Source organism: Eubalaena glacialis, chromosome 8 (genome assembly GCF_028564815.1).
Source record: "Eubalaena glacialis isolate mEubGla1 chromosome 8, mEubGla1.1.hap2.+ XY, whole genome shotgun sequence".
Lineage (NCBI taxonomy): Eukaryota > Metazoa > Chordata > Mammalia > Artiodactyla > Balaenidae > Eubalaena > Eubalaena glacialis.
In genome coordinates, this window is record NC_083723.1 from 82,140,560 (window position 1) to 82,210,803 (window position 70,244).

General features: G+C 53.6%; 1 protein-coding gene across 2 annotated transcripts; it reads right to left on the reverse strand.

Annotated features, from left to right (window-relative positions):
• Positions 1-2,156: 2,156 nt before the first annotated feature.
• CRHR2 (corticotropin releasing hormone receptor 2) lies at positions 2,157-46,231 on the reverse strand. 2 transcript variants are annotated; one of them, XM_061197882.1, is made up of 13 exons: positions 46,137-46,231; positions 36,575-36,668; positions 29,563-29,688; positions 15,768-15,853; positions 14,225-14,334; positions 13,712-13,829; positions 11,705-11,858; positions 11,116-11,176; positions 9,591-9,663; positions 4,551-4,636; positions 4,220-4,355; positions 3,750-3,791; positions 2,157-2,581 (listed from the first exon to the last, which is right to left on the reverse strand). In XM_061197882.1, the coding sequence occupies exons 1-13, from the start codon at positions 46,221-46,223 to the stop codon at positions 2,441-2,443; spliced, it is 1,314 nt and encodes a 437-aa protein (XP_061053865.1). In that variant the 5' UTR covers positions 46,224-46,231; the 3' UTR covers positions 2,157-2,440. The 2 variants fall into 2 exon arrangements, with proteins under 2 accessions (XP_061053865.1, XP_061053866.1); XM_061197883.1 differs by lacking the exons at positions 36,575-36,668; positions 46,137-46,231 and adding an exon at positions 29,850-30,001.
• Positions 46,232-70,244: the final 24,013 nt, after the last annotated feature.

The window sequence follows — 70,244 nt, forward strand, 5'->3', positions numbered from 1 at the left end:
TATCCGGGGGACGCACGAAGTCAGGGCGCCCCACCCCTCTCAGACGCACAGGTGTGAAAAGGCGCCGCGTATCTCATACGTGCACCGCCCGGCCCAAGCGCCAGAGGGCACCCAGGTGCCCCGGGTGAACCGCCAAAGGAGCTCGTTCTCCAGACAACAAAGCCCTTGGCAAGTCTGAGATTTTTCATTTCATTTTTCCCAGCCAAATTTAAAGAGGACTTAATCAAGTGGCCGGTTGACAGATCATTTGTGACGATAAATCACTATGCAATTTTGGGCACGCATCTCAGAAGGAGTTCAAAGAATTGGGTGACATCTCCTTATTTGTGTGAAAGGCTTCTCAGCATGCAGAGCTATAAAAATGGAAAAAGAAAATGATGCTGAATCCTGATTCATCCATAGATTCACAAATAATTAATTTCTTATCTGTTTCACTAAGATGTGTTTTCAGTATTTTCCTTTTTAGGTTTAACAATTTTCCTTTCAGTATTTTCAGTATTTTCCTTTTTAGGTTTAACAATTACTTATAAAAATTTTTAGTATCTATGTTGTTTTAATCAACTGTACATTATATTTTATATCAAAAATTAGTTGTAATAACTCAATCCAGAAGATTTTCTAAAAACTCTTAGATCTTTGGTCACAGGAAATTATTTCAATTCCGATTTCTAAATATATATTTGTGGCAGAGAAGTATGATAAGGTGAGCGATAAAAAACTTGCAACCGTAAAAAATGCTGCATTAGCAAAAACAATTCTGTAGGGGGAATGAAATGAAAATATAGGTTCAAAGAGAAAAGGAACAACCTAAAATTTCCAACTGTTAAAGAAGAGCAGGTTGTGGGTTTTGTTTTTTTGTTTCTAAATAGATGAGAGTATTAAATCACTGCTGTGTTTGGATTTCATAAGATGTACTTTAAAGGGTCGTGGCAGTTTTATTTTAAAATGTAAATATTTACCAAATGCCAGAAATCACATCCCTCACAAGTTTTAAAACTTATGTGAAAAATATTAGATGTCAACTTAAAAATGTGCAAGATGGGATACATAATTTTAAAAAAATGGGGGAGGGGGCATACCTAGAGCAAAAGCCCTTTTGAACCCCAGCCTGACGGCTCCTCTGGCCCCTTGCCTCCCACCTTCTCCTGGAGGGAAGGGCGGATGGAGGCCAAGATGGAGATGGCCCTGGTTGTGGCTCACGGAGACTGCAGTGGGGGGGAGGGGAGCTGGTCTACACTACCCTCCAGATTCCAGAACAGGAACGGGCCATGGCCTGCTGGGGGAGCTGGGCCTCTCCTTCACGCTGAATTAAACTGCCTTCAGCTGGGGAGGAGGGGCAGCTATTGGCCTGGTCAAACGATACGGGACAGACCTGCAGGCACAGGTGGAGAGGGAGAACCGGCCCCAGGCCAGGGCGAGAGTCTCTGCAAATGATGATGGACCCAGCCCAGCATCCTCGGCCCACAGCACGCCTTCAAACCTGAGGGGAGGCCGCATTTCCACAGAGGCACAGTTTATTTCACAGACAGTGGAGATGTTTCTGAAGGGGAGGCTGAAGCCCAGGCTCAGGTGTGGGCTGAGGGATTAGTTCCAGTCACCTAAGACGTACTTTGGTTTCTGCTATTTCTACCCTACTCCTTCTCCCAGCCTGTCGTCCCCCAGGCTTCTCCTCCCTGTTTCGTCCTACACCGTGTATCTGGTTGGTCTAAGCGTGTACGGCTGCCCTGGCAACATCTTCCTCCCCACCTGCCCCTCCCCAAGGCCCTGAATCGGTGGACTAGACTGAGAAGAGGGCTCTCAGCAAAGGAGGCAGCATCCTTCCAAGGGTCCGAGGGGCAGGAGGATGGGGTGTAGGTGAGGCTTCTCTAAGTGAGAGTCCCTGGGACGAAGCCAGTGGAATGAATCTCTTACTCCAGCTGCTGTGCCTCCCTCCAACTGCAGAGGGCGCCACAGAACTTAGAGGCAGAAGGCAGGGGGTGGGACCAACCATCACCCGCCGCTGGTGGGAAGACCCTTGCCGTGAGTGGGGCAAAGGAGCCCCAGGTCTGTCATGAACTAGCTGTGTGACTTGGGGAGCCCCTCCCTGGCTCTGGGCCTCAGTTTCCTCATCTGTGAACAGGGCAACAGTGAGGATCCAGCCAGAGAGGCTGGTGTGGGCAATGCCTGAAGACCTGTGACCCGCTCTCCTCCGGGGGTTCCCGTGACTTCTCGGCTCAGCTCCCTCTCGCACTGAGACTTGGGGTCCAGCCGGCCCTGGTTCCCGGGAGCCCCTCGTGCTGCTGCATAGCCTCCCTCCTGCCGGCCTGGAGAGCTGGTCTCCCCCCTCCCTCTGCCCCCATCAGAGCCTGCGCAGCCAGGAGAACCCAGAGAAAGGTGCTGGAGGAGGATGGGGAGGCTGCCCCAATGGTGGAGTGATGGGCGAGGTGAGGATACTGAGGGCTCATACAGCGGCCGTCTGCTTGATGCTGTGGAAGCTGATCCGCGTGGGTGACGTGGGGATGGACACGGCCCGGGCCACGGGGACTCGGAGGGAGTGATGGTCCTGCCAGCGGTGCCACTTCTTCCTCACAGCCGAGCGCACCTGCGGGGGAGGAGGCGGCTCAACTGGGCCTGTGGAGGCCAATCCTGGGTCCCGGCCAGTCCTCTCCCCTGCTCCCTGCCCCTTGCAGGGCCATCAAGGGAGGCTGGGATGGCCCCCCTGACTGCCACCCTCACATCCAGGGACCTTCTCACCTCCTCTGCAGCCCTGACCTCCTCTACCTCCTGAAAGACCTGCATTGCTTACCACAGCACGCAGCTGAGATGGAGAGCTAGTCATTTCAAGACCTGACTGTCACTGGTGCTGTTCTATTCTCATTTGTATTGCAATGGAAGAATTTTTTCTGCAAACTGGATCATGTGCCCCACATTCTAGCCTGGCACATGGTTGAAGAGAATAAATGTTCCATAAGCATTGTTTGCTTGCTTTAGTGGCTCCTTCTCTCCCTGCCCTCCAGCACATGCCGGTCTCCACTGTTGGACTTTCCTATCTGGGGTCTGCTTTAATTGACAGAGACCCAGGCATGCATACCCCACCACTGCCCTGTGCACGGGCAGGTGAAGAGGCCTCAGGATGGCACTGGCATTCGTCTGGGGTGTTTGGAAGCTCTCGGGCCCTGGGAGGGTGTCTGCTCTTTGCCCCAGCACCCACTGTGTGTCCTTACCCACCACAGGCCTGAGTGAACATCTCCCCCAAGTCTGCTGCGCTGGGATTCTGGGCCTTGTAAGCTAACCAAGCTTCACCAGAGCCTGGCTCCCTGGAGCCCACCCAAAGGCGTGTGGCCTTCTCTGCGGCAGTAGGGAACAGGAAGGGATGCACTGGTGTCTTTCTGCTCCCTGGGTCCATAAAGGCCTGGATGCACGGCTCACACCTGACTTGCTCCTGGAAAGCGCTCTCCTGTCATCACCTGTGTTCTGGCTTCCTTCTTCTGTGAGCCCCTGTGGCCTGGGCTCCTGCCCACCCAGCTCTCCGAGTGCAATGGGGAGAGTCGGTACATCGTTTCTGACCTGCAGAGTCAACCTTCTAAACTGGCTGGAGTCCCTCAGGCAGGATTCCTGTCTCCCCAAAGCTGGGTAGTTTCTCCACACTTCCCCTCCCTTCTCCAGAGCAGAGTTGAGCAGAGCCAGGGACGCCCAAAAGGTTGCGGGGCTCCCCTCGAACTTCCCTGGAGTGGGGTCTGAGGACAGGCCTCCTGGGCCTGGTATCATACCTCTCCATTGAAGAAGCAGTAGAAGACAGACACAAAGAAACCCTGGGAAGGAAGAGGGAGAGGTCAGTGACCTGCTCAGGGAGCCACTCTGCCTGGGGGGTCGGCGGGTGGAGAGGGGACAGGATGACTGGGGGAACACTCTGACTCAGGACCCCGGAGGCTCAGAGCTGGGTAGGCACCCCCATCGTGGAGCAGGTGTACCGGGGTCCTCCACGAGTGACAGGCTGCCATGAGTCCTCAGAGCAGGGGCTGGGCCGGCAGGAGGTGCAGGCTAGGGTGACCCTGACCCAGTCGGGGGTGGGCCCACCTGGGCCCTGGCGTGGGAGTGACGGGGCCAGGGCCTGGGTTCAGGGTGTGCACGTGCTTGTATTTCAGTGCATACGAACTGAACCATGCCAGCAAGGGCACGGGTGCCTGAGCACGCCAGGTCAGGGGCGCTCACTGCGGCCGCATCCCACTACGTGCCCCACCTGGAACGACTGCAGGAAGGAGTTGAAATAGATGAACACGATCTGTGACAGCTCGTCCTCCCCAGGGTTGACGAAGAAGAGCATGTAGGTGATGCCCAGAAGGGGCAAGAGAACCAGGGTGGCCTTCACCGCCTTCCTGGGGAGGGGGGAAGGGTGACAAGACCCATCTGAGCCCCGGAGGCAGGTGGGGCCTCACTCGCTGGCATTTCTTCTGGGAGCCTGAGCGAGGGCCCTGGGTGAGGACTCAGAGGGCCCTGCCCAGAGGCAGGGGAATGGCCCAGATGGCCTCCTCATTCCTCCCCTGCTGAGGGTCAAGGCACCCATCATTCACCTGTACTGGATCGTCTCCGATGTGGTGGATGCTCGTAACTTTGTCATTAGGATCCTGACGATGTTGAACAGAAATACAAAATTGATCTGAAGGAACAGGGGGCAGAGAGGGAAAAAGGAAGGACCACGAGGTGGGGATGAGCGGAGAGGCAGCCACCTCCTCTGTAACCCACTGAGAATCCACGTCTCACCCCACTCACCCCAGCACCTGCCTGGGGTCCCAAGGCCTCTGCTCCTCCCTCACCGGGGCAGGCAGGTACCCCACTTGCCGGGTCCCCTGTCACCTGAGGGCTCCAGAGCCTGCTTCTCCACACCCTGACCCGAGGGAGGAAAAGCAGCCTTGGAGGCAGTGCACAAGGGCGCAAAGGTCACTCCTTCCTGAGGCGCCCAGAGCTCTGCCTGGCCCGACCCCCGCTGCTGCAGGGACCCCACTTGTCAACTGAGGGTCTCCTTGAGGCCCTTTGGACAGAGGACAGCCCTGCCCTGGTGGAGCAGACCCAGCCAGATGGAGTGATTAATAACTCGGTTGCTGGGAGGAGTGATTAATCTCTCACCATTCATCCCCTGCACCCAGGAAATCTCTAGATTCTTCGAAGACACGCCTGAGGCAATGGAGATGAACAGGCTGCTGGGCTGACTCCAGCAGCTCGCTCCTGGAAGGGCCTCATTTATCATCATTCTGGGCCTTCTCTCAGCATCGGAGCCTGCCGCTCCCAGCCTCTCCCCGGGACCTGCCCGTGTGGCCTCCCGGGGCAGCCCTGTGCTGCATGGGGTCTCTGTGGGTGTGCAAGTGTCCTGTTAACCCGTGTCGGCTTGTCTGTGTGCCTGTGTGCTGCCCTCTCAGTGCTCCCCGTGGGTCTGTGCTCTGTGCTTGTGTGTTTGCCTTGGTGTGTTCCTGTGTGGGTGTGGACCTGGGGACACGGACACACCTGTGTCTCTCTTCATCCATCTCCAAGTGCGAGTAGACAGGAAAGTGAGGGTTGTATGCCTAACACCCTGGGGATCTCTCACAGGAGAGTACCCATGGGTCAGAAGGAGATACGTATTAGCCCAGGGGTGTCTGCTGGCTCACGTGTGTGCACATGTCTGAGTATGTGTGTGTGTTTATGCACACACACACACACACCCCTCCCAAGTACTGGTCCTGAGACTCCGTCATTTCTGGAGCCTCCTAAGTTCTGAGGCCTGGGGACACAGGCAGACATCACGGGACACACATCCCTGTGGCCTCTGGATCACCTCTAAGCTTGAGGATGCTCTGGGGCCCTGGGGGGCTCCCTCCTCAGCCACGGCCTGCTGCTCCAGTGACCACAGTGGCACAGCCTGGTGAACCCAGGGTGAGGGGTGGTGGAAGCGTTCAGCCAGGGCTGCCCACGGCCTGCTGCGCCTTGCTTCCTCTTAAGGCCTATCTAATTTCCAGCTCCTGGGTTTCTGGTCTATTCCCTTGGATCATGAGGTCACTTTAACACATAGGCCGATCCTAATTTTCTCATACAAGTGATACAAAATACTTGACCTTTTCCGATTCTTCATGACTTCTGTGAGAATAGAGGTTGTTGGAGTCAAAATATATTCTCATTTCTTCCACATTTCCCTGCATTAAATCTTACTCACTAATCGTCCATAAACCCACTAACCAATTCACTCAGTTATCCACCCACTCTTATCCATCTATCCATCCACCCATTAATCCATCCATCCATCCAAATATTACTCAACCATCCATTATTTTATCTACCCACCCAGCCACTTACTTAACGTGTAACATCCATCCATCCATCCATCCAAGTCTACTCAACATTCCATTCATCAGTTTATCTGCCCACCCACCCACTCACCCACTTATTCAACAGGTAACGTACATACATCCACTAACCATCCAACCACCCATCCATCTAGTCAATAAGCAATTGCTGAGCACCTCTGGGCTACAGGGCGCTGTTCCATGTGCTGAGGCAAGAGCAGGGACAGGGGCTGGCGTGGAGGGTCTGGGAGACAAGGCCTTGTCCCCTCTGCTCACCCTAGGCAGGAGTTGGCGATGCTGCTCTCACCCCACCTCAGGCTGGTCTGTGCAGCCCCAAAGTCACTCTTTCCTTTTGAGCTTGGTTCCCAGCCTCTTCCTTTACAACATCTTCTCCACCTCACTTCACTGCAGGCACCCTCCTCCCTTCCCCAGGGAGCCGCTGACACCGCCCTCCCACCTGCTTTCCAAACCCTCCCTGTCTGCGCATGTGCAGAGGCGGGCAGGGAGGGAGGAAGGAGGACTGATATCTCTTCCTCCTTGGCTTCAGACACGGTTCCTCCTGTCCTTTAAACCCAGGCTAGGAGAGGTAGTCCCAGCCCTTAGGGGTGTCCTCCGCTCCCCTCCAGCTCTGGATATTGGGGTGCTGCCATCACATCTCAGCTCCCTCTCCCCACCTCTCCCAGCCTCAGCTACCTGTAGCGCACATTCACCAAGTCCAGCGACATAGCTAGCCTGCTTGCCCACCTGGATCTGTGGAGCCTGGTGAGTCTCAAAGGCCCAAGTCCTGAGTCCTACTGCGTTCAGGTCCCTGGCTGGGCCACAGAGAAAGCCCAGACAACTCACATCCCTGCTCACAAGGCCCCTGGACACCAGGGTTCTCCCACTAGAGTATGCACATCAAAGGTGCTTGTTCCAAATGCAGCTCTTGGACACACCCCCGAGATTCCCAGTGGCAGGTGGAGGCTCTGGGAGCTGCATTTGGAACAGGGGCAGCCGGGATATTGCTGGGGAAGACACCACCCGTGGAACAAAGAGCCAAGGCTTTCACCGGACAGACCTCATGTGCCACACATCATTCACCTGTAGCTGCAGGGGACAGTTCTCAGCTTGGGGCTTTCTCTGGTGCCAGGGGAGCTAGCTCAGCCTGAAAATGGGGAGAAGGGAGCTGGAAATGTGGGGATTCAAGGTCCCCAGGACAACCTCCACTGATGGGGCATGAAGTGTATGGGTAAGTAACCCAGCTTCCTGACCAGGGGTCAGTTCTGAGACTCTTCTACGTGTTGCCCCAGGGAAGCCTGCTCATCGCTTAACCTTTATTGGTTTCCTCCCTTCCTTGTCTTCTACTCCCACCCCTCGTTGTGTTTCCGGGGACCACCTCCCACATGAACATCTGGCGCCAAGTCCTTGTCGCATGGCTCTAATTCCAGCTATTCCAATTGGCATCTGCGTGGCCTTGGGCAAATTACTTAATTAACCTTTCTGAGCTTCTGCTTCCTTGTCCGTCCAGTGGGGATAGCCACGGAGCCTGTCTGGGAAGGTTGACACAGGTTCAAATACTCATGGAAAGGACTGAGCTCATGCCTTTCCCACGCCAACAACAGTGACAACAGCCTCCTGCAAACCCAGCCAGCCAACTCACTTCCCAGAACCCAGAAATGAGCACGGGTCTCTCAGACAGCTGTGGACCGCTGGGGGAGGACAGGGGTAGCAGGGTATCCAAAGGAAAGGATGGCGGGATCCAGTCTCAGCTCAGCTAGCTATTAGTGATGACCTTGGGCAGCTGTTTCATCTCCCAGGTTCTTCATCTGTGAAACGGGGAGCACCATCCCTACTTCCAGGCATCGAGGATGTGAGGATTGGAAGTAATAAAGACAGAGCTTCTGGAAGGGCTGAGCTTGGAACCTGGAAGCCCTGTCCATGCATATAGCTGGGTGTGGGCCGGGTCCAAAGGGAAAGACAAGCACGGGGCTCTTGGTGAGGGTGGAACCGGAGAAGGGGGCATGGAGAGGAGGTGGGAGTTGGGTATTGTCACTGGGCCTTCCAAGCGTGTCCCCCTTCTCTGTTCATTTCCTCACTGCTGTCCAACATCTTTGCAGAGGGGGCTCGCTTCCCACCCAAGCCAGCCTTCCTTGGCTGAGTCCCAGGCTCATCAGAAGCCCTCTCCCTCCAGGATGGGCTCTCAGCAGCTGGCAGGGAGGGGACGGGTCTCATGGGGTTTCCGTTCACACTGGTGGAGGGGGGAATCAGTGACTCATTGCAGCTAGGACTCCAAGGACAATGATTCCCCCCTCTGACTGCTGACAAGGACTGGCTTCTATCTCTGAAATGAATGGAGCCCTGATGGTGGAATTTCAGGCAGTGGGTAAAAAACCTTCCTAGTCATCTCCGGTTCGTATACATCAAGGACACTCCAAAGATGGGGGGTCAAATGAATCCCTGAGGAAGTTACAAAAGGGAGGAGAGTAAGGAAATAAAAAGAGATAAACAGTCATTGTCTCCAAGGTAGACCAAAGAAACCCCCATTAGGCACCTGCTGTGTGCAAGGGCGGGGTCGTGCTCCCTCTCAAGCTTCCCACAGGGAGCAGGTGGCCCTTTAAGGAAGGTGGTACATACAGGAGCCTGAAGTTAACAAGCCTGAAATAAGTCTTACGTAAGTGCCAATTTCTTATGGGGCTTTTTTGTATGTCTTTTTTTTTTTTAGCGTATGATATATAATGGGTTCGTTTTTCTTGCAGAATGCAGCCTCTACTTAAACTCTACCTTAATTAAAGCTCGTTGTGGTTTAGAGACATGGCGGCAATTATACCTTAGATGTTAATACATTTGGCAAAGGGCAGTGAGCTGGATAAGGAATAATTGCTCATTACACTTCATTCGTCCCACTGCTCCAGGCTGGGGGCGGTGGGCTGGGCCCTGGAGGGGGTCGCTGCAGGTAGAAGGAGATGTAGGTCTGGGCTGAACAGAATCCTGCAGACCCTTCTTTTGCCACCAGCTGCCCCCTTGCCTGGCTTGTACCTGGCAAGGGGATGTCAGATGTCGGAGGCACTAGAAATCTGCCAGTCAGATTTTCTCTGCCCAGAGAAAGAACCTGAGGACCAAAGAGGGGAGGGGGCTGCATCAGGGCATGGAGCATGAGGAAGGGAGAGCTGGGAGCGGGACGCCAGGCAGCGGGGTAGTGCATACAGACTGTGCGGGGGGACCGATCCAGACCCTGTCCCTCCCCAGCATCTCTGCTGGGTGGGTCCTCTGCTGTCCTCCTGGTGCCCAGCCCTGTCCCACTTCCCACTGAGGACCTACCAAGAGCACGAGGATGATGGGGCCCTGGTAGATGTAGTCCACCAGGTCACCGGGCTCCTTGCCAAACCAGCACCTGCAAAGATGGAGTGGCTGTAAGTGGCCTGCTGCACCACAGCCTGGGGACCACTGCAGCCTCGGGGCCAAGGTCCTCTGGCTTGACTCTTTCTGAGATCCAATCTCCATGGCTGTTCCTTCCCCCGAAGCCTGGGTGGACAGCTGACCACCCTGGCTCATACCTGGGCTGCCTTTTGCCCTACATAGAGGGTCTGGTCTCCCCAGGCAGACTGAGGCAGGCCCTGGGTCTCCTCCTCCTCCTCCTTGCTCCCTCACCCCATCCCAGGATGCTGGGCCCAGGGCTGGACATGCAGGAGGCTCATGAATGGAGAGCTGGGCTCCCCTTCGCTGGCCAGGGCCCAACCGCCTGTACCACCTGTTCCCGCATTGCTTGGAACCCGCCTCTCCTTGTGCCAGGCACTCAGACGCACAAAGCAGCAGATGTGGAGGCGGGAGCCTTCTCCTAGCCCGATCCCTGGCCTCATTCACCCAGGGAAGGAAGCTTGTTGCTATTAGAGGCTTGGTTATTCTTTGGGGATGCTGGGGGTGAAGAAGCTTCAGGGTCTGGGGGAAGGGCTGGCCCAGGACCCAGTCTGGCTCTGCCAGCAACTCCTACTGGACCTCAGAAAGGGCCCCACAGACTTCAGGAAATTCTGTCTCTTCTGCAACTTCAGAGGTCAGCCAGTACACATTGCCTCAGGTAGGATTCTCCCCTGCAGCCTCCCAGGACTGTTTTTTTTTTGCTTTGCTTGAACACCCCTTTTGATGCGAAGCTCACTACCTATCAAAGCAGCCCTCTCACTCTTGGGCAGCTTTTATCGTTAGGAGCTCTTCCTAATGTTGGGCTCTTAGAACCCACGCCATTCCTGCCCCCTGCTCCCAAATCCCATCCGCTCTCTCCATCCTCAGAGACCCCTTGAATATTTGTATACAGAGACTGACGTTCCTGTCCCCCGTTTTCTCAGCTGGTGGCACCCAACTTCCCCGCCGTTCCCTGGCTGACCTGCAGCCAGAATTGCCATCATCTGGGCTGAGGCTGAGTATTTCAAAGTCTCTAGTGCAGAGAGGGTCCCAGCGTGAAACACTGCACCCCAGGAAGAGACTGGGATGCCAGAATAAAACAAGCTTCCACTGGCCTGGCCCGGGCATCTGTGAGACGCTCAATGCCACAGTTGGAGGTCCTCTGAGCTGAAAGCCTGGAGCCAGACTTGCCGCATCCAACTCCAGGAGGAGGCCTTACCAAAGGCTAAGGGGGTCGTGCATTGGTTGCTTAAAGGAACCACGATTCCTAACTCAATTCTACAAAGTTGACTTGACACCTACTGCATGAGTACCTCTGGGTGCCAAGGAAATTTACTCAATTTAAGGACAATGGAAAAGTGAACTGTCCTGGCGTGGCTGCAATTCTTGCCCCGTGGCTGACCTGTCCTAACATCCCTCTGAGCCCCATGGCTGGCCTGTCCTTACTTACTGTTCATTCTCATAGTAGAGTTTGCCAATGGCCCAGGCGATGATGATGGGGCAGGGGACGCCTGAAAGAAGGACAGACACAGCTGCAGTGGACAGACAGATGGTCAGGAGCCCCTCTTGTAGAACACAGCGTGGGGGGGACCACAAAGGGCTAGGATCTTGTTTCCAATCATCTAATGGCAGGCCATCCATGACTTTGAGGGGCCCTGTCCCTAGACCCTTGCCCCCATCCCTCCCTGACTCTCAGCCATCCCCTCCAAGCAGGTCAGAGAGATGAGGGGACAGCATGATTTTCTGAGATTTTTTGATAGAGAAGTGGAGCTGGCCAGCTTTTCTTTTGAAGCCAGAGACAAAGGTCTTTGGATTGGCCATTCCAGGCAAGAAGAGGAAGGCTATTTGTGGACTGTCCTTTCAGAGGGACTATTTGCTTCTTCCTCTCCAGCATGGAGGGGAGTGGCTGCATCCTCGGACTGTCCTGGGGATGGTAGACAGGAATGTGGTCCCATCCTTGGACCCAAGATAAAGGGAGGTGACCCTGTCAGCAGTACCCTCTCCCCACTAGACCCTGCAGGTCCCCCCAGGACCCTCACACCATCCAATGAAGAGGAAGAGCTGCTTGCGCAGGCGATCGGTGGAGTAGGTCATGACGATGGCCGTGTGCAGGTAGCAGCCCTCCACGAACATCCAGAAGAAGTTAGTCACCACGAAGTAGTTGAAGCTGGTGGTGATGCAGCGGCACCAGACCTGCACGGGGCAGGCAGCAGTCAGTGGCTGCCTGGGGCCAAGGCCCAAGTGCACAGTTTGGGCGCTGATGGAGGGGAGGTCGTTTGAGTTGGGTCATGGACATGGCATTAAACACCCTCGAATCTCATTCTGGGAAGCTTCATCCTTTCTCTTTCACTTTTTCAGAAAGTGCCAGGCTCCCCTGGTACCAGGGGGTCTGACTTCTCCCCAGTGTTTTCTAATCTCCTTTTTCATAAAAGAAAGAGGGTGTCTGGCTCTGAGATTTCTGCAGGGAGAGGCTAGAATTGAATAGCACTGTCGTGTTTCACCGTCACTTTTTTTTGAGGGTCACCTTCAATTCACAGCGAGTCAGACTGGTTTCCATTTCGGGATGGACTATGAAATTTCATATAGAAAAAGATTAGTGAGACAATTAAAAGACAATTGTTATTGAACTAGTACAGGGTCTGTGAAGGTGAGCTGCAGCGGTGGAGGTGATCCTCCCAAATCTCTGGGTTTAGGAGATTCTGGGCTTAGTGTGATCACTGCCGTCTCTGGAGGGAGACTTCCTTACACCGGGACCTCTGGCAACTGGCCATACCTCTCTGAACCTCATTGTGCTGCAGAGAAAAGAATAATCCCATCTTGCAGGTTGGTTCAAGAAGATGGAGGTGGCAAAGGCAGGCGCCAAGAAATGAATGTTGGTGCCATTTGCCTTCTCAGCTGAGGGGGATTTGTCCCTGTCCCTCTGAGCAGGGCTACTACCCCTCCCTCAGGGGACAAGCCTGCCCAGAGCCACCGTGGGCCACGGCCAGGTCTGGCCTCAGGCCAGAGCTCTTCTCAGATGACCCTACCTGGCCATCTTTCCCAGGGGTTCGTCACCAGGGCACCCTCAGAGCTGAGGATGTGGGGATTGGTGGTTAGAGGAGCCCTGTGATGGGGAGCTGACTGTCCCCTTGGACAGCTCAGTGCCTCTCTGTCCGGCTCTAACAGCCGGGCTGTCAGATAATCAATCAGCTGAGCTGATCACAGCCTCCGTGACTTTCCTCCATGGTCCCAGCCCTGATCTTGGGCCCCATGCGGCCATCTGTCTCCTCTGTTCTGAGAAAGTCCTGCTGAGGTGGAATGCAAAAGATCCCCTCCTCCCAATCTTGTTTTTTCTCCAAGTTAACAATGCCTTGTCAGTACAAGCCAACATTGGGCTGCAGGGCACCCCAAACTGACTGAATTCCATTGGTGCTGAGGCAGGGCTCAACATGGGGCCAAGTGAAGCGTCAAACCAGGCTGGGAGTGTGCTCAGGTCTAGCCATCCAAAGACGATGTATTGAGCAGTCTCTAATGGTGGGCCAAAGAGCTCTGTGCATGGCTCCACTCTGGGCTCTGGTTTTATGACTTGGACACAGTACAACAGTGGTTGACACAAATCCACCGTGGGCAGCTAACGGGCTGGCCTGCTCAAGATCCTGGTGGCCCAGATGTAGAGGCATCATTACAGTGTCATCTAACCTCCCTGAGCCTCAGTTTCCATGTCTGTATAATGGGGGCGAAATCCCTACAGGTCTCTCATTGGAATGAATTGATCTAAAGCTCCACAGAGGTTAATTTCAGCCTCCTTTTCTCTAAGGAATCTTTGGGAGGTTCTGAAGTCACAAGATGGGGAGTGGAACAGGATAAACCAAAGACTGGTGTCAGATTTGTGCCGCTCCCCAGACCCCGGCCTGGAGCCCCATTCCCCCACCCCTGGCTCTGGAAGGACAATGATTGGGTGCAGGTGAGCTCAGGTTCAGGTTTGCACGCGAGGACTGGGCAAGAGAGATGGGGGCCCCCAGAGCCCAGAGCCCTCCAGGTCCGGCCCCAAACCTCTCCCCAGAGACCTCATTGCTCTCATGCACTTCATGGTCGATGAGCTGCAGCAGGAACCACATGACATTTCGCAGGATAAATGTGGTGATGAGGTTCCAGTGAATCACGTTCCGCAGACAGCGGATGCTCCTGTGGGAGGACCAGGTCAGGGGTCAGCTGGGACAGGCTGCACCTGGGCTCAGAGCTCAGTTGGGGCAGGGGTCAGGGGTCAGCTGGGGTCATGGGTCAGCTGGGCCTGTGCCCCCTGCCACCCCCTCCTCAGGTGAGGGAGAGACTCAGCCTGGGGTGAAGCCAGGGCTGCACCAGGAGCCAAATTCCCATTTGTGGTGACCACGGTTGGGTCTCCCAGAGCTGGCTCCCTTTTTGCCTCCTGCATGCCTGCCAGCGGTCAGTGCCCAGGCACCTCCCCAAGCCCCTTTTGTCCGTTGGCTCCAGGGACCCCAGAGAGGAGCTGAGAATGGGAGAGGTGAAGGGGGGTGCCGTGGGAGGAGGGCAGAGAAAAAGCAGGGGCGGGGTGGACTCACCGCAGGGCCAGGAAAAGCAGGAAGGCAGCCACGAGGGCTGCCACAGACACGCAGTGGCCCAGGTAGTTGACAATGAGTGCGACGTGGTAGTGCAGGTCATACTTCCTCTGCTGGACAGACAGACAGACAACGGGCAGACAGGCCTGGGGCATGTGGAGGGTGGCCCAGGCACTCTAGCAATGGCCACCCTGTGCGTCCTGACCCTGGGGGCAGAAGAGGCTCCAAGGGTCACCACCACACCTGGCACCCAGAGCTCTCTCCTGTCAGCCCTGCGTGGCTCTTGGTATAAATGGCTGTGGTCAGGTGTCCCCTGTGCAATTGGAGGGCAGATTTGAGCACAATGTATTCTGAGTTATGCCAGAGATGTGGGTATGTAGATTCTATTTTCTTTTTAATTCTGGAATGGGAGTTGCTACACCTGTGTTTCATCTCAGCTCACACCCTAATGGGCTGAGCAACTGAGGGTGCATTGATTTATATCTCTGGGACTCAGTTTTGATATCTGTATAATGGAGCCAACCCGTCCTCCTGTCTCAGAAGCAGCGACCTATGGCAGGTCTGGGGATGCCTTGGGATCAGTCTGCCCTGGGTGCAGCAGTGAGGGGGTACCTTATCTGTAGAGATTTTAAGAGCAATATTAAGACCAAATAAAATCAGTCCGCTTTTTATTATCACCACATGCTGGCAATTCTTAACAGAGGCAACGATAAAATACTCCTTCCTGCCAGGTCACACTATCCCGCCACCCTATACCCACTTTGGTTTGCCACTGCTCAGAGGGGCTGTGAGATGAAGAGGTGAGGGCAGAGGGCAGGAGGGGTCCTCTTTCTCTCCTCTATGACCCGTCCCACTTGTCATTCTTGTGGCCCTCACTGCAGACCCCCTTTGGCTCACATTTTGTAGAATCACTTTCTCAGGACAGACAAATATTTTTCCTCTGAACTTGGACTTCTTTTGGGGAAAAGTTTCAGCCCCACTGGGGGCTGTAATGGGCAAAAGAGGAGAGGGATGGGGGTGGGATGTATCATTTGGGGTCAGGAATGAGGCGAAGCTTCAAGAGGAAGGAGGCTGGCACAGCAGATAACACAGAATCCAGCACCAGAGCAAGGGGGGCTGGTGAGGTCTGAGTGGGACCCAGCTTCCCGTGGGGACTGCCCTTCTGGGGGCTGCACTTGTTTCCATGTGGAGTCATAGAATCAGAATGCCAGATGGGGAAACTGAGGCCCAGAGGAGGAAGGAAGTCACACTGCCTGTTAGATGTTGAGGCACTGGTTACAGGGTCATCCCCTTCTTGTGTCATGTGCCACCTTGCTGATGTCCTCCACCAGCTGAGCTCTCCTGAAGGTGGGCTTCCACGTCCCCTTCTCTACCCCACCACAGTGTCACTGAGCACAGGGCAGGACATAGGGTGAGGGCAAGAGGTGCAAGAAAGGGGTGGGTGGGTGACACAGGACTGGTTCTGCCACCCTTGGCATCCTCTGTGCTGAATCTGAGTCCTACTACCTGTACAGGACCAGGGGTGAGGCAGGTGGGAGCTTCTCACCTTATCATCCAAAATGGGCGCACACTGTGAGTAGTCGATCCGTGAGGCCCAGGTGCCATTCTCCAAGCACTCTCGGTAGGCATTCCCTACAAAAGATGCACCAAGAGGCGGGTCACTCCCCTCCTCAAGAACACTCCCTGGCTTCCTGGTGCCCACAGGATAAGGTCCCTATGTCTCAGCCTCTCTAGGCCGGGAAACACGTCTGAACGTTCACGTGAAAGTCATTCATGTGAAAAGTGCACAAAAGCCTTACCACTCATGGTAGCTAAGAGGCATGATAAAACCCATTTTTGATACAATTTTTGACTAGCATTTTGTACACTTCCTTTAATTTTGTTTGAAACTGAACCCCACGGTGAGCCCTGGGATGTGGCTGAAGATTCACTGCTTTCAGCATGCCGAAGAGTTTCCATCCTAATCGCAATCATTTTATGCTCATGAGATCCATACTTTTCCCACCAGTATCGGCACCTCCACTTTCACCATAGTCACTATTTATACAGCAGGTGTTTGCCCTGTAGCAGGTCCTCTTCTAACTGCTTTGTTTACACTCGTCCATTCAATCCTCAGGCAACCCCATGGAGTAGGTACTGAGATTAACCCATTTTACAGATGAGAAAACTGAGGCACAGGGAGATCAAGCAGCTTGCCAAGGATACAAAGATGAGAAGATTCAAACCCAGAAGGTCTGGCTTCAGGGTTTATGTTCCTAACCCCTAGGCTACTGAGTAGCAGTACAGGAATGACAGCAATATAGGGAAACAGGACTGTGCTGCTGACCTTGAGCTGCGGCTGCCTGGGAGACCAGCATGTGATCTCTAAATGTTTGAGAACCTGGCTCTGTGTTAAAGTTGGAATGTGATGTGGGAAAAGACATTTCAGAGCATCAGTGTCTGATGTACTGAAGTGAGGGTTTTATTGAAGGGGGATGTATGAAGTTCAAGGAAGGCGCATATTTTCTTTAAATCCTAGCTTGACTGTCAAGATCTAGCTCCTAAGCCACGCTCTCCAGGTAGCCCACCGTCACTTCCAGCCAGAGGAATGCCTCACACCTGATACCTCCAAAGCCCTCTGCCAGCCTCTGCTCTGCATTTTGCTGTCTTATGTACCCTACCTCCCCCGCTTACTTAAAAATTCTAAACAGTCTATTGTTTGGGGATAATTTGTACCAGCGTTCTGCTCTCTGGCTAATGGGCAGTTGTTTGTGGATTTTTCTTTTGGGCTTACATTAGAATCACAATATAAAGCTAATTTTTAAAAAATAGCTCACAGAGCACAGAGTCACAGAGCTGAAGGGGGAACCTTAGATTGTTTTTGGAAGCAATGAGTTCTGAAATAATTACTTTAAAAATCCACTTCCGCTGAGCTAACAGTGAGTTAAAAGCAATGGAGTTATGAAGGAGCACTTGCAGAAGAGCAGAAACAATGGGGGAGATTCTATTAGCCTAATTGTTTTTTAATTTGGTGCTCTGAGCTTATAGATTTTTCAAATTCGGGATTTTTACTGGCCTATTCCTGCCTCCTGGGCCTGTCACCTGTCAGCGAGGCCTGCCTCTGGCAGGTCCCTGGCCCAAGTGTGAGTCAGTCAGGCCAATGCTGGTCTGACACCGACTCTGACCCCAATGTGAGGACACTAGCTCCTAGCCCCTGACCATGGCACCCAATTCCCCACTTGGGTTTTCTCCCTCTACAGGATTGTTTTCCTACAGGTGGTATGTTAAGAGAAAGAAAGAAAGGTTGTGTGTTAAGAGAATTTGATGCATAGGGTCAGTGATGTTACTGAACTTAAGGACAGAGTATGGGGTGAAGCCAACGGGACCAATGTAAAGGCATTTTGGGAGGGTGGGTGATTTTGTAAAATGAACAGTCCCTCCCTGATGGGGATTTAGAGTCCTTCTCAACAGGCCTGTGTGAGGTGAGACAGACCCTGATCTTGGCTATGGTTCAAAGGGCAGAAAAATTTATCTTCTCTGAATGTGTTCCTAGATGTTGTCTAGCTTTTCTGAAGTCAGTGCTAAGCTCCTTCCTCCAGGAAGGCCTCTTTGATTGCTTGCATCTCACGAGTCTCTTTCTCCTGAGCTTCCCAATGCCCCCAACCCTCTCAGTCCTGACAGCCTGAGCCCCACATTCCAGCCCTTGCTCATGACCTGGCCTCAGTTGTTCAGGTGGGTGAGTTCGGTGTCTCAGATCAGTGTGGGGCTCCCTGAGGACAAGACCTCAGAATACTCATCTCCCAAGTATGATATCTTGTGGTGGTACTGACCACGGGGCGGGCTTGCGGAAAGGAGGGGGTCAGGATAGAGATGCTGCAGATCTGAGACCTTTCTGATCCCTCACATCAATGCCCCTGGGGTACCAAGCTCTGTGGATTCTGTCTCCTCTTTCTTTTTCCGGAGTCCATCCCTCTCCTGCCCACCCTTCCACCCACTCTCTAGTAACCTTGCACTGGCACAACACCCTCCTATCTTGCCTCCTGGCTTCATCTCTTGCTCCCCTCGACTCTCTATCCTTTACCCCCACTGCCAGAGTGATCATGCTGATTTCTGAATAAAAGCCATCAGCAGCTTTTTATTGCTCTTGGGAATAAAGTCCGACTTTCTTGGTGTGCTATTCAAGGCCCTTGGCACCTGGGCCCCAGCCGAACTTTCCTGACCCATCTCTACCACTCCACATGGCAGTTGACATTTACACCAGCAGGCCTGGCACACACCGAGCTCCGTACTGAACCACCCCTTGAGACACCCTCTACTCATGGACACAGTCCTACAAACTCCTACTTATCTTTTAACCCCCAGCTCTAATGCCACCTCCTCCTGGAGGCTTCCCCAACACCCAAGGTATTAAGTAATCTCTTCTTTTTCCCTCTAAACACCTCCTCTATGTCTTCCCATCTCTTGAAACATAGGTCTTCACACTCTATTGCCCTTGAACTACAGCCACATATCCATTTCATCTCACAGTCCAGTACACACACACACACACCGCTCCCATGACTGAATCCAGTTTCACAAAGTGAAATTTATCTTGACCACAGCTATAATATTTTTCTTTCTATTACTTTCTAATGAATTATATTTATTCTATATACAAATACTAGTCACAACCCACTAAATTTACTTCACAATCCACTATTGTACAACATAGTTTGAAAAAGAAAAATCTCTTTTAGAGCATTTGCCATAACTCACTATAAGTCTCATTCTTTAGAATTGATCCTTCCTCTCTTTGCTACTGAACTTGAGCTCCCTGGGGACAGACAAGTAGGAAGAAACCATATTGGAGTCAACAGATCCCTGCTCAGGAGTGAGCCATTGAGTATATGTGGGCTGAATCAAATTGACTCAGGTCTGTTGAAACCTTGGAAAGCAGGGTCTGAGATGTGGGATGTAGTGGTGGGAGGAGGCTTCCCTCTGGGGGCCCAGCCATGCCTGGGAATGAGGCTCTGGCTATAGACACTGGGAAACAGGGGACTGGAAGAGAGATGTTCCCAGCACTTCGAGGGAGCTAGCTAATGAGGACACTGAGCCCTCAGGCACAGCCTTGGACAGGAGAATGTAAGACAGGAAGAGTCCCCCTTGGGAACCGCAGGAAGATGGGCACGGAGAGTCTGAGGGCACATGGCCAGGCCAGAACTGTGGGGGTGGATGTAGTGAGGTGGGTGCCTGTTACCACAGCAACACAGGTGCCTCCGCTGAAGATCGATGCCAATGGTGTGCAGTGTAGTCTGCCAGGGGCATTAGGGTCTGGATGATGCAGGCAGGGTCTTCTCTTCCAGAGCTCTGTGGTCTGGGAAGCCTGGACTCTATCCCCTGCAGTGTGCCAGGACTCTGCCCCCAGAGTGGCCCTGGTCTGTTGAAAGCCCTCATTACAATCTGCTCTGTCCCTTTCAGATGCTGACACTTTGACAAGAGCTTCTGATTTGGGCAGTCACCTGAGAGGTCCAGGAGCCTGGCTGGGAGAAGATGGAAGCCTAAATTCTAGCTGTAGTTTTGTCTCTGGCTGATTAAGTGACCTTGGCTAAATCCCATCCCTCTCGGCCTCATTTTCCCCACTCAGAAAAAGTAATGTAAACTGCTTCTCAGTGATGCTATTGGCATCTCAGGTGGGTCAAGTATTTGTTGTGTGGGACTTTTCAATCTGCTAACTGCCAGTAGTACCCTCAAGCCATTGTGACAACCCCAGACATCCATACATCACTTTCAAGCACTCCCGGGGTTGGCACTTCTATCTCTGATAGTCGAACTGGCAATATATGGGAGATGGGGACCATGAGGGACCATTTTTTGGTGGTGGTTATGAGGGAGAGAGTGCCAGAGACAGGTTGGGCATGGGGATGAGTGGGAATGTGGTGGAGGAGCAGCAATGTGGTCACTGGCTGTCGGGAAAGAGGATGACAAGAAGTGAGGGTGGGAGGGTGCTGACAGGGTGATGGGAAGGGCCAGAAGCAATATTTACTGAAGGGATGAGGTCATGTGCAGGACTGAAACTTTCAGCACCACGGACAGCAAAGTGCTACCGCTGCCCACTTCACACCATGAACGCAGGTGGGGGACCTTGGAGAGCGCCTAAGACTTGGCCCTCCCCGCTCTGCCCATTCAACCCATAGCCCTGGGCCCAGGCCAAGAAGGTCAAGATAATCCATGACCCTCTTCAATGCCCAGCTTCAGTCCTAGTACCTCCAGGTGCTTCCATAACTGCTCCAGCCCCTGGAGGGTCAGCTGCTCACTTCTCTTAGCTCATGCTGGGTCGGTATTGTTCTCTCATTGATTTCTGTAAAGGGGTCATGCCTTCCCAGGTAGCTAAGGAGTAGGGGTGGCAAGGCCTAGGTCACCTCTGGCCCTTTCTTAAGGGCTACACAGAGCTGTGCACACAGGGGCTCAGGATGGACCGAGGTGGTGCTGTTGTCTAGGTTACCGGGGAACTCCAAATGAGAATGAGAGGCTCAGGGTGGGCCAAGAGGAGAGTTTGTCACCTTGGATGCCCAGGCTCTGCCAAGCTGCATGGCAAATGCAAAACTGTCCCACGTGCAGGAGCATCTTGAGTCTCACACTCATGCCATGGGCAGGCTGAGCCCCACTGCCAGAAGTGTTGACACTGTAAGTCCAACCCTTGTTGGGTAGGGGTGTCCATCTGAAATAGCAAACCTGTGGCCAGCATCCTCCAGATTCCAGGCAAGAAAGTAAATTGGGAACTGAGTCAGCAGGCATCTCCTTGGGAATTTAAGAGGGCGAGGCAACTTCTCCTTCATTTGGTCTAAAGAGACCCAAAGAGGGAGACATATCCAGGGTCACCAGCAATGAAGGGGCAGAAATAGATCTCTCTCCCCCAGGACACACTTTCTCATGGGATATCCTGGAGTCAGTGTTTCTGGAAGGGAGAGGCTCTCCCTGCTACCCTGTGTTCCAGAAGATGTAGTCAGTTGTGCCACCTCTGCAGTGTCCTAGCCACTTAGTGCCTGGACCCCCAGAGCAGAAAATGCCTAAAGGGCCAGATATGCCACCCTCCATCCCCTTACTGCTTTCCCCTGCAGTGGGACTACTGCAGACCTAGCTACCTCCTTCCTGTCTGGCTTGCGACCTACACCTTAGGTCACTTTTCTTTTGTGGGAAAAATCTCTACTGCCTGGACTAGGCAGTGATACTGTGGGCATGACTAATTACTTTTCACCTCCAGTTAAGAGACCATTTGGGGAAACACGGTACAGTCATGGTGCCAACAGCACAGTCTCCCTGAGCTTCCCAAACAATGTGCGTCTCCCTGAGTTAAGCTTGAACGGTTCCCGTCTTGATCTAATCACCGCACATTGGTGGGGGCAGCTGGTGATGCTCAGCCAAGCTCAGGACCAACCTGCTGGGTTGAGAGATCGGGAATCTGCTATCACCAACCCAGTCATCAGGTTGGGAAGGGCCTCCTCGGGGCCACCTGCTCGTGACATCTGGGATGAGAGAAGGGAACTTCTTTCCCATATCTTCAGTATTGTGTGGACACTGCTCTGCAGACCCCCTTGTCCATTCTGCACCTCCCCAAACCCTCAGCTCTCTATTTCTAAAGGGCTTTTCACCCATGATGCCCCTCCGTCCTTGAGTAGGTATGGCAGGGGTAAATGTCCACACTTAGAGCAGACAGTGGGGAAACTGAGTCAGGGAGGCACAAAGCAGATTCATGGAGACCACAGTGGGCCCACGAAAAAGGGAAGAGGTGTGAGTGGAATCCAGCTCACTGTGTGAGATCACTGGCCTCCCCAGGGAAGGGGCAAGTGGGAGGAGGTGCCTGCCCCTGCTCCAGCCCCTACTGTGCAGGGCTCCCTCCTTCCAGTCATGCCTAGCAACGCTCAACCAGCTCGTCGCCATGACGCCAGCCAGCGGAGGGAGGCGGAGAGAAGGAACCCGGCGGCAGAGGCTGCCGTGGGGTGGAGGATGTCAGGGGAAGGGGCCACGACAACTCACCCAGCTCACCGCCCACCCTGTACAGAGAAACGGAGGCCCATAGAGGAGAAAACCCTGCCCAAAGGTGAGACAAGCAGGATTAGAACTGGCTCCCAACCATCGTTTCTGTGAAGTGATGGGGGTGGGCGAGTGGGGAGGGCGGTGAAGACATCTCTGGCTGGCAGAGTCCTAAGTCCTCCTGTTAACACAGGGGTCTCTGGGGGCCAAGGGGCTGCTTCTCTCCAGAGGCCTTTGGGGATCAGACCCTCTTAGTGTAGACAGACCGCCCCCTCCCAAGACACCACCCAGAGACCACACAGTTTGGTGCCTCTCAGGGACAACAGAAGGCCACACGACCTCAGAAGGACAACCATCCTCGGTGGGAGTGGGACCCTCAAGGACCTGATCCCGGAGACACGACTGCTCCTCCTTCCAGACCCTAGGCCTCACTCTCCTCCCCTTGCTGACAATAGCCTAGCTGGGCACGGGGAGCCCTAGGCAGCGTCGTCTCCTAGTCGTGACGGGGCCCCATGAGGTTAGCATGTTTTCTGTGTCCTTTACACAGATAAGGAAATCGAGACTTAGATGGGGTGGAGCTGCCCGGCACTCAGTGAACCGCGGCACAGCCAGGACTTAGGTGAGCTCTCCTGAAGCTGGGTCTGGGTTCTTCCTGCTGTTCCTCGCCTCCAGCCCCACCCCTGCAGGAGCTGTGAAAGGAAATTCTGGCCAGACTCTGAGGCACCTGGTTTGAGGTGGGTGAACTGCATTTGGGGTCCTTTGGGGTGGTTCCTGAGAGTCACTGGGGGTGGCGATTTGCCCTGGGGGTTCCAGACCCTACTGGGGTTGCCAGGGTGTGGGGGGAGTGGGCAGGGAAGGATGCTGCAGCCTCTGACTCAGTAGCAGGAGGGAGGGAAGGGGAAGGACAAAGTCAAAGTTCCCAGCCAATCTGGATTCAGATTTAGATGGTACATCCTGACCATCAAGCGGCATCCTTCCAGAGTACTCCAGTCCTGCGTCATGACGCTATGGACAAGCAGCTGGGGCTCTAATGCTAGCAGAACCGAGGCCCACGCCCTGCCATTCAAGGCCTCCATGATCCGGCCCTATTCCCTCTCCACCTCTGTTCCCACCCTCCCTTCCACCTGACACATCACTCGCCCAATTTTTCAAGGCCCTGCTCCCCAGCACTTCCTCCATGAAGTCTTCCCAACTTGCTTCTCCCTCTTTTTTGGAATCAACCTCCTCCCATGTACTCCTACAGCCTTGGCTGTGCTATTTCACTTAAGAGCAAATAGCAAAAAGTTCTCTTTAAGAATCTCTCTCTCTCTAACACAGGAGCCCCTGGAAGGCTGGGTCAGGTCTTATGCCGCTTTGAAGAGCTTCTTTCTAGTGGAGAAGAGGCAACATACCCACAAACCCAATAAAAGGTGAACCTGGACAGGGAACGGGACATTAAGTGGAGGATTCCTGGGGAAGGGGCGAGGGAAAGTAGCGGGTGGCTGCATCTTTGGTCTTCCCCGAGATGAAGGGTCCTTAAGCAGAGGGACAGCTGAGACTCCACTGTTACATTTCTCAGCTGTCTGCGCCCCATGCACGCAGAGGTGGAAAAATGCTAGAGCATGGGCTGAGAGCTCCCAGAGCCTGCTGAGGCTATTCAGGGCCCTGGCTCTCTGTGGGACCCTGGGCAAGTGTCTTTTCCTCTCTGGTCCAGTCATTTCCCAGCCTTAAGCAGCAGGAGCGGGGAGGGCTGAACTCAGCACAGAAGGCCTCACAGCTGGGAAGTTCTCAGGTGTCTGGATGGCTAGAGGGGCATCCTTTCTGCTCTGTCTCTCTTTCCTCCTCCTTCCCTCAGCCAGACCCTCAGTGATGGTCATGCCTGTCCCACTTTCCCTCTCTCCCAGCAGGGGACAGTTCTCACACACAGGGTCACTGCTGACCCTTGGGCTTCAGGGGTCAGGGTGTGGTTGGGTCTCACTGGGGACTGGGAATGCAGACCTGAGTTCCTGGAGTCACAGCTTCTATTCCTCAACCCAGGGGGCCATCTACCTGGGACCCTCCTTGAGGCTCCACCCCAGCACCAGGCCTGTCCTCAACAAATGTAATGTCCCCACTGCTTCAAGACCTTCAAGAACCGCTCCCACCCTCTCCAGGAAGCCTTCCAGGAATGCTCTAGTGCCCACCAAACCCATCTTTCCAATCCCTGATGGTTGATTTGTGTGAGCTTGGTCTTTAAGCAGCCTGGGGCTCTCTGAGGACAGGGCTCAGCCTTTCTCATCACCCCTGGTTCCTGAGCACAAGCAGGCAGACCCAGTGGGAAGACCCCTGTGGCTGGAGACCACCTAGTTTATGTGTTTCCATTTTAACACAACTAGGGCTTCAGAATGTCTCTAGACTGGGGTTCTGGGAAGTGGAGACCCCCCAGTCCTCCCCAAAGGGTTGGGTTAGGTGAGGCATCTCTTCCCCTGTCCTGGCAGATGCCTCAGTATTGATGGGCCTGCCATTCTCAGCAGGACATGGTCCTGTGAGCCTGAGGTCAAGGAGCCGAGGCTGAGCCGGGCTGGGCTTAGTGATTCCGCAGGAGGAAAATGACCCTGTCCACGAGGCTGCGGAACCCTCTTTGCAGCCACGAGGACCATAGGGACAGGCAAGAGGAGGTGCCTGAGTAGGGCAGATAGAATGAGGGATGGGAGGAGGGAGAGATAGAGGATTTGGGGAGAAGGCAGGAAGGGAGGGGGGATGGAGAGAGGGGTAGGGGGAAGGAGAGAGAGAGGAAGGAAGGGAGCTGGAGAGGGAAGATGGAGGGAGGGAGGGAGGGAAAGAGAATCACATAGATAGAAAACAAGATAGAGACTGAGAAATACACAGAGACATACACACAGAAAGAGACAGAGAGAAAATGCACCCAGAGACAGAGATAGAACCAAACCTAGAAATAGAAACAGAGATAGAGCCATGGAGACAAAGAGAGCAACACAGAGAGAGACACGCACATAGAGATGGGCACAGGAGTGGAATACAGGTGAGAGGTGGGAGGAAAATGGAATACAGTGCCCACCTCCGGCCAGACCACTGCTGGGCTAATCCACTTCCCTTCTCCCTACAGACAGGGAGACTGAGGCCCAGGAAGGGGGTGGGACTTGCCCCAGGTTCTGTGTATGGACATTATGATAGTTTTGGGTGGCCCAGAATTTGAACCTGATTCCCATATGGGCTCGGGGAAACCTGGGAGAGGCAGAGAACACCTCCTGCCATAGGGCTGAAATGCCAGGGCCTCACCTTCTAGGCTCCCTTGTAGCCAGAGCTGGAGCGTGGGACCCAAAGCTCCACACTCCCCCCACCTCAACAGATGCACTGGCCCAGAGGAAATCAGTGAGCTGGGGGCCCACAAAATGGAGATGGGCAGAAGGTTTCCTGGGGACCACTGCAGGAAGCTTAAGAACCCAAGGCAGTGATGACAGCAGGGCCATGGCCCATCTGGTGACCAGGGCTCGTGGCGTTGTCAGGGCCCACTCAGGGAGAGTAGGGGTTCCCTCACTGGGCCAGCTCTGCCCTGAGTTCTTGGCTGGGGACCCCATTTCTGGTTCTGGTTCTCCGTTCCACCCAGTAATTCTGTAAGCTCCCCGATAGCCTTTCAACAAATTCCTTCTCTGTTTAACCCATCAGATTTGCTTTCTCAGAGGCAGCAGAGCCTTAGTTAGAATCCTTGTTCTGTTATAAGCTGTGTGACTTTGGGAAAGTCACTTAATTTCTCTGTGCCTCAGTTTCCCCATGTGTAATATGAGGATACTACTATGTCTCTGTCATTGGGTGTGTGTAAAGATTAATGAGTTAACACAAGTCAAATGACAGTACAGACACACAGAACCTGCGCCAGGTGGGGGAAAACACTGGAGGGGACTCGGACACGTGGACACTTAACTGGGTTCTGCCATGGACGAGCATGTGTGGCCTTGAACAAGTCTCTTCCCTTCCCTTGGCCATTGCTGCATCTGGAAACAGTCTCTGGGTAAGAATAACAAGGCTCTGACCAAGTCTCCCACACTTGCTACCTGTAGCTGTTAGCTAACCACACAAGAACTCCTGAATACCTTGTCTCCAGACCAAGGCACTAGCCTGGGCTTCCTCATCCAGCCAATTGCGTTCTCCACATCTTCACTCAGATGTCCCTCCAGCTCCTCAGAGTCCACATATCCTCTACTGTGCTCAGCATTTTCCTAGTGTGGTCCCTGAATCCTCCCTCTTCCCTGTCTCATCCCAGTCTTGTCAGTTACAAATGCATCCATGCCCTCTTCTGCTCTCGCAGCCTCCACTTGACCTGGGTCAGTTACAGTAGCCTCCTAACCCCTCCTTTTGCCACCAGAGACTCTGTGCCCCAAAGCTGAGCTCCTCTGCTCACAAGCTCCCCTAGGCTCCCTCCTGCACCAAAGGTGAAGTCCTCTGCAATACCGTGCGTCATCTGACCAGCATCCACCCATCTGGTCTCATCTGCTTCTTTCTCCTACTACCTGTGCTCCATATAACACTGGCCAGTCCCGAGGCACAAAGCACGGTCCCCGTCTCTGCCCCTAGACTCACTATACTTTCACCTACTAAAATCCCACCTGCCCCTAGAAGTCCAGCTCAGAGGCTAAACCCTCCCTGATCCTCCAGGGTGAAGGCATGAGTCTTTTCCTGTCCCTCTAAGCTCTTCTCGCAAACTGTCTCTCATGGATGTGGTGTTGCCCGGTGGTTAAGAGTGACGGCTGAAGGAGCTGATTATAACCTTGAAAAAAGTGACTTCATGTCTCTGAGCCTCAGTTTTCTCATCAGCAATATGGGCATAAGAGCAGTACATATCTCAGGGGGCCTTAGGGAGGTGGGGATGATGGGATTATGTATGCAAGCTCTCTCAGCGGTAGCTGGCACCTGGACCATGATCCACACTTGGTAGCTTTGCGGCCGATTCTCTGTGCTCAGCTGAGTGGACAAAAGTACACGAGGACTGTTGCCTAAGCTTCTGTCCCATGCGGGCAATGCCCGCCCTCTAAAACATGAGGCTTCAGCAGGGGTCTGGCTGTAGCATAACAAAATTGGGCAGGAAGAGGAGCCGGGACCCTTCCTCCTCTTCCCCCAGGCTTCTCATAGGAGCTTTTCCCCTCCCCGTGTCCTTCTTTCTCCAGGAAAGATCCCACTGAAAAGGCAAACAGAGTCGGAGGATGCGGTGGCTAGGAGGCAGGGGAGGAGAGAAATCAATCACCCCATTGTCATTGCCATTAGCTACCTCGGCTCTTCCCACCTCAGCCGCCACACTGGTTAATGGCAATGCTGCTTCTGTCCCACATGCTTCTCCCATTCGCCAGAAGTCAGAGTGCGGGCAGCACTTTGGTCCAAATGAAGAAAACTGTTCATTAGTACCAGGGGCTAACTGGCACTACGTTTGTCAACCTCCGTGGCACCCTGACCTTTTTTCAACTTCTCATCTGACGTGATGTGAGTGGTCTGGTACGTGCTGCGGCACGTCCTTTGGGAAGTCTTCTCGCCTCCCCTCCCCTCTTCCTCCTCATCCCATAGCTCCCTTGCACTGCCAAACAGGGCATTTATCACTCTGCATCCCTTTTGTCTGTTGCAATTGTGAGTGGGGGCCTCAATGCCAGTGCAGTGGCTGGCACATAGTAGCTGTTTAATAAACTGTTTGAATACTGTGCTCAGCTTGGCCATGGAGAAGAGATCCAGGCCCTGTCCTCGGGGACTCCAGGCTGGTTGGGGAGAGAGGGGACAGCTCAGGCTGTAGGAACCAGAGCAGAGCTGCCTCAGGTCCACAGGCCGTGGGGTGGAGGGGCCGCATCACCTCAGTTAGCACTTGGTCTCCAGGCTCAGACTGAGTCAGGGCCCCTAATCTCCACTGCCCCACCCCACACGGCTCACAAGATCCTAAAAATACAGTTTTATAATCTCAGGACTCAGGGAAGGAGCGTGGAAGCCATTCCTTCTGCTTGCACATCTCCTGGGTCAGGGACCTCACCTCCTCCCAGGGAGGTATGTTTTAATCATGGATAGGAAGTGTGGTCAGATGACGCAGAAATCTTCCTCAGCAGCCCCACTACCTCTCTCACTCCCTTCCATTAGGAGCACCACTGCCATTGGACTCCTCCAAGCACAGCTGTTCTCTGGGACACGAGAGCCCTCCGCTGGTGCAGACAGGGGAATGCCGCTCAGCCTCAGATGCAGATGCTACCATCTAGCCCTCTAACCATCTCTGGGGTGAAGGCCTGAGTTTGGACAGGCATGTGTGTGTATGTGTGTGTGTGCGCGCGCGAGTGAGGTGACAGGGGAGCTGTGCCACTATTCAGACACACATTCAGAGACAGGTTGCTATGATGTTTCCAAGATGAGGGGCTTCAGACAAACAGATGCCCTCCACTCTTGCCCAGCGTCTCAGAAGGCTCTTTGCTGGTGGGGTGGGGCTGGAGATGCGAGTGGCTGTTCAGGGTGGGCTAGTGATGCTGCATTCCACGGTCTCACAAGACACTCCCACTTGGCTCCCATCAGACCTTCCACAGGGCATAGACTCAGGCACCCCCTCCCCTCCCAGAGCCCATCCGGAACAACCCCACCTGGATGCTGTGTGACTCCTGTAGCCTCTGCTGCCGTCCTCCCCAGAGTGTCAAGCCAGCCCGTGATTGGCCAGGAGGAAGGAGAGCACAGGCTGTTCTCCCAGGGAGTGGGGGTGGGCGGTTCTGATTCAGACACCATGCGTTACCTGGGCAGCAGGAGTAGTGCTGACCACCGCCCGGACTCACAGCCCAGAGGGCCAGTCCGGGGACATCTGGGTAGGGAAGAGGCTACACCCCACACTCCGGCCCAGAAACGGCTACGCTTTGCATGCCCCCCAACACAAGCCTCACCCCATTTTTCCTGCCTCCTGCTCTCCTCCTCTCCCACAGTAGAGTCTGATCGTGGCACTCACCCTGGGGGTTGGGAACTTAGCCTATGCGCCCCACCCCTTCCCACCTCCCCGGGGACATGGGGGGGCGGAAACTGGCTAAACAAAGAGACGCCCTAATGGAGAAACTTCAGGCACCAAGAGTATATAATGTGGGAGAGAGGTTTGTCCTCAAAAGGAAGGAAGTATTTCCTTCTCTCCTTTCTGGGCTCTCAGCGCATTGGAGCACGGGAATCGTGGGCAAATCACTGCCTTACTGAGGTCTGAAGCTAACAGTGAGGTAGGGGCAGAGGGAGCGCCCACAGTATTATGTCTTTAACGCCGGCCGTAGGACGGTGCCACCGCCCTTAGGTCTTCGACGCTGGGTCCGGAGCCCTCGCTACCCCCTAAACCGCCCTCCTGGGAGGCGGGTGCTGAACCCGCGGCGGAGGGTCCGGGGGACACTCACGGGTCGTGTTGTACTTGACGCCGTTGAAGTACTCGGGGCACTGCCTCTCCACCAGAGCTCCGGCCGCGCTCCGGGGCCAGCACGTCCCGATCTGGTCCAAGGTCGTGTTGCAGTAGGAGTAGGGACCTGGCGACGGGAGAGAGCAGAGCGGGGCTCAGAGGGGTTGCTGGGGGCGCGGAGCGCCGCAGGACGTAGGGCGCGAGGCGCTCGGAGCGCGGGGCCCTGGGGGCACCCAGCGCGCCAGGGAAGGAGCTCGCGCCGACCCGGTCCGCTCGCCTCCCGCCTACCCTCGGGGTCCAGGGGCAGCCCCCAGCCGTCCAAGAGCAGCTCTTCTGCCAGCTCCAGGCTGCAGTTGGCCTCCAGCAGGCTGTGGAGCAGTGCCGCGTCCATCGCGCCCCGGAGCCGCGCGCCGAGAGGGAGTGTGAGTGCGCGTCCGGCGTGGCTGCCAGGGGCTGGGTTCGAGAGTGAGCGGCCGAGGGAGCGCAGGGTCCTGGCCCTGCTCGCCCAGCCCGACCTTCCGGACAGCCTCCGGACGCTGCGCCGGATCGCCCGGAGCTGCCAAGTCGGGACCTTGGCGGAGAGGAGCTGCAGAGCGCACGGAGCTGCCGGTCCACCCGCTAGGTCGCGGCCAATGGCGGCACCAGGGGGCGGGGCCAGGCGGCTCCTCTCGCCCTGGCCCAGGCTCCCGCCCCCGGCCCACCAGCCCTGCCCTGGGTCCGCCTTCTCAGTCGCGGGCAAGGTCCGGGGGAGGGTGGCGGTGAATGGAGAGTGTGGGCCTGGTGGGCGGAATGACCCGTCCGAGGATCGAGGCCCAGGGGTTGCATGGCGCAGCAAAGCGTGCCCGCCCGCCCGAGGAGCCAGAATTGGGTGGCTCGCCGCCTGACTTTCTCCTTCTTGAGGGAGGACACTGGAGGGGGCGACAGGGGGAGTGGCGAGTCCACGTGCAGATGTGCGCTCTAGAAAAGTCCCCTTGGCCTCTGGGAAGGAAGTGGATTGGAGGGGCTTCGAGGGAAGCAAGGGAGCCACTGAAGAGTCTAGTGAGATCAAATGGCCTGAATGGGTGCAGACCCGGACCAAGCCCTGGGGGCCGGGATGGAGAGGGACTTCGGGGAGTGCCAGCCCTGGTGAGGAGGAACTGGAGAGAGGAGTGGGTGTGTGGCTCCCAACAGGAGCCAGGAGGCAGGGGTAATGCTAGGTCTGCCGCTTGGGTGACTAGGGGCGGGGGTGGTGTTGCCATTTAATGACATGGAGAAGTCCAGGGGAGAATCTGGCTGAAATTATCTGGAGGATTTCAAACACCCGGGTCTTACTGCCCTGGGTTTCAGAGGGAATAAAGTGAGAAGTGAGACCCTCTCTTCCTCTTGGCTTGGGCAGGCTGCCTGAAACTGGTTCCACACCTGTGTGTGTGTGTGTGTGTGTGTGTGTGTGTGTAGGAGAGATCAGACCCCATAACAAGTGTGGAGGAGCTAAAAACCTTTATTTGGAATTTGCCTAGGCCCCTCAGGACTGCCTGCTCCATAATTCCCTGTGGTTCCACTCTGAGTGCCTAGGGCAGGCCCACTGCTCATGCCTGCTGAGTGGGGGGATCTGGGCTCAAGAGACAGGGCCTGGGGTGTTGTTCACCCCAACTCAGTCTCTACTCCCTCTGTCTCCGTCTCTACTCTCTATGCATTTTACCCCAATTCTCACCCTCTCTTCTGGGGCAGTTTCTCCATCAGTGACATGTTCTTAGAGGCCCCTCCCAGCCCTGACAAGCTCTGGTTCTGAGTTATGAGATGCAAAGGCAGACGTACAAAGGAAGATGTACATGTGTGTGAACGTGTGTGTGAGTGTATGTGTTTCTGTCTTCAGAGGGCAGGGAGAGCTGGGACCCAGTCCCAGCTGGGCTGGAAGCCCCAGGGGAGCTAGACCTATCCCTTCTTGCCATCCTCCACTGGGAACAAAGCTGCCAGAGAAGGCTGAGACCACCCTGAGCCAGCATTATACCCTGAGCAGGGAGAGGAGAAGAGGCAGGCTGGGCTGCCTTTGTGTGCTCCAATCTCACCAGCCTCCATATTAATGCTGCTGTCACTGCCCAGGCAGAGTCAGAGAGCACTGAGACCAGGGCTGAGCACAGGAATCTCTCCAGGGCCAGCTGATTGGCAGGTACAAGGTACAGACCAGCCAGCCAGGTCTGTCTTCTGCCTTTTGAATGGACAGAGCCCTTGGCTCAGCTCGGGCAGCTGCAGAGGCAGAGGTCCCTTAGTGTCCCTAATAACCAGTGCCAGGAGCAGGTGAGGATCAGTTGAGTCCCAACTCCAACCCTAGGCAGAGTCCTGTTGCCAGTCCCAGGCTGAGATTCGGCCCTGGTCCCAGACTGAGCCCTGCCCCACAGGGTCCCACATAGGCTAGAGTGTGGCCGGCAGGATCAGCCCATTTCTTCATTGGGAATTAGTCTCATTCATGCACAAAGGAGGGCTCTCCACACACTGATCCCAGCACAGGGGGAAAAGGAGAGATCAAGCTAAGTTGTTAATCTGTTCATCACCAGAGCCACAGCACAGGAAAAGCAGCTATCTCATGGGGTGGTGAGTGCCCCGTGACCATAGGCCAAGGACTTATCATCTCACACGAAGAATGGAAGGTTGGCCTGGGTGACCTGGACTGCTCTTAACTGGGACAGCACATGGGATATAGGTTCCTCTGGGAAGTGACCATTTCAGGGGCAGAGGCAAAGTTCATTCTGCATCTTGACGGGACAGTCAGGGCCTGAGCACAGGCCCACAGACCTGGGGTCCCCTGGTTTCCAGGATGCAGGGCCATTTCATCATGGAGTTTATTATCATAGGTATGACAGTTATTCTAGATGTGACAGAGAGGAAAATGAAAAAAGGAGCGGCTTTGGAACAAGTTGATTTTACAGCTCAGTTTAGTGTCCGCAAATAGGTAAACAAGGAAGATATTGTAAAGAGCGAAAACTTTCCTCACTTAGATTAAATTCAACTACAATTAATAAAGTCTGGGGCTTTTTGCTAGCTAAGGAAGCAGAGGTGGGTGGGAGGTCCCTGGGATGGAGGTGAGCTCCCAGGCCAGGCATTGGGGCAGCGGTATTTGGGACAGTCTGTGTGCCCCCAGGCTGGTGGGACAGGTTGCAAATAAGTTCAGGGAAGTGTGACAGGTGCTGGGGAGGATACCTGGGTGTCATGAGCAGAGCGGGGGTGGGTCAGGTGCCTCTGGCCCACCTCTGATGTCAGCTGCAGTGGCAGTGGATGGTCCTCCAGCGCACAGCTAACACCGGATAGGCGTGCACAGCACAATGGAAAGACACACGGTGTCTCGCACAGTCGCGTGTCTGCACAGCACACACACGTTCTCTCACTCATCCCACCACCCATCAAACGTCAGCTGGAAAACAGGATTTGAGGGGACAGAGTCTGCCTTTGCATGTCTGATGGGGCTGTGCTCTGTCAGGCTGAAGAGACAGGGAGTATGCAGGGCTGGGACAGGTTGTGGGGTTCACTGCAGTTACAGTGGGACTGCTGAGGACATGGAGGCCTGGGAGAGGCCAGAAGGTGCCCCTCTCTTGCCCTGCAGCACTGGGGACAGTGCCCCCGGCCAGGCCAGATACTGCTTCCCCATCCTACCCCACTCCACGTTGGCACAGGGGAGATGGCCTGGTGTCTTCAGGTTGAGCCTTGGGATCAGGCTTCAGGCCCCTGGCAACCGTCCAACCCCACACTGTCATTTACAGATGGCCAAAGGGAGGCCCAGAGGAGGAAAAGGAACTTCCTCTCCAACGGCTCCCAGGCCATTCTCATCTCCACAGCAGACTGGGCTCCTTGTCTCCTTCACTGGGGGAGGAAGTGATTTCTTTAAGACCGTGTGACTTCTTCTCACAAGAGCGACTCCCCATTGCCCTCGGGACAGAGCCCAGCTCTTTAGCACTGCAAACAACATTCTTCATGATTGTCTATTCCCCATCCTCTCGCTCCTGCTCAACTTGAGATGCACTTTGGAACAATTCGCCATTCCCTGGGAACATTCTCTACCTCTGTACCTTCGCATGTGCTGTTCCCTCTGCCGGGAATGCCCTTACCGCTGTGCTCCAGTTAGCCTAGCCGACTCCCATTCACCCTTCTAATGTTCAGCTTAGCCCTCACCTGCTTTGTCTTGTCTGGGGTGGGTGGCCCTTCTCCGTGCCTCCGTCTGCTGGGTGCTGGTCGATGTCACATCAAGGTTGTTGGTTTTTCTACTGTGACTCCTAGAGGGCAGGGCTGGTCATGTTCACTAAGCAGTCCCCAGCACCCATCAGAATGCTCCAGGCCTGTGCTCAGTGAGTCACCACTGAAAGAACAAATGCCCTGGCAGCAGCCCTGTCTCCCAGACCAAGGTTCTCTTCCCATTTGACCAGCCCTGGGGTGTGTGTGTGTGTGTGTGTGTGTGTGTGTGTGTGTGTGTATTGGATTAGGGAGTTATTTCAAGGAATCCTTGATTCCATCTGGATCCTTATATTGCCTATGGACTGAAAAAATAATATGCCTTACAACTTACAGTATATGCTCTATTAGATTCCTCTGTGATGAATAAAACAGAAATAATCCACTTAAAGCCTGCCTTAAGTCTCTTGTGATTATGCGTGTTTTTCCTTTATTTGTACCTCAGGGGCATGCATTTTAATTGATCAGAGTCTTTGATTCATGACTTCTTGTCATCATTAGCCCATATATGGCCCAACTTTATTTTATTTTAGTCTTTTCTTTTATGGAAGTTTGTATGTAGTAGCACATATAAGGAATCTATTGCCCAATCCAAAACTAGATCATTACCAATCACTTACAAATTTATCTATATACTCCTCCCTCAGAGGGAACATTCTTTTGAATGTTGTGTTTATCATTCCTTTGCTCTTAGTTTTTTCAGTTTTATCGCATGAATGTACGTCTAAACAATAGGTTGTTTGTTTCTACTTGTTTCTGAACTTTGTTAGTCAATATGCATTTTCTCAATCAGTGGACACCTAAAAGGAGATCCCTACCATGTGGGGACCTGAGAAACTATCCCTGAAGTCCGAGGGCATCCTAACAGCCTGCATGTCCCACCGCAGGGGCATGGGTAATGAAGGATGATGCGTCCCCACGGTGGCTGCTAGGCAGCACCACAGCAAAGTGGTGGATGAATAATTAATGACACAGGGAAATGTTCACTCTGAATTACAAGAGGAAAAAGCAGGTTACAAAACTGTGGACACAGGATCATTCCAGTTTTGTGGAAAAAAGAAGAAAAGAAAAAACATGAGGCTCTATGGTTTGATAAACTTCTGGCGGATGTAAACATTATAAAAAAGTCCTGGGTTGTGGGATAATGAGTACTTATCGTCTTCTTCGGTTTATAAAAATATTTTTTCCAAATTAAATATATGTAATATGTATTCCATTTATAAACAGATGGATGATATGACAAGTCAAGCAGGGCAGAGCTCGTGTTTGGAGAGGCTGGGACTCTCTCCACTAGGCTCAGAGGTGGGGAGGATGCATATCACCTGCCAGGGGTCACGGGGAAGGCGAGGGTCCATGCCACACACTGGGCAAAGAGGGAGGGCAGGGAGAAGGTGGTGGATTTGCTGATAAACAAGTGTTGCCTCTGAGAGCAAAGAGTTCTGGAGAGGGGAGGGTGGGAGCTCTCCTGAAATGGGGGGCCTCCATTTTTTGCCCGATGGCTGCTTGACACGCTGGTGTAGCCATGGTCTCTCTTTCAACCTTCACGGTAAGCCTCTGAGGTCGACTTTGACCAATTGTTAACAGATGAGGAAACTGAGGCTCAGATGTTACAGGCTGAATAGTGACCCCCAAATCCATATGTTGAAGCCCCAATCCTTAATACATCAGAATTTGACTGTATTTGGAGATAGGTTCTTTAAAGAGGCCATTGCTTTAAAATGAGGTCATTAGGGTGGGCCCTAATCCAATGTGACGAGGGTCCTTGTAAAAAAAGGAGATTAGGACACAGACGCACGCAGGGGGAAGACCATGTGAAGACACAGGGAGAAGATGGCCATCTACCAGCCAAGGAGAGAAGCCTCAGAAGGAACCAACTCTGTTGACACCTTGGTCTTGGACTTTTAAGGTCCAGAATCATGAGAAAATAAATTTCTGTTGTTTAAGCTACCCAGTCTGCGGTATTTTACAGCAGCCCAAGCAAATTAATACAGATGGGTTGGCTGACTCGTCCAGGGTCACAAAGTTGTTAGGTGGAAGAGCTAGGATCCAGACTTGGGTCTGTCTAACCCTAACACCTGAGCTCTCGACCACTCCACTGTTAAGGAGGGCAGACACCAAGGTTTTCCTCTTTATGCGTGACTCGGGCTGTGTTTGGTGCTGGGTCCCAGTTCTGGCCAGCACCCTTGTCTCCTTGTGTTCTGGCAGTAGCTCCAGATCCCAAGGGCACCCACAGCCCTCCTCCTTCCTTGCTGCTTCTGTGGATGCAGCCCTGAGAAGGCCAGGACACTGGGCAGGGCCTTGGGGACATCTTTCCAGAGCCCGTTAAGGCCCGGGGCTCTTCTGAGTTAGCTCTGCAGTGGCTAACCCTGACTCTGAATCAGCCGCCAGGAAACTCTAAGGGGTCAGAACTCAGGGTCCCAGCTGCTACTTCACAGGTTCTTACCAGGAGGTAACACCTGTAGCCACGGCAAAGGGAGAATGTGTTTTACACCTTCTTGCTGGAGTTTGAGAGCAGCAAGGTGCCCCCTCCTCGGGCACCTGAATGCCAGGCCAGCCAGCTTCCTTGGGTGTAGACGCAGGGAGCCGGGAGCTGGAGAAGGACTCCCGGCCAAGTTCTTCATCGTCGGTGAAGGACCTGAGCCCCAGTGGGGAAGGGGCTGCCCAAGGACAGACACAAGGCCCGGGCCTGGAAGCCAGTCACCCTTCACCACCTGCTGAGCTGGGGCTGGCCCGGGAGAGCCCGCTTCTCCCCCAGGCCCTGGGCCCGCCCTCAGCTTCCGGGCTCTGCTGCCGGTGGTGGCAGGGGGCTGGCATACCTGAGAGGTTGGTGAGGGTCGTGATTGCATGGCAGTACTGTTCCAGTAGCATCCACACAGGCTGGTCTCTGGGTGCCTGGCTGGGCCCGGCCGCCTAGAGGACAGGAGAAATGAGGGTCAGGCCCTGGCCATACAGTGACAGCACATGTCTGCCTGTCCCCCACCCCACCCCGCCTCGTCCTGTCACTCATCCCTTACCCTCTATTGTACAGAGGAGAAAACAGAGGAGGGAGATGCCCAAGGCCACACAGCAGAACAGCAGCCTGGCCAGACCTGGAACCCTGAAAAGGCCTTAGAAGTGGTCTAGTGCATCTTGGCTCCCAAGGGAAGACTAATGCTCTGTCCATCCCTTGGCCCCCAAAGGTCTCTTCTTCCAGATGGGATGTGCCCCGTGTCCTTCTGTCACCAAAGCTGGGGTGGGGGTGTCCGCCAGCCCTTCGTTTCCCCAGCAAACATTTGTACTGTGCCTACTGTGTGTCAGGTCCTGGCTGGGGGACACGGTGTCCTCAGGGTAGTCCCCGGCCAGGTAGGGAGCCCCTAGGCTTGGAAGGTGCAGAAAAGAGGGGAGAAGAGTGGATGATTTGACTTTGTTTCCCTGTCACACAGGTAAACAGGCAGTTACAAATGTTAACACATGGGACTCCTAACTTGGACTTGGGAAGACAGGGGAGGCTTCCTGGAAGAGGTGGCACTTTGGGGGCAACCAGACAGATGAGTAGGGGAAAAGGAAGGAACCACTGTGCCAATGTGAGCACTTGCCAGGGAACAAACGTGATTGTTGCAACAACGGCAATTCCATCCAAAAGACAGAAACCATCTAGGATCCCATCTCCTGAAAAAATCATGAGGGAGTGCTGGATGTAGAGGGACAAAGTAGATGTGGTTATCTCTGCCCTTCAGGGGACCATCTTCTGGAGGGAAAGATGGATGGGTAATCAACTTGTTACAGTGTCTACAATTTGCTGAGAAGGAATAAGGTAGCATCACAGAGGAGGTCATGCTGATGTGGGCTTTGAAGGTTGAGTAGGAGTTTGCCCAGCTGATAAGGGTGGGGCCAGGAAAGGCATCCTAGATAGAGAGCAAAACACGTGCAAAGGCAGAGAGGCTGGGAAGTGCATGGTGTGAAACTGAACAAAAGCAATGCCCTCTAAAATTCTAACCCTTGTCTCCCATTCTTTCCAAGACCACCACTTCTCTTACCTTGTGGCCAGTGTGTGCGCACACGTGCACTTGTGCATGTGTATGCAAGATGACTTTTGCACATCCCCCCAACACCGATATTCCTAGTCCTGGGATTCTGGAAGGCACTGCCCCACTAGTGGGCAGCCCCTCCCCTTTCTCCTGCCTGTCAGATATTTCCATCCTGGCAGCTGGGTCAATGTTTGCCCCAGGATGTCCCCAGGACCAGAGCCCGACAGCCCTCAAACATCACGTTCCCCACGTCGGGCTCAGTCCATTTCCTGTGCTGGGGCTGGAGGCTGCATGCTCTGCCTCACCACGCCGGCCTGGAGCTCCTAATTAATGACCCCGCTCGGTCAGGTGGGAGAGCCGAGGACGGCACAGCCACCACTTACAGGCACTCACTGCACCTGGGTTCTGCCAACTGTCTCCACACGGCTGGAGGCAGGAGGAAGCGCTGGGAAGCAGAGGTGCTGTGTGTGAGATTAGTGTGTGTGCAAGGGGTATGTGTGTGGGGTGTGTATGTGTCTGTGTGGGGTGTGTGGTTGTGTGTGTGAGTAGTATGTGTATAGTGCGTGTAGTGTGTGTGCGTCTGGCTGCTGTGAGGGGCTTCCTGAGCCCTCAGCCGGGAGCTCTGGCCGCTTGGCCTGCAGGACAGACACTGGAGGCCATGGTTTTGCTGTTCACATACCCCAGGGCTGCCAGGAGCTCCCCAGCATCAGCTTCTTGGGCATCATGAAGGCCTGGCTGTCCAGAGAGCCACCTGCCAGGGGTGAGGTGGGCTGGGGAGGGGACACCCTGGGTTCTGGGAGTGTTCTGATGCCCCACCCTCAGCTGGGTCAGGAGAGTGTGGGCCCTAAGCCTAACCCATCCCCCTTTCCCATCCCCCTTCTCTTCGTTTGAGAAGCAGCTAGTACGATCTCTCTGGGGGCAGGGGGCAGGGCTGAGTTCCCAGTGAGCCACCAGCCTCTGGAAGTCACGGGAGAGGCAATGCTCAATGCAGAGGCGTGTGGTGTTGATGGTGGGCTCGGACCAACCAGACTCTGCATCTTAGATGCAAGCTCCTCTTCTCAAAGCCCCCAGTGGCCACACTGTGGCCCCATCACTCAGGCATCTCATGTTCAACTTTGGGAGGGTCTGAACACTTGGCTCTGAGCTCATGGACAGGGGCGGCCGGGCATCCTCCGCCAGGACTCAGGCACTGTGGGGCTCTCCTTGTATCAGTCGCTGCCATCTGAGGCCGTGGCTGAGTCTCCTTGCTGAGCAAAGCAGGGGGCACTGGCTGCCATGCTCAGTATTGATGTGTGCTGTTCAAGCCTGGGCAAAATGGGCGAGCAGATCAGAAGTGGTTTTGGAATAATTTCCAAGTCTGGGCTCCGTCTCCAACTCCTTCTCCACTGGTCGAATAAGCTGGCAAAGCCAAAGATGTTCATTCTCTTCAAGGGGGCTGGTTGGGCGGATTTGACTCAGTTCAAACCTGCAACATACCCTGGAGGTGCCCATTTTGGACAGAGCCGCTGCTGCTAATGGTGGTGGGTGTGTGGGGGAGAGGCGGGCAGGGAGGAGGAAGGAGAGACCGGTGCCCCCAGAAAGCCCACGGCGGGCCAGGGAAAGCAGAGACACAGTCATGAATAATTATCCCCAAGGCCTGGGTGATGAGCTCTCAGAGGCAGCAGACTGCAGACATGCCCATGTTCAGGGCTCTGGGGATGTTGCTTCTTAGCTCTGTGGCCTTGGCCAAGTTACTTAACTTTTTTGAGCCTTGGCCTCCGCCTTTAAAATGGGGATAATACAAACCCCATGGGGCTTTGGTGTGCGTTAAACAAATTACTGACTGTCAAGAGCTGGTACATAGAAGACACGTGTTATCTGGTGGCTCTTGTCAAGGACTTTAGGAGGGGTACAGTTAGGGAGCTCAGCAATGGGGGGTTCAAACCTCATTTGGGGAGTCCCACAGCCCAGTTCAAGCCCTTCTCCTCTAGAAAAGCCTCTTAGAAACCCCATGTTCTGCCTTCCAAGCTCTGCAGCCAGCGTGGCTCCCCACCTCAGCCCTCAGCACCCCTCCCGTGTACAGTGGCCCCTGAAGACGCACCTGCACCTCCCTCACCGGGCTCACTGCTCAGCAGTGCTCAGTGGATGCTGGGTGAGAAAACTGCGCATGGAAGCTGAGTCCAAGAGGACGGAAGGACTTGGTCCAAGGTAGGATGAAGGGTAAGAAGAGCAGAAAGAAATTCCAGGGGCAGGAGCTGAGCGAGCAAAGGCTCGGAGGCAGGGAAGCACAGGGCCTGCTCAGGAAGCAGCAAGCCTCTGGTTTGGGGATGCTATTAAGAGGACAGAGGGTGAGAAAGAGGCTTCTTGGATGTGAAGTCAGCATTTACTATGTGCTAGACACAGCTCTAAATGCTTCAGGGCAGCCCATTTAATCCTCACAACAGCCTCTGAGGTGGCTGTGAATGACCCCATTTTACAGGTCAGGAAACTGAGGCCCAGAGAAGCGAAGTCACCTCCCAAGGCCACACAGCGGGTAAGGGGCTGAGGCAGGACTGTTCAGACAGACAGTCTGGTAGGTTACAAGTTGGTCAGATATACACTGAAGAGCTGGTCCTGTGTGAGGGGGTGAAAGCCTGTGGTCCGCAGATGCTGGGAGGACCCCAGCTCCAAAAAAGGGTGAGTCAGAAGCAGCTCTCACCAGTGGAGTAGGGGCCTGTGGGCAGAGAGCTAGGTCATGGGAGGAGGGGAGGGAGACCCAGCCAGCCCGGCAGGGCCTTGCTCAAGGGAGACAAGAAGTGTGGCTTCTAGAACTGACTCTGAGCCACCTGAAGACCCCATTATCTCTCTTTTGTGGGGGACACCTTGGACTTCTGTACTGATCAGCTCTTGGCTGTCATAGGGGCAGAGAGCTGCCCCACCTCAGCCCCGCCCCATGAGGCTACAGGCTGCTGGAGCTCAGGGCCCACATCTGTCTGCTTCACATCTGGGTCCCCAGTTCCCAGTCCAGAGCCTGGCATGTAGCAGGTGCTCAATAAATGTTTGTTTGGATGAGACCATGGCCCCCTCAGCCAGGGAGCGCTGCACCCCTACCTCCAATTCTGGGAACTCAGTTCTGGGCTCTTCCTGCTTGTCAGGTAGCCTTCTTTCTGAATTTTCCCGTTGAGGACGGCCCGGGTCCAGCCGCTGTGTGCCTGGAGTTGCAAGCCCTCCCTTATACAGGGCAAGGGAGAGGCCCTGGCAGGGGAGCCAAGACAAGAGAGCCAGCTGCTCTTCCTCCACCTTGAGCCCTGTCCAGGCAGAACCTGGGGCCCAGGCGCCAGGCGGGCCTCAAAGGTGCCACCTCCCTGGAGCCGGGGGTCTGGCCCAGCCTCGTGCTCCCTCCTGGCTTGGCGACAAAGCTTCCTCTAAATTTAGCTGCTGGTCTAAGCCTGTGAGATTTGGGACCACAGGTCCTGCGGCCAGGCTGCCAGTAACTGGACAGGAAAGGGGTGAGCTCCCTCCCTGCCTTCTCCCTCTCCGCCCAAGGTCAGAGAGGACTCCTCTGGAGGGGGAGGGTTCCTCCCCAGTGTTTTCTTTCATTCACTGGTCTCACTGAGCCTGAGCCAGGAACAGAGGAAGGAGAAACTCATGCCCTACCCCGGGGAAGGAGGAAGAGATGGGGACACTGAAGACGGGGTATGGGGAGGAGGGAAGGAGGGGGAGGAGAAAGGGGAGAGAGGGCAGGATGGAGAAAGGAGAGGAGGAGGAGTAGAGGGGGAAGGAGGGGCAGAAGAGAGGGAGGAAAGGTGGGGGGACGGGGCGTGAGGAGGCAGAGTCTGGGCCCTGAGCAGACACAGGGGAGACAGTACTGGAGCTGCGGCTGGCTGAGGCAGAGGGTGAGGGACTGGCAGTCAGATGAAGGAAGTCGTTAATTGTTTTCTGGAGTATCCGAGCAGGCTTCCTGGAAGGGGAGACTTTTTAGATGCTCAGTTCTAACTTATTAGCTGCCGGGACCTTGACTGAGGGCCCCAAGAGCCCGCAGCAGCTTTCCATAGGGCTCTCCCTACCCTGAGTGTTCCAGCAGGTCCCCCTTTCTAAGATGTCCCACTCTCCCATCTAGTCTGAATCCAGCCACCAACTTGCTTGGAGAAACTTCCAGGTCTTTCCTCGGCATGTGTTCTCTCTCATCTCTGAAAGCCTGTGGCTCCCTCTAGCCTCTGTCTCTCTTCTCTGACCTGTGCCAAGCCCTGGGTCCTGCATACAGATGTCTGAGGGAGCAAGGGGGGAGGGAAGGCAGGAGCTGGCCTGCAAGAGGTCCTATAACAGGTCACTAGGCCTAAAATTATCTCCTTAATGATCAACTCATCTAATATCCAGTTTGCCTAAAAGTCACCTCTTTCTGATTTGTTTTGGCATCTGAGTGTCTTACACTTTCGTGAAGGGAAGGGAATATGGAGTCAGGCTGCCTGGTTTGAATCCTGGCCCTGCTACTACCAGATGAGTGACCTTGGGCACATGAGCTTTCCTTAGCTTCTTCATCTGTCAAATGGGGATATTGATGGTCTTATGCCCTAGGGTGGTTGTGAAGCTTAAAACAGGTAATGTGTGTCAGAGCTTAGAACAGTACCAAGCATGTGGTAAGTCCTGTGTAGATACTAAACAGAATAAACAAAATAAGCTTATTGGATAATATATCCCTCCCTCCGGCAGATTTGAAATGATATCTTAAAAAATTAGGATTGAGTAAAGTGACTTACGACTGACTGAGGAGGCCTCAAAATGCTTAAAATTAGATAAAGTAGAAAATGACAGCTAAGAGAATACAGAATAGTCCCATAATTCATAAAGTGCTGCAAATCTGAGACTTACTAGGAATACGAAATTAAATAGGCAGACAAACTGGTTTTTAAAAAAAATACTTGGGGCTTCCCTGGTGGCGCAGTGGTTGAGAATCTGCCTGCCAATGCAGGGGACACGGGTTCGAGCCCTGGTCTGGGAAGATCCCACATGCCGCGGAGCAACTGGGCCCATGAGCCACAACTGCTGAGCCTGCGCGTCTGGAGCCTGTGCTCCGCGGCAAGAGAGGCCGCGGTGGTGAGAGGCCCGCGCACCGCGATGAAGAGTGGCCCCCGCTTGCCGCAGCTAGAGAAAGCCCTCGCACAGAAACGAAGACCCAACACAGCCAAAATAAATAAATAAATAAATAAATAATAATTAAAATTTTTTTAAAAATACTAAAACATCAACAAAATGGCAAAAACAGAGAGACTAAATTAGCTGATTAGGTTAGAAAACACTCAGAGAGTAGTTAAATTTGGGGGAAGAGTTATTAGATGAATTAGCTTCTGGTAAATGGCCCTTGAGTCCCCTGCCCCCAACCCTCCACAGACCCCGGGTGTGTGTGCAGGGCCCTGGCCTTGGTCTTGGGGAGAGCTGTGCAGGTTAGGGAGGGTCCAGGCTTCTGGAATTTGGGCCTTCCCTCTTTGTTGAGCCTTCTCAGGACAGACAGCCCCACCAGAAGCAAGAACCTGGGGCAAGAGACCACAGAAGTGCTGTCCTAAGGCCCTGGGGGGAAGCACCTTGTTGCTCAAAGGTCCGAGGGGTTGGACCCAGACAAGACTTCTTGGGGTCTTCACAGAGGGGGAGGCAAGGTTAGAATCAAGGGGTTTGGAATCCAGCAGCCATACTTCTTAGCCTTACTCAACCTGCATTTCCGTCTGTAAATAACTGTCCCAACCTTCCCAGTGTTTTAGTAAAGGGCTTAGCATGGCACCCGGTGCCCAAGAAGCCTGAATGATTTCAGCACTGCTTCCCAAAGTAGCTTCTCAAAGGCCTCGGAGGGCAACTGGTAGCAGCAGGGTCAAGGCTTGGCTCCTCCAGGCTCTTGCAGTGTGGGCTGACCCAGGCTGTCCTCCCCACTCAACCACCAGCTGGAATTTTCACAATTGCACTTTAGATCAGGCCCCTCCCCAGCTTAGCGAGCCCTGAGCTCCCTGTGCCCTTGGGATAGAAATCAGATCCCACCAGGACCCACCATGCCCCCTGGAGCCTCACACCATCTCTTCTCAGGGTTGGGACTCTGGAGCCTTCCTCCCAGCTTGCTCTTCCCTCAGCCCCCCTCTAGGACCACCCCATCTCCATCCCTGCCATCCTGCCCACCTCCCCCCAGACTTCCTCCCAATCCTGGCAGAGGCTCTTATACCTGCACACACCTGTTCTCAGTTCCCATGACCAGAGTCTGTACATACACACTTAATTCTTAGCCGTTGTTTTCTTCAGCCAGTGGCTTCTTTAGGCTATCAACTTCATAGGGCAGGGGCCATGGGCTGGTGTTTTCACCCTTATGTCTTTACCATGCATGATCCTCCTTAAATACTGGTTGAATTAAGTATTATTGAATAAATGAGAGGGCTGGAGGCCAGACCCTCATGGATCGCCTTCCTTCCCCACCACCCGCTCCAGGTCACTTACTCTCTTTTCATAGAGAGCAGAAATCTCAGAATAGTTGGACAAGGACCCAGAAATAAATCCCATTACCACGAAGACCCAAAGCAAGGAAGCCTGCGCTTTGGGGCTAGAGAGACCACGGTCCTCTGTAGCTGGTTACGTGCTGAGTAACTTTGGGTGAGTAACTAGTCTAGTCTTGGGCCATCCGGGGAGCTAGGGGCAGGGCCTGGGCTGACTCTAAGGGGAGAGCAGACTGTTGCCTCGGAGGTTGCCAGTTCTGACGTCCCCGGGACCCAGGGTACCCTCCCACAGACCCTTCAACCTGGCCAGGCTCTTCAGCAGCAACCAGAAACCCTCTCCGTCTAACCAGCTTGGGTGGTGGGCATCATGGCCCCCAGAGGGGGACGGCTGAGGGGCCACCCTGGCCCTAACACCAACTGTCTTGAAGGCACCTATCCCGGGAACAAGTGCCAGGGGGCAAAAAGAGCTCAGAGCCCAAAACATCGGGAGTGGGAGGTGGGGAGGAGGGGGTGGTAGTGAACCCACTCCACAGCCTCCACCCATCCCTGCAATGTCGTTAAAAGGACCTGGCAGGTCTAGGGGCCATCTGCCCATCGGGGCACTGACCACACCTCAGCATGGTGCCCACTCCTCTCCTCCACCTGACCAGACCCCCTGGGAGGGCAGGGCCCCTAGTGCCTTCATCTCTGCTTACTCTGTGCCTGGCACAGTGCTCAGAGCTTTACCTGTACTATCTCAACTATTCCTCATGACAACCGTATTCAGTAAGCACCAAAATCATCCTCATTTTACCCAGGAGGAAACTGAGGCTGGGGAAATCTGAGTAGCCTGTCCAAGGTCACACACTAAGCAGCAAAGCAGGGATTTGATCAGGTCTGTCTGCAAAGCCACTTTGCCACAGACAGTGGACGCTCACTACCTATCTGTTGAATGAGTGTTGAACAAAGGAGTCCTCTGTGTACACATGGGGATGGGGCCAGGCCTCCTGACCTCCAGCCTGGCTCTGTCCCTTGCACTGCATGGCCTCTGAAGCCTTTTAGTGTCGTGGCTCTTCATGAAAAGTGTGGCCTAGGACAGGTCACCCTCCCTCCCCAAGCCTCAGTTTCCCCATCTGTAAAATGGGGAGAGGGTAAGAGGTAGATTCCTCCCACATCCGTTTCTGGAAATCACCCTCTCCTAGCCTCACCCCCACTTCTTCGGCTCTTTCTGTACAGCTCCTCTCCATCCCGTCACCCTCAGCTCCTACCTGCAGACCCTGACTCTGGCCATTGGGCACACCCACAGCTTTGAGAAACCCCTGGCAAGGCTGGTTCCCCCAAGTGCCCCCTCTGCCCCATTGCTCATTTGATACTGAGGGCTGCCTGGTTTCAGTCACTGAGACAAGTGTGGGGACCGGGCTGCAGGAGATGGGGGACAGCTTTCTGGGGGTCCCTTGTGGGGAAGGGCCAGAACTGGGATGGGGTGAGGAAGGGACTTGAGGCTCCTGCAGGGGAGACGGAGCAGGATCTATGCGGGAGGTGACAGAGTGGACAGGGGACAGGAAATTTCTGGACCCGAGGAAGGGCATGTCCTAGACACTAGGGCGTCCCCCAGAATGCTCTGCTCATCCACAAGGGCTTCCAGGTCCCATCCTAGCTGGTGTGAAGAGTTTCATCTTCCCTCCACTTGCCCCCTCATCCAGGCAGGACATCTCCATCCCATCACCGGACACAGGGATCCCCAACCCCACCCCGGCCACCAAGCCCTAAGACCTCCTCCATCCAACTCCTAACAGGGCTAAGTGAAACCGAGCCCAGTAACTGAGCAGTGAGACCCCCTACCGCCTCGCAGTCAGGAGAGCACGGGGCTCCAGCTCCCGACGCCCCGACCCCGCGAACAGATCCCCCCCGCCCCGCGCCTCCCCGCCCGCCACCACTCCCCGCCCGCCACCACTCCCCGCACTTACTCTGAGCAGCGGCGGCAGGAGGCAGAGCAGGCAGAGGAGCGGGTGCGGGGCGTGGAGAAGGCGCGGAGGCCCCGCGGGACCCCCCATGCCCTCAGCGGCTGCGGACCCCAGCGCACCTCAGAGCACAGCGGTCCCACCCTCCCCCGCCCTTCCCCGCCCTCCCCCGCCCCAGGCTAGGGCTGTGTGGGCCTCTCCCTGCCCAACGCACCAGGCTGCCAAGGTATGGCCCTGGGCACGGGAAGAGGGGGTATTCTTCCCCTTCCACGCTCCGCAGTGACACCGCCCCACGGCCCGCCGCCTCCAGGTTATTTATAGCGGTGCTGGGCAGCAACTTCTGCCCAGGCAGCCGGAGAGACCAGACTCTGCTTCCAGTCTGCAGAGAAGGGGTTAATGCCTTTTACCAGCCTGCCACCTTTGCCAGGGCTGTAGCTGCCCACGCTGGGGAGAGAGGAATTGAGAAAGGGAGGCGGGGGTCTTTGTGGTTTTGGCAGAGCACAGAGTGGGCTGGGCGGATCTCATCCCCACCAGGCTTCCCAGCCCTGCTGGCATCTTCTAATTGTCTGGGGAGCTCTTACCACACACCACTGCCCACTGGGACAATCGAAATTTGAACGTGGAGGCCAGATTAAATAATAGTTCTGTGTTAGTGTTCAACTTCTCGATTTTGATAACTGCCCTATCCACAGGTAAGAGAAAATTCTTGTTCTTAGGGAGTAATATTTAGGGCTAAAGGGATACCATATCTCTAACTTATTTTCAAAGGGTTCAGAAATACACACACATACACAAATACACATATAGAGAGAAAGAGAACAATAAAACAAATGAGGTAAAATGTAAATAATTGGTAAATGTAGGCAAAGAGTACGTGGGTATACTTTGGATCATTCTTCCAACTTTTCTGTAAATTTGAAATAAAATGCTAAAAAATCATATTCAACAACAACAACAACAACAAAGGAACAATGACAACAAATGCAGCAATGCCAGACCCCACCCAGAGCTTCTGATGATACAGGCTGGGGCAGGGCCCAGGCATTGATATGTTTTAGTAAATTTCACAGGGATCCTGATATCAGGCAGGGCTGAGCAGTGCTGGTCTCAGATGGGGACAGGTCCAGCCTAGGGCTGGGTCAGGGCTCAGGAGGTGAGGATTCTGGGAACCACTGAAGAAGGCTGTGGAACTGTTCTAACAGGTGGGCCTGGTGCACAGCGTTTAAAAGCTTAAGCAGCAATTCCAATGTTATTAGGATCTGAGGGGAAAGCATTTGAGGAATGTGATTAGTGAGGCACTGAGCTTTTCCTGGAGGGTGCAGACGAGGTGGGTACAGCCCAAGTTCAAGAAACTTAGACACTCTGTTTACTCTGGTCTCTGCCTGGGATACTTTTCTGTCCCTCAGGTCTTCTCCTCCACCTGCTTCCTCCAGGCAGCCCTTCCTGACTGTACCAGCTCCCACATTGGCCTGCCCTGAAATCTCGGGGCCTAAATCTGAGCCCCTGGATTCTCCTCGATGTGGACTGTTCTCTTATGGCCCCTTGGATGAGGCTGGCCTCCACGCAGCTTGGTTGGGAGGCAGGGGAGGCACTTCTTTTTATTTGTTCCTCCCTTTCTCCTCTGTTGCACAGAGCCTAGCTCCAATGGTGCAGGGGCATTTTTATGGGGAGATCAAAGGAAGAGTTGACCAGATCTCCCCATTCATCTGAAGGTGACAGGGTAGAAACCCCTGAGACAGGATATGGCTTTACTGGACCCAGTCAGATGGGCTTGCTCAGAGAGGGCTCCTGGTAGGAGATAACCACTCAGTCAGACTTTGATTGAAGGGTGGGTAGCCTCAGAGCTGATGGGTCATCATGAGGTTCAACAGTTCTTTTCAGCACGTGTTACTGGAGCATCTTCATCACAATGGGTGCTGTTAAGCAGAGAGCAGAGGCTCCGACCTTGAGGCCAGCCTCATTGCCTGTGAAGAGAGTGCCAGCAGAGGGTAGGGGTGTGGACCCTGTGAGATCTGGGCCTGAATAACTGTGATGGGAGCTGTCCGATAGTACAAGGTGCGGGACAGCTCAGGGAGTGAGGTGGGGACTCTGGGGGAAAGGCACTACAGGAGCTCCTTGAATGATTTAAACAGATGGAGAAGGGAGAGATCTTTCCTCCAGATGGAGGAGTTGGGGAGAACAGGAGCAAGGAGCTGGGCAAGCACAGCTGGCTGGGCTGGGTGTCTAGCTGGGGTGGGGACAGTGTAGGGTCAGGCAGTGAAGGACAGGCTGTAAGGAAGCTAGATCTGCTCTAGTTCTAGGAGGGTCTACAGAGCAGGCACATGGGCGCTCGGTCCTGATTCCTCCCTGGTAGGACATTCTGTGTGCGCTTCCCTGGCTTTCCTTGTGTTTCCAAACGGTGCCCTCCTCCAACCTGGAAAGTTCATAGGAGGGCATCTCTTGGACAACTAGAGCTGCATTTTGCACCAAGGTAGGAATTGACCCCCAGGAACCCAGGGGTTTACATCTTCCAACCCCCAAGGGTATGCTTTGCCATTGACAGGCTAGTGCTCCTTTTCCTGGAGGTGAACCAACTCCAGATGTAATTAACTTGGGGCTCCCAGGCATCTCACTGCTGCGGGTCTTCTTTCCGTTTTCTGTCCTGCTTTGCCCCCTCTCTTACCAGTCCCTCCTGGGAGCACCTCCCTTATGAGTGCTGTGTGGGAATTCTCATCTCACCTCTGGGAATCTAAGGGAGCCTAGAAGGTTAGGAGAGTCTGGACTTGGCCCTCCTAAATGTAATGGGTTAAAAACAAACAGCAACAACAATAAGAAACATACAAAAACTTTTGAGCCCCTAAACTGTCCTCTGGACAACTTTTCTCTGCTTTCAGAGACTGCTGGTGGCAGAAGAAACCCTGCCAGCAGCTATGATCTGGACAAGGCTAATACAAATTGTCATTTATAAACTTTCTCTTCCTAAGGGCAGACTGGAGCAGAGGAACCTTTTTATTTATGAAAATGCCTTTATGGCCCGTTTTGGTTATGAAAGGCAAACTGAGGATGGTCTGGAAAGGGAGATGGGTGGTTTGCTTTGTAAAATAAAGCAGTGGACATTCTGGATTTACCCTAGTTTGGCATCTAAGTCAGTGAAAGGGTAGAAGGGCTGGGATCTGGGCTGAGGGTTGTCCCAGGGACTTGGAGAGAAAGGGAGGACAAAGACTGCTGGGTCTGAGGAGGGGTGGGCTGGAGGGGCTTCCCAGAGGTGTGAATAGTCAGTGAACATTAGCGATGGGGCTGTAATTATTCTCTGCTACCCCCCATCTTCAGAAATAGTCCATCCTACGTGACAGCCTGTGTCAGTGGCGCTTGGGGAATGAGGACGGGTGCCTGTGCGTGGATAGAGCTGGAGAGCGGTCAGCAGCTGCAGGAGGGAAGGGTGCTCCACATTGTTTTGTCCAGAATGGTCCTGTCCTTCTGAGCAATGCTCCATCCTCTGCTCCAGTGTTCCTCAACATTTTTTCTTTTTACATTATCATCCCTCCGCCCAAAAGGAGCCCTTTTTATATTTTTTTCCTAATTGCCCTCCCCCCTATGAAATTTTAATACCACAGACGTATTGTATATCTGTTTATGTACTGTGGTTCTTTGGAGGGCCATAAACCCTTACAATATCTAAGATTGTTTTGCCTTCCAAGTACCACTTTTTGCCTCCTTGGGGGCAAGATTCTCCTCCCTCCCTGCCCCCACCCTCCCCAGTGCATGTTCTAATTCAGCCACGTGATTGGATTGGCCTATGCAATCAACCAGGCTGGACAAAGGAGAGGGCCTCACCCTACTGAGCACAGTTGGTTGGTACAGGAGTGGATGGCTGATCTCAACTGACTCAATCAGAGTCCTTCCCTGGGATTTTTAAACTCTGCATCAAAGAGAAAGACTATTCCTCTTTTGGAGAAACTGACAGATGCAAAGCACAGCCGTTGACTTGGCTGTTGACTGTTGTCTGGGGAAAGGCAAGCTGAAGGAAAGGGGAGCAGAGAAAAGAGGAGGGGAGAGGGTCCTGGTAGCCTTTGAGGCTCTGCTTCCAGTCCAGCCAGAAACCCACTTTGCCTCTGCCCCAGAAAGGGACTCTCAATAAATCTTCACTGATGCCTGAGCTAGTTTGAAGTGTATTTCTGTTGCTTACCACCCAAGGAAATCTGATCAACACAGAAGGATCAAGAATTGAACAGGAGTAGAATTTAGAGTAAAAGGTGACCAGGAAAGTGGAAGACACCCCATGTCTGGGAACCAGAACTGTTGGGGAGAGCCCGACTTTCTGTAAGTCTAATGGGCTGGAACAGTCAGGTCATTGTGTGTGGTTATGAAAGGAAAGGGTGACTTTGGAGGACTGGGGTTCTTAGGGACACAGGTTGCATGTGTCTCTGAGTGGAAGAGGGACAGGGTTGGATCTGCAATCTAGAATGCTTGTTTAGGCAGCAGGGTGATCTTGCATTAGAGCAACAAGTCTGAAGTTAAGGAGAAAGCAGAGTGGCTGGTGCAGCAGCCCAGGCAAGAGATAAGATGGCATCTCAGTCCAGAGTCTGAGGGAAAGGCAGGTGCTGCGCCACGCAGGGGGCGTTGGCCAGACTCCCTGTCCCGCCTGGCAGGGCCATCACATGGACCCCATCTCTCATTTGGGACTGAGACTGCTCAGACCCATTGCCACAGCAGATGAGGGGGAATGCCCCCTTTACGGCCAGATGACATCTTGTCCCCCAGGTTTATGATGCTATCTCCTTATTTTAGCTGTGGTCACACCCATTTAGCCCCAGACTGCAAAGTATGCTTTTGCGATGCAATTTCAGAACAATTTTATAGCATTGCTGAAAGAATAGGCATTGATTTTGCTCATTTTTAATTTTTATTTTTTCTGTTGGTTCTGTGGGATATTACTCTGATCTCTCTTTCTCTCTCTCTCTCTCTCTTTTTTTTGTTTCCTCCCAAATTCTGGTTCAGGGTGGTCAGATCCAAGTATGTTATGATCAGCTCTGTTGTCACTTGGCTCCAAAGAAAAACAAGTCATCATGTTTGATTAATAGGGGTTAAGTCAGCTCTGGCACAGTTTTTACCTGCTCATCAAGGAGCCTTGAACTTTGTGCCTGGAGAACAGCTGTGGGGCTTGTGTTTTCCGGAACCGCTCGGGCTCCGGTGCTGAGTGGCACTTGGGGCCTGGCTCTTGGTTGTCGTGTCTGTGATTTCACAGCTGCCCCCTGTCTCCTGTGTAGGCTCCTCCCGGGGGCAGGTGCCACAGGCTGAGCTGGGCAGAAACCCATGGAGGGGATCCCGAGGGTGGTGCCGGCCGGGCCGCCGCTGTCCCCTGGGAAGGGGTCTGGTCTATGGTGTCCATCCTGCTCCAGTGCCTCCTGGATGACACATCTCTCTCTACCTTTTCTCCTCAGTTGCTGTACCTGTCAAGTGAAATAATAACACCTACCGTGGAGGGTCATTGTGCGGACTGGAGGAGAACACCACTTCCTGGAAATGCGAGGGAATATTAATCATTGTCACTCTGTTTCTTCCCATTCAAAGTCAACAAACATTGAGGACTCATTATGTACAAGATCCTGTGCAACGCGTGACTGTGGGTGCCTAGCACGGAGTAGGTTCCTAACAAATGTTTGTCGAATGGACAAAGGAATGGGGATGACCACGGGAGGCTTAGAGTAAGAGGCTTGGACAGAGGGATTTGAGAAGGCCCTGACACAACGGGCAGACTCTGAATGTTTCCACCCAAGTCTGCCTTTGCTGGACTCCTGTAAGAGCACTAGGCAGGAAGGCAGAGGACAGTCAATACGAATTCAATCGTTAATTGAGCACCTATCAAGTGCAGGGTGCAGGGAGAGAAGACACAGCGGCTGTCCCAGCATGGTGGCAGGGACAGACCAGTAATCAGACAAGGGCTGTGAGGGCCAGTGAGTGTGGAGTCACCAATACCACCCAGCCCCCGGGGTGGCAGAGGATGAGCAGAGCTCACCTGTGTGATGATGGAGGTGTGGAGGCCAGTGGAGGGGCGGTCAAGGTGCAGGGAGGGTCTCCCAGAGTGAGTGAGAAAGAGACAGGCTCGGGGACCGCCGGGAGGCTGTCGGCGTGGAGTCAGTCATGGATGGGCAGTGGGGACCACTGAGATGAGGCTGAGCAGTGGCCAGAGCCCCGGCCAGGGGGCATGTGGGCTGGGTAAGGCAGGCACTGGCGGAACTGGTGACATGGTCACGTCGGCACTGTAGAAAGAACAGAGTGGACAGTGGCTTGGCTGGGACATGCCCCAAAGGCAGGAGACAAGTCGGGTGGCTCTAAGGATAGGAAGGGGTGGCGGCCTGAGTTCTGGTCCTGATGCTGCTCCGCAGAGAACATCGGAGCTGGAAGGAACCTTAACAGTCACTCCGTTCCCATCCCCACTTTACAGGTGACAGCAGGCCCAGTGAGGGCCCTGCAGGAAGGCTGCCCCTCGGAAGGCTGCCCCTTGACTGTGCCACCGGCCCGTCCCCTCCCCACCTCTGCCTGCAGAGTGAGATGAGCCCACATCACAAGTCCCTTCCTCTTCTCCTGGGCCAGGCTGCTTCTGCTGTGGGGTAACTTGTGGGTCGGTCCCCCAGAGGGCAGGAGCCCGGGACATAGCTTAATAAAAGGTAGGTGGTCTGTGAGGTCGATGGGGCCTGGATTCAGCCCTTTGCTGCCAAAAGTCGGGCCCAGTGTCTGGGCAGCTTGGGAGTATCTGACTGAACTTGCCCTAAGCCTGCACTGGGAGGAAGGGTCCAGTCCTTCTGCGGGACTTACCGGCTGTCTGCCCTTGGCCAAAACTTCACCCTCTTAGCCTCAGGCTTCTCATCTGTCAAGTGAGGATAAGGCTGTCTCTGTGGTTGGGGTGCCTTACATGACCCCCAGGTCTTGGAAGAGTCTGGAGAAGTTCAGATTCCCAGGGGGCTGGTCTCACTGTCGGGGTCCCTGGTCTCTGTTTGGCCACTCTCCACACTGGGGGTTGATGGCCTTCCAGGCAGACACTCTGATAACTTCCTGGCCCAGTGGGGGGTGGCAGTTCTGCTTTGCTCCCTCGGCCAGAGCCAGCTGATCAGTGATGTGGGCTAAAATCCACTTCCTTCCACCCTGATCTCCTTTTCGCCACCGTCCTCAGCTGTGCCTGGAACAAGACAAGGCCCTGAAAACAACAAATTAGGGGACTTGGAGGTTATGACCGCTAAAGACTTGCACCTGCTAATTCACCCCCTTGCACCTTCCCAAGATACACAGAAAATCATCAGCAGTGCCAAAGGCTAGACATAAGCCAGAAACAAGGAGACATTTAATCCAAGCTCTAAGAAAGTCCTGAAACAGGACGCTGGCCACTCTGGGCCCCGCTTTCCTGCCAATATGCCTGTGTCCCAACTGTGGGAGGGCTGCTCTCCCCTCGGCCTCTCCCACCCATAGCGCTTTCCATGTGACAACAGCTGTCCTTTGAGATTTAGCTCAAGTTGCTGTAAGCACATTATCCCGCATCCCAGGGGAGGTTCAGTGACCTCTCCGGGCGGTCATGTATTCCAGGGAGCTCATGTTCTCATGGTCATCTCTGGTCAGAGTCCCAACTTTTGCTGGCCTCTTGTCCTGCCCTTGTCTCTTCTGTCTGGCTTGCACAGACCCACACATGCATTTCCCCTGAGCCCCTGACCACAGAGCAGGGTGCGGCTACCCCTGCTACGTGGAAGCTCGGCAGTGAGACCCTTCTTCCTCCTGCTGCGCCAAGACCCTTCTTCCTCCTGCTGGCTGTGCATGGATCTGCCGCCTTGAACCTCACCCCTGCCAGGCGCCAGCCCCACTAGCCCCTGCCTGGGGACAGAGGCTATGCAGGGCCCAGCGAATTGCCTGCTGGGTAGTAGGGAGGGAGAACAGTCCTCGTTAGAGGTCCCACAGCAGGGTGCTTCTGGGTGTGTGTAGTGGGACAGCGTCTGTTGTGGATGAGTGTGCCCACAGGCCACCAGAGAGGCGGGTTCGAGACCGTTCAAATGATCGCCAGCGTGGCGCATTCAGACCACTCTTTCCCTCCAGCCTCTGGCCTGCTGTGACCCGCCCTCACGGGTCTCAGAGCTGCTCTGCCATTTGGCTTTGCCTGTGTTCGTCACGGTTTTCTAGACAAACGGAACCAGTAGGATATGTATACATAAAAAGAGATTCATTTTAAGGAATTGGCTCGCGCAGATGTGGGAGGGCGGCAAGGCTGAAGTCCATAGGTGAGCTGGCAGGTTGGAAATTCAGGTGAGAGTTTGTATTGCAGTCTTGAGTCTGAAATCTGCAGGGCAGGGCAGGCAGGCTGGAAATTCAGGCAAGGTCTCCATGTGGGAGTCTTGAGGCCGAATTCCTTCATCTTTGGGGAAACGTCAACTTCACCTGATTGGACGAGGACCACGCATACTAGGAAGGTAATCTGCTTTACTCAAAGCCTACTGGTTTAAATGATTTAAAATCTAAAAGACACCTTCATAGAAACATCTCAATGGGTGTTTGAGCAAGCAACCGGGCACCATAGCTTAGCCAAGTTGACACATAACATTAACCGTGGCACAGCCCTACACCTGTCTATTTTGTGGGCCTGGATGTCTGAACCCCAAGTGTGGGCTTGATTTTGAGATTTTCTGGGAGTCTCCTGGCTCACACGTAAACACCCAATGCTACTAGTTGGGCTAAAAGGAGGGGTGCCCAACTCCTTCTAGCGGATATCACAGAAGCTTGGGCATCTAATATGTCTGTATGAGAGGACAGAACCATTTGTTAGACACAGATAACTCTGGGTCACAGATAACTCACAGCTAATCATGGGTCAATGATTTTTTACTTTTTCCTTTGTGCTTTTCGGTATTTTCCAAAATTTTACAAGGGTATGTGTTCCTTTTTAATATCAAGAAAAGATGCATTTTAAAATATAGGAATTAGTTATGGCTTGTTCTGGGGGTTGAGAAGGGGTTTCCCTCAGCCCCACAGGTTGGATGTGTGAGTCTGGGCATTTCAGGAAGGCTGCTGTGGAGGAGACCACAGGGATCCTGACCCCTAGGCCTGAGCCTACCCCCATTGCACTGAACAGGCTCATGGTTTGCAGATCTAGTTGAAGACTTGGGGGCCGAAGGCTGCAGGGAGAGTGAGGACCCTGGGTTAATTCAGGGCCTGGAGTCTGGGGTACCTTGTTGCCCCCCACATAGAAACTCCTAGGGAGTGGTGAGTGAGGGGATACTGAGAGAGCTGCTTTTGGGTCAGATGGGGACAAAATGCAGAAATCAAACCCCAGCCAGGATCTGTAGTCTTGGCAGGAGTCAGAGAAGAGTTCAGCCCCTCTAGGACTGCTGGAGGCCATGCTCTGTAGACAGCTTGCAGGTGAGCTGTGACCAGCGTTTCACCCCAGATTGTCTTCTCAGCAACCTTGACCCCTGTGGTCACTTGGTGTGACTTAGTCCTTCCCCGATCCCTTCTGTGGGCCCAGCCCTGTGTCAGCCTTCCTCAGGGAGGATGGGAAGAGGTGACCCAGGCTGATCCAGGGGGATGAGTTGCGGGTGGGAGGAGAAGCAGAGGAAAAATCCAGCCCCCATTCTCGGTAGACTGACTCCTCCACAGTCAAGGAACAGCCCAGGCTGGGGTAGAGGATGCTGCAAGCATGCTGAGGAGGGTTGGAGGCCATGGGCACTGGAACAGTCTGGGAAGGAGAGGAGATGGGAACCCGAGGATGGATACACTTAGACGGCGGAGGGAAGAAGGAAAAGAAAGTCATTCCTGTTGCTTTGTGTTCAGGGAAGGTCATCACACTATTCTTATAAGGAAGCATATTTCATGAGGAAGTGAAATCCCACACTTGAACCCTTGACTTCTGCATTTCCAAATAGGGGGCTTTGTGAGTTACCAAGAATTATAATAATAACAGCTGATGCATACGTATTTTGAACATAACGTAAATACCATCACAGGTGGTCCCAAATATTGATTCTAATCCGTTTACATATACAGTATGGACTTATAGAATCCTCACAGAACCTTACTGTTGTCTGTGTTTTAGGGATGAAGAAACTGAAGCACAGAGAGATTAATTAACGGGGCCATGGTCACAGAGCCAATAAGTGGTGGCCCTGGGAGTCGAACCCAAGCAATGTGGGTCAGGAGGCCATGCTCTTCGCCACCATGCTAAGGTGTCTTTCTTCAGGAAGGGCCACCTAAGGTCTACAGGTTTTTAGAAATACCTCTCCTGTTTTCCCGGGGTTTCCTGTGAAGTGAGAACCTCAGCTCTCCCTGTACACAGCCCTCCCACTGCATTTCAGAGCCCACCTGGGCATCAACCATCTGGCCCCCTGGCTGGGCTTACCAGGAGGCTTTTTGTAAAGGGAAATTGGAATTTCACTCGAAAGCTTTTTCCTTCCTTAAGGATAGTACTCTCAAACTGAGCACTGGAGCCATTGATTCGTTGATAATAGGAGGTATTTGTGCTGAGAGCTGCATCTCCTGGCATGAGCTGCTAATGTTCTCTTTGGTATATAGAATATTGACAAAGGAAATTCAACTTGTCCTGCATTTCCCTTGGCTGCTTGGGAAGAAGGAGCAATTGGTTTTTGAACATAACGTAAATACCATCACAGGTGGCCCCAAATATTGATTCTGTTCAGGGTCTTATATGCGCATAGTAGGGGCTCAATGGACATTGATTAAAGCCAGACTGCCTACTGCATTCCACTTGTGTGACTGTGGGTGGGTTACTTCAATTCTCTGGGTCACAATTCCCTTTGTAAAGTGGAGCTCAGAACAGTACCTGTTATAGTTCCTACCTCCTCCGATGGCTTTGAAGACGACATTGGTTAATCAAGGTGGAGAGGGGACTTCAGTGCCTGGACTGTGGTACACTCTCAGTGGGTCTAGCTGCTGCGACAGGCTTTACATGGGACAGTGAGTGGAAAATGTGGTCAGGATGGAGGAGGTCACCCTGGTGATCCAGACCAGAAGTGACACTGATCTTTTACAAAGGTTTGTGTTATGATGAAAGTCTAGTGATAACTGGCAAATTAATATACAAAATAGAGAGCTTTGCAGGGGACTTTAGAGAACATCTAGTTGAACATCTAGTTTGATTTCCCTCCTTGTAGATGTGGAAACTGAGGCCCAGTGAGGGGAGGGGTGTGCTCGGGCACTCGCAGTGAGGCCCTGTCAGAGATGGGACTTATGTCCCTCTGGATGGGAGGCTGTACTGCTTCTCCAGATTCACTTGTCTGTCCATGACTGTGAACTGATCAGAGGTTTGAATGTCAAAGAATCAACAGATTGCCTTTGGGAAAAGGCAAACACAAGTTAGCAAGTTCGGCACTGTGGTAGTGCCAGGATTCACCTAGGGAGGGACAGCCGCCATCGGTTTAATAAAACCTATTAACTCATGTGACTAGTTAACCAGGGAATTCTTTCCCAGAGGATCTCACCATGATTTCTGTCCTGGCCATTGACGTCTGAACCTATGGGGCAATATGCATTTTCTAGATCATTGGAAACACAGTGATGACATTGCAGGGTCCAGAGACGCCTTTCTGTCCAGTTCATAGGGTGGGAAAATGACACCCAGAGAAATCTTATTTGTCTCTTAGCTAGTTGGTGATAGATTGAAAACCAGAACCCAGAATCGCTGACCTCCCAACCAGGAATCCGACTGCAAGAAAACAGTGCTTCTCAGCAAGCCTCCTCTTACTGGTTTTCCCAGTAGCAATGCTTTAAAAAGTATTTCAGAAAATCCCCCAACTCTGGCCCTTATTAAGGATGGAGTCTGTAAACATAGGAAAGAGGATTTAATGCTCATCCAGATTTGAGAATTGTAGACGCACAGTGAGGGAGGGAGATGATTCTCCAGAGGAAGGTAGAGTTAGGCTCTTGGTCATCTTTGGCTGTGACTGGCCCTGAGAGTTAGTTAGACGGTCCATCCTAGGGCTGCTCAAAGTGGTGGGGGTATCCGTGGATGCTGTCAGTTTGTAAACTTTTGGCTATTGGCCTGCAATGAATATAGAAATTGAGAGTAAGCGTGTGGAAACTTTTATGGCAATTAGCAGAGTAGTTTTATGCTTGTTGAATCTAATAATAAAACATATATTTTGTGTATCTTTATGGTTTATTTCATTTTTTCTAGAAGTCTATTTTTATTGTACAGGCTTTGGGGGCGCCCTCCTCCAGGCTGCTTTCCTTGACTATCCTGGGCCCAGTGATCTCCCCACTCCTGTGCTCCCCCTGAGTCTGAGCCTCAAACTCCTGCCCTGGCTCTCTCCTCAGCTTGGTTTCTTCTCACTTGCACCCATGGGTCTTCATAAACACTAATTTTAAAAATTATGTTTCATAACATAAGAAACACCCAAATATATTATCATTATTAAAAATAAAAATAAGAGAGACAGACAGCCCCCTTGGCCCTCTCAGTTCCATCAACCTCCCCAGAGAACACGTTTTATCAGTTTCCTGAGTTCCTTTTCACGCCTTAAATTTTGCATTTATGCTTGAAATTTTGTACTTCTATTTCTTCTGAGGGTGTTTGCACAAATGTCATACTGTGCAGATGCACTTTCACTGAACAATATGTCTTAGAGATCTTTCAGTATCAGCACTTATGTGCTATGTGTCATTTATGTATGTCGTCTATGTATATCATCTATGCTACGGCATGAATATGGCATAAAATACCATCCATGGTAATGGGCCTTGTGTACCAGAGGGGGGTACAGTGCCCTTGTTAACGGAAGTGTGCTACGTTTCCAGAGTTTCACTGTTATTGACTACACTGCAGAGAACACTTTTGCACGTGCCTCTTTGTGTAACATGTGCGAGTATTTCCCTGGGATACAAACTCCGACGTGAGATTGCTGAATTGGAAGATACAGACATTTTGTATTTTAATAGATGCTGTTAAATTGTCCTCCAAATTGCTGGCTTCCCAGCACCTGAGACCCCCAGTATGTCCTATTCGTGTCTAGAGCAGTTATTATCAATCTTCATTTTGCCAGTCTGATAAACAGGAAGGTGAATCTCATTCTTGCTTTAATTTGCATTTCCCTGATTACTCATGAGGCTAAGCATATTTTCTTATGGTTATTAGCCATTTTTAGAGGAAACGCTCACTGAATGAATTAGGTGCTGAATAAAGATACTGTGAAAGGAGGAGAAGAGTAATGCAGCTTGGGGCAAATTGCTCCATGAAGTCCAGGTCATCAGGCTGGTCCAGGAGGGATGCTCACAGGACCTGGCTGGGGTGCAGGGTGAGGATGGTATTTCTGACACTTAGAACAATAGAGTCACACAGTCAAAGACCGGACTGGGACCTGAACCCGAGGCCTCCTCAGCTCATGGGATCTCACCCTAATTGGTGTCCCTCATTATAGGATCTGTCGCTGTCTGTACTCAGGAACCTAACAGATGTGGGTAGGGAGGATTGTAGTCTTTTGGCTACAATTCGTTTGTTATCCATTGTTGCAAACTACCCCAAACGTAATGGTTAAGACAACAGCAATCTTGGTTTGCTCATGCTTCTGCAATTTGGGGAGGGCTCAATTGGGACAGCTTAGTTGTCAATGGCCAGCTCCATGAGTTGTCTGCTGGGCCTAGATCATTCAAGAAGGCTTCTTCATTCACATAGCTGGAGGCTGGGCCAAGATGGCTGGACCAGTTGGGGCCTGGGTGGGCATCGTGCTGCATGGCCTTTCCAAGTGGCTTCGCTGAGCCTTCCTGACAGCATGGTGATTTCAGGGAAGTGACATTTTTACCTGGTCATTGGCTCCCCTCAGGATGCACGAGTGAAAGCTGCCAGGTCTTCTTAATGCTCGGATCTGGAAGCCCCAGAATGTCATTGATGCCTCATCCACTGGCTAAATCACAGTCTCAGGGCCAGGGGAGGGGAAATAGATTTCACTAATGTGGAAGAGTGGCACGGGCTTATTGCAAACGAGCATGTGGGTTGAGAGAGATTGTTGTAGCTTTTGGAAGCACCATCTACTATACAATTAAAATCCTCTCAAACAGATTGAGAAAAAAGAGGAGAATTTATAAGGATATGGAGTGTCTCAGTGAAGCCCAGGCCAGGAAATGCAGCGGAGGGAAGGTTTGGCTTGGGAAAACCCATCAATAACTCAGACTGCATCCCCCTCACCTCCCTGGGGGCACCAAGGCCTCCTGTGCACACCAGTTTTCTCTGCTTTCTGTGTTCATGGGCTCTCTGACGCTGCCTCAGGATAGTGCCCTCAGCCCCCAAGTCCTCAACTTCCCTAGGTTTTTGTGAATCCCAGTTCCAAACCTCAGAGAGTCCGACTTGTCCAGCTCAGGGCAGCTTTTCTCCCAAATGTGGAAAATGAGGCTCAGAGACTCCAAAGGTGTTGCCTGACGCCGGAGAGCGGCGGGGTCGGGTTCCTAGCCCTTGAGCCTCCATCTGATCCAGAGCCAAGGCTCACTCCAGGCTGTCCCTGAGCGTGGCCCCCCTCCCCGCCTCCCCCCAAGCCCCTGTCAAGCTCAGACCTCGGGAGCTGACAGCCTCCTCTGGTCCCTGCTCTGAAGGGGCGACATCCTGCCATGCAGGGTGGGTAGGGGGCCACTTAGAGGTGTGATTCATCTAGAGTGAAGGGCTTCAGTCACCCCAGCGGGCTTTCTGCCTTCTCACTCTAGCTGCAGCGTGGGCTGGGAGTGTAGAGTTTCCGAGGCGAGGTGCAGAAGGGGGCAGGCAGTAATGCTCACTTCGGAGGCCCCTCGGTGAAGGCAATCCATCTTTCTGGCAGCTCTGATGAGAAGGCTTGTTATATCTCCCTGGGGTGCAGCTGCCTGGCTGGGATGAGACACCCCAGGGCTGCTTCTGACCTCACACCTTCCCCTACAGTCTATCAAAAACCTGGTCTGTGGTCCCACGTCACCTGTACCACTTTCTCGGCCCTACCCAGGGGCTGGTCGGCTCTAGGTTTCCAGACCCTTCTTCTTCTGTGCAGGTCCTTAGCTGATGTCAACCCACAGCCTGGAATATCCCCTTCCCCCATTTCTACCTAAGTGTATCCTCTCCACCCTCCACGGCTTGCAGCAAAGGTCACCTCCTCCACAATGCCTTGGTCAGGTTCTCACAGGAACTGTTTCTACCTCCCTTTGGACATCTCTCTCCTTTCAGCTTGGATCACTGGGATTCTGGACACAGGCAGCAAGGCCTGGAACATCCTCATAACATATCATTTATTCATTCAACTGCTATTTATCGAGTGCCCATTCTGTGCCAGGCACCGTTGTAGCACTGGGGAACAGACGAGATGAAAGTCACTGCCTCTGCGGACCTGAGATTCTTTTTTTTTTTTTTTAATTTTTATTTATTTATTTATTTATTTATGGCTGTGTTGGGTCTTCGTTCCTGTGCGAGGGCTTTCTCTAGTTGTGGCGAGCGGGGGCCACTCTTCATCGCGGTGCGCGGGCCTCTCACTGTTGCGGCCTCTCTTGTTGCGGAGCACAGGCTCCACACGCGCAGGCTCAGTAATTGTGGCTCACGGGCCTCGTTGCTCCGCGGCATGTGGGATCTTCCCAGACGAGGGCTTGAACCCGTGTCCCCTGCATTGGCAGGCAGATTCTCAACCACTGCGCCACCAGGGAAGCCCCTGAGATTCTTTTGAGGGAGGCCGGCAATAAACAAGATGACTGAGTCACGTGCGTGGTGAGTCACATGGAGCAGGTGCTTTGGGGTGAGATGAAGCAGGGGAGGGAGCGTAGAGTGCCAGGGATGGGACAGGATGGGGTGGGGGTCGCCTTCTAAGGTGGGCACGTCACTCACCAGCTGTGTGCGTTTCCGCCAATTTCTTGATTTCAATCCACCAACTTTTAGTTGCCTTGACTGTAAAACCAGAACAAGGGCACCTAGCTCAAGTAGAAAGTCACAGATAATGGAAAGTCAGTGCCTGGCGCATAGTAGGTGCTTCCTAACTGAGCTGTTACTGCTACCACCATCATCGCCTGGAAACAACAAGAACTTGAAAGCGAAGTTTGCCCGAATAATCCTCCCTGGGCAGGTAGTGGGGAACAACTCCATCTGATCAGATTCCAGCTCCCCGAAAGGGGCACAGAGTTCTAGAGGGTTCTGTCGCTTTAAGAGGATGAAAAGGGGGATAAATCTGCCTCTGCAGCCCCCCAGCTCAGAACACTTTAACTGACTCCCTTTCATGATTTCAGGCAGTCCTCAGTGTGCCCCTGCCGCTCTGCCTGGGAGTTCAGTTTCTAGGAAGAGTTGATTAATTGGGTGTCAGTAATTGGTTTTGGCTGCTGGATGGGGGAGGTCACAGATTCTGGGGGGTGGAGTGCTCTGTGAGCGGGATGCACGTAGCAAGGTGGCTGGAGCCCTCAGCTGGGAGGGAGGCGTGGGTCCTCTTTCCTGTGTGTGTGTGTGTGTGTGTGTGTGTGTGTGAGAGAGAGAGAGTGAGAGAGAGTTCCCACTTCTCCTCCCTGGGCCTCTGCCAGGACAACATGGGGTGTTTCAGCAAGGTGGGCCATCACGTGGAGAGCCTGCAGGTGAGGTGGGACACATCCTCCTGGTAGGCAGAACTTGGCCTTCTAGGCTCCAAGAGTCCCCCGGCTTCTTCCACCTACAAGGTCTCTTGACCATGGGGTAGCCAGCGATTGGGCCAGAGCCACTGCCATTGGCAGGCCTGGGGCACAGACCATTGGGTCCTGCTCTGAGGTGGGGACCAGGACCCCATGGCCTCTCTCAGGCCCACCTGGTGCCAGGACTCGAGTTAATGCTCACCGAAAGAGCCCCTTCTCCCTGAGGAAAATTGCTGCCGAGGGGGGATAAATTTAGGACTCCAGATGGTTTCTCAACCACGCAGAAGCAGGGCTCAGCCTGGCGTCTGTTGATATTTTTCGGTTACATAATGTAATTCTATCTTGAATTTGCATAGCCCTTTTTCTCTTCTTTTTGAAGCTCTGTCCCATCAACCCATTCAACGCCGGTACCTCTTCGCGCAGTGTATCAGCCAAAGCCTTCTTCCCGCTCTCCAGATGGTCAGCGGAGGCCCCTCAGCAGATCAGAGGAGCCTGGGCCGCACTGAGCCGTCCATACAGACAGCCCCACCCCAATAGAAAAACAACTCAGTGTGGGTGAGGCCTAGTTATCCCCATACCGCCCTCACCCCATGGTGTGGGCAGTGCTCTGGGCCCAGAGAGCGTGAGTGCAGGGCAGAGGGGTAACGGCTGCTCGCCGCTCAAAAGCCAATAAAGAGGCCAGGTTGGTAGAAAGGAAAATTTGCTTTATTTTGGATGCAGGCAACCGGGATCGGGGTGGGGGGGGGGGTGGGTGGAGGGCGGACGCCTGTCCAAAGGCCGACTCCCCCCATTACAATTAAGGGGCAAGAGCTTTTATAGACGGAGGGAGGGGGCTACATGCAGAAACAGCACAGTCAGCTCTGACAGGCATCTTGAAATTGGCCATCGGTGGTCTGACCGGCGTCATCTTGACTGTTTTAGGTACAGTTAGTCTTCGGTTCCAGGGTCGGTTTGTTCCCGTTTCCCTGAGGCCAGTTCTTGGAATTGTGGCAGCTTATGTCGTGGCTACAGCCTGGTCGTCATGTAGTTAACTTCTTCCACCCGGTGGAGGTTTCAGTATCTATAAGACAGCTCACAGGAGATGGCTCAGAATATTATCTACAGCCCTCGAGAAGGGACTAAAGGTCCTTGACTATGCTTAATGACTGAACTATTATTATCTGGTCTCCTTTGACTGTTTTCCTTTGTTTCTGCAGTTTCTCACTTCTCTGATTAAACTTATTCTTTGGCTAAAGTTTTTCCACAGGCAAAAGGCAGGCGGAGGACATGGGGCGGGGGCGAGGGCCATAGGGCCCTGCTCCGCTTCAGAGGGATTCTGCAGCCGGAAGCCAGGACGCCCACCAGGGCTGCAGCCGGAGCTGCACAAGCAGCACGGCTTCTGGTGCTCAGGCGTCTTCAGGGGACCCGCCGGTTCACACACAGCCTGAGCGCTGGAGTCATGCACATGCTGGATTCGGTTTTAATTTATTTGCAGGTGAATCTCTCTCCCAAGGCAGATGGAGGGGAGCACAGTCTCTTTTTAATTATTCGGGGCATTATTTACAAAGCCCTCTGAGCTGAGGCCCTGGCAGAGGGTGATTCTGATCTCGCTTCCGGACTTTTCTTCCACAATTACTCGCCCAGGCTGAGCCCAGTCGCCTCCCCACTTCTGCCGCTCCCCTCTCCCCTCTGCTTGCACCCCGCTGCTTCCTGCCTTGATGAACAGAGCTTTGGTGGCACCACCGAGCCCAGTCCTAGGCCCGGGAAGGAGTGGCCCCAGGGCGACAGCCAGTCGCCCAGGCAGAGACGCGGCCCCCTCAGCGGGCCTTGAAGCCTAAGTCTGATCATGTCACTCCTCTGCTCAAGGGTCTGGAATGGCTCTCAACTCACTCAGAGGAAGGGCCTGGGCTTTACAGTGGCCCTCAAGGCTCTCCACACACACAGGTACGTGAACACACACACGCACAGAGGCCCGCATGAACAGCACACCATTCACACACACATCTGCAGGCACATGTCCCCGGTGTGCACAAACACAGACCCTTGCACGAACAACACGCACACAGAGGCCTGCATACACACACACACACACATGCCTGCATACACACACACACACATATGCACACAGAGGCCTGCATACACACACATATGCACGCACACGCACGCACACACACACACAGAGGCCTGCATACACACACACACACACACGCACGCACACACAGAGGCCTGCATACACACACACACACACACGCCTGCATACACACACACACACATATGCACACAGAGGCCTGCATACACACACATATGCACGCACACGCACGCACACACACACACAGAGGCCTGCATACACACACACACGCACGCACACACAGAGGCCTGCATACACACACACATACGCACGCACACACCTGCCTAGCCTGCACCTGGAACTTGCCAGCCGCTCTCCCTTCTCAGGGTCCTTACACCTGCTGTTCCCTCTGCCTGGGAGGCACCTGCCCTGATACCTGCGTGGCTCCCTCCCTCACCTCCTGCTTCAAATGTCACTGAGGCCCTCCCTGGCTGCCCTGCAGTGGACACTGCTGTGCCCCACCAGGTCACTTGCCTTTAGGCTGGTGCACCGTGGAGATGAGTTGGAGAGGAGAGGCCTCGGATCCTTGGAGGAGACCCGGGGCAACACCTTCCTTCCACTACCTCATGTCAAGGAGGGGTGACACATGACACTCAAGGCCACACAGCTGATGAGAGGTCCAGCTGCGCCTGGAATCCAGGCTTTCCAACTCCTGGCTAAAACTCCGGGGCACAGGGTTACCACCCAGCTTCATACCCTCAGGCTGCTCCCCTCTCCTGGAGTCTCAGTTTTGCCATCCATGAATTGGGTGGTTGTCTCCATGGCCTTTGAGGGGCCTGCCTTCACTGGGACTCCCCTTTCCTGCCAGCTCTTGGGAAGGATAGACACTGGGCGGGTTCCATCCATGGTGTCCTTCTCCCAACCACTTTGGGATTCCATCCCACCTTTCTACTCCCCAGCCCACCGGCCCCCAGCACCGCAATGCAGGAGCGAGGGGGTCATTTGACTGTCTGAAAGCCAAATGCTGGGCTCTCTTAATGGATTTCAGAAGCTTTCTGCCTTTGCTGCCACGGTAAAAAAGATTTTCTTCTTTGTGGTATTGAAGGACATACAAGCAGTTATGCCTTTTGAGGTCTAAAATGAGCACTATAACCCCAGGTGAGAGGCGGGGCGGGTAAATTACTGGCCGGCAGAATGGACAGTGGCCATCTTTCTCACATCCAGAAGTTATCATTACAAAGAGAAATTCATTGTTTTCTTTTCAGCCTAGTGGGTAGGCTGCCAATAACAGCACGAAGTGGATTTCTCCCTGAATTACAGATGTGCACTTCCACTGTCTGTAGCCATTCGGCCCCCGTCGGGTCTCAGCTGGGCCAGCCTCTCCAGCAGGAGCGGCTGCATCTGCAAAGTAAGGATTTCCCGGCCATGTTCCCTCTGGGAAAGCCTCTGACCCTCCCTCCACCATGGCCACAGAGGAGCACGTCACCCTCCTTCACTCCTGGCCCTCCCCTTCCCAAGGAAGAGGCGTCAGGAGTCCTGACATGCCAGACCCTATTTATTCAGACCCTTCAGCCTCTTATCCGCTGGTCTGGCACCCACCAGCCACCCAGCCTTCCTGATCTGGGTGACCCACCCCCGCCCACCTTCCCACTGCCTTTGATCACACCAGTCTCTTTGCCAGGATGATCAGCCCTAGACTGGCCCCTCTGCCTGTGGAAACCCTTCCAAGCCCACGCCAGCCCCTGCTGGAGCCCTTGATGACTGTCCCATGCTCCTTTCCCCCTCTCCTGGTGCTCACCCTGGCTGTGCCCCCTCTCAGGGGCAGCCAGCCACACCCATGTCACACACCCGCCCTCAGCCTGAGGACTAAAGGGAAGGCCACAAGGTACCTCCTCTAGACCAGCTTCCCACTGGGTGCTGGGCTGCAGGAGCCCCTCTTCTCCATCCTGCAGGAGCTCTCAGCCTCTGCTTGCATAGCCCACAGTGACGGGGAGCTCACTCCCTTCCTCCTATACCCATACACACACTCGCCCACCAGCCTCCTCAGTGGATGAATGTGTGTCCTTCCTTGTGTTAAGCCCCCATCACCCTCCCCCCAGGGATGACTCCTGCCCCCTGAGCCCCTCCTGCTTCCCCAGACATCCCAACACCCATGGGGAGCAAGATGGGCAAGACATTGTTGCCTTCACGGCCATGCCAGGGGCAGGGGTGGGGGGGGTCTGAACAAACCTTCACCCCCCCCCCGTCCTTTGCTTGGAACTCCGATAGTGCACTATGATCCGGGCTGTCCCGAAGTGCCCCTGTGCTGTGCCCCCGACATGGAGCTCAGGACCCACCAGCAGATGAAGATTCACTCAGCATGTCAGGAGGATCCCACCCACTGTCATCCACGTGTGTGGGGAGGGCAGGGCCTCAGAGCCCAGCCTCACCCAGGTTCCCACTTTCCTCAGAAGAATCTGAAAACCAGACCAGGGTCTTACCACACAGACCAAATCTGGGAGAGAATTGGGCCAGCCTTAAACATGCCTGTCTTCTAGAGGCTTCCAGAATGCTCAGCTTCTGTGTACCTGTAAGTTGGATTCTAAGACTCAAGTATTCCATGAATATTTGCCACTCCCAGTCTGGGTTCCAAGTTCAAGAATTCCCAAGGTGTGCACGCTTGTTCTTTGGTGTTTGTCAGGGTGCTGGGCTCCACTTCCTGTTCTGGTCCTCAGAGAGCTCGATGGCCATTGCAGGGCTGTCTGTGACCAGGGCAGCCGCTGAAGCAGGAGCCCAGGGCTGCCTGCACGGTGCCGACCACCACAGCGACATCCCAATCCAGCCAGTCGCCCATCCCATCCATCCAAACCAGCTGGGCTCTGTCCCCACTCACGCCTCAGCTTCCTCTCCTATCATAGTCTCCTCATGACGCTACCTCACCTGCACACGCCAGGTATTTCCCCCTCCTTCCTGTGATTGTGTCATCCTGGAAAGGTGATGTCCTCCTCATCTTCCTTCTTCAGGGTCAAGCTCTGTGCTCTCCCCTTGCCTTCAGGGGAGCTCCCTCAGGGCCCACTGACTTCCTTGGGGTTCCCTAAATCCCTACGGACCTCCGTGGGAGCCCCCCAGCTTTGAGTGCTGGAACCCACCCTCCAGCCACCTCTGACTGAGCCACTGATTGATCCCTGGATGCCCAGCAGGGTGGGAGGTTGCTCCTCTGTGCTCACTGGACATGAGTGGAATTAAAAGGGAAGGAGTCCTGACAACAGCCAACACTTCATAGCGCTTACCTTGCACCAGATGAGATGCTGAGTGCTTACTATTATATATGAACTCATTTCATCTCCACTGTCACCGCATTTTGTATATGATGAAACAGCGTTGGAGAGAGCTTAACTAACTTGCCCAGGTTCATATACCTGAGTGTCGAGATCAGGATTGAAACCCACGTAGTGATGCCTTTGACCTCCACTCTCTACTGCCCTCTGTGATACAGCGATGGGGAGGACAATTGAGGGTTGTGTCCAGTGACGATTAGCTCAGCGGACAATGGCTAACTGAGAAATGTGCTCATTTGTGCTGATTCCCATGTTAACATGCCATGTTCCAGCCCTGGGTGTACAGAAGTAGTTAAGACCTGTCCCCAACCTGATGGAGCTCACAGACTTGTGGCAAACAAGATGACGGGTCCACAGAGCCTTGCAAAACCATGTGGCACCGTGCTGGTGGTGAAGGGGGAAGGAAAGATGCTCTAGGTGGAGCAGATAAACTATCTGGGTTTAGAGCTAAGGGGAGGATCTACCAAGTATGGCCACAGCCAAGGCCAAAGGCATGCAAAGCAGAGTAAACAGCACATGCAAAGATCCTGAGGCAGGGAGGGCCGAGGTTTGGGAACAGTAAGGTCAATGTGGCTGGAGTGTTAGGTCACGTCAGGTGACCCCTAAGGAAATTTGGAGGAATTTTTGTTATCTTCCCATGTGGGGTGTGAGGGGCTGGAGTGGAGGACCCTTCCCTTCCAGAATTCCAGCCTCCTCTGCTGAAGCTTACATTTGCTTTTCCTGGATTTCTGGATTTCCTGCTATTTTAAGCCCTGATTTGGCCCCAGCAGGACAGAACCTGTTCCTTGTAGATGCCAGTAATTATGATGTAAATTTCTTCTTCCTACACAATCTGTTTCTTCCATGTTGCTTTTTTTCCTGTTGTTTTGTTCTCTAGTGATTAGGTTCTCCTCACATGTGTGGCAATCGTTAGCTGTCTGCTCATACTTGGAGAGGGGCACTGCAGAGGTTAGAAGCTCTGTACTCATAGCAGGGGGGATCTGGCTGAGCTATTTGTTGGGGGACAACCGATGTCAATTTCTTAGGTCAATAGGACACCTTAAGTCAATTTCTCTTGCCTTGGTCAGATTCTCCAGAGAACACCCCCTCCACCCGGCCTCCTGCTAGAGGAAAAAACACTTAGCAGCAGGCATTCTGGAAGCTGAGTAAGAGGGAAGAAGCCCCGGGGCAGGGGATGGCCTTGATATTCAGCCTGTAAGTCTTCGTAACCCTTTTATTTTCAGGATGGTGCTTCTCCCATCCACTGGTAGTTCATGGTCCAGCCGCCATCTGTTTCGCCCTCTCTGAGAACCCACCTTGTTCCTGTGTGTGTGGGTGAGGAGTGCCAGCTGCACTGGGTTGATGAGCAGGGTGTGAGCACCTGGCCTTGTCCCACACAGTGTTCGATAGTCCTGTTGTGTGCCCACAATCAGCCCACTTGATCTGCCTTTTCCAGAAGCAGCCAGCCCAGTCTCCTAAAGCAAATCGTGTTGCTTATCCGCATCCACCACTGCGGGCTTATGATGCAGCTAAGTTAGGGACCACTAATCAGGCTGACCCCCAGCTTTCAAAATCGTCGTGCTGTCATCTCCTCTCCCGTTTTGTCCTTGTGGGTTTATGGTGTTAAATAATGTTTACTGTCATTTTAGTGGGGTTTCAGAACAGAGAGAGCTCAAATGTGTGTTTGCTCTGCCACTTTAATTGAAAAATCTGTTTCAGTTATTTTTTGTGTGGTAGCCACTTACCCCCAACATTAGAGACTGAAAACGAGAAGCATTTATTTTTATTTCATGATCCTGTGAGTTGGCTGGGCAGGGCTGCTGGTCAGGGCTGGTTTGGCTAACTCTCTGCACTCAGTTGGCACCTTGGCTGGGCTGACGGTCTGTCTGGGAGGCCCTCACTCGCTTATCTGGCAGTTGGCTCCATATCAGCTGGGGCAGTAGGCATGGCCACCAGGATCCAGAGGCCACCTGGGCTTTTCGACATGCTCCAGGTCACAGGGTTCCCCAGAGCAGCAAGAGAGGAAACAAGCTCCAGTGTATGAGCACTTTTTAAAAAAAGAGACTTTGTTAGAGCAGTCTCAGGTTCACAGCGAAATTGAACAGAAAGTACAGAGGGTTCCCACTTTCCCCCTGTCCTTCAACTTCCCCCACTATCAACATCTGCCCCTAAATGGGTACGTTTGTTGCAATCAGTGAATCTATACTCATACAT

Bases quoted from the DNA above. Each gene is read 5' to 3' on its own strand.
- CRHR2 (XM_061197882.1), bottom strand. From the start codon at position 46,223: ATGGGGGGTCCCGCGGGGCCTCCGCGCCTTCTCCACGCCCCGCACCCG. The intron at 14,335-15,767 runs GTGAGAAGCTCC...CTGTCTGTCCAG, and splicing joins CGCCCATTTTGGATGATAAG to CAGAGGAAGTATGACCTGCA. The intron at 3,792-4,219 runs GTGGGGCACGTA...CTTCCTTCCCAG, and splicing joins CCTTCCTGCAGTCGTTCCAG to GGTTTCTTTGTGTCTGTCTT.